We start from the raw sequence: 72,089 nt of genomic DNA, 5'->3' as shown, positions 1-72,089 counted from the left end.
TTTATCCTCATGAACTCTAGAAGCAGGGTGAAGTAAATATATGTGGCAAAACTGCCTAAAATAACCCACTTTTGGAGGCACTCGTCTTCCACTAGACACTAAGCATCTCGAAAGTGAGCTACATCAGATAGTTCCATCGAGCACACCCTAAGGGAGAACTCAAAACAATCTACATTTTACATCTAGAATCCCATAATGAGTATGAGTTTATAATACTTAGTCCATTTCATACAACCAGAGTTCTTGGAAATCATTTATTACAATACCAGAGTTTAGAGTGCGATAATTAAACAATGTTATGAAAATAAACATCTAGTGGAAACGATACAAGGATCCATCTGTGCGCACCAGAAGAATCCTCCACACAAGAGCTACTCCTCAAGCTGCACCTACAATAGGGGTAAAATAAACCCTGAGTACACAATGTACTCATAAGACTTACCCGACTAGTGGAAATAGTTTCCTGACTCAAAGGAGTATGATAGGCAATATGGGTTTGCTATTTTATTTTTGTTTGTGAAAAGCATTACTAATAGTTCATCCTTACAGTCAAGTTTTATTAGTAGTTATGATTACTTCATTAGTTAACCATTCTAGGTAAGCACTTGTTCTACTTTCAAGCAAGGGTTGAGCAATCAGAACCATTTCACCATATTTCATCTTTCAGTTTTTACTACGGTGCTAGACCATAGCCAAGTTGTACCATCTCACGAAAACGGTGATTTGTGAACCAATGTATCCTAGCTTGGTACCCCTAAACACATGCCACATTTGTACCCTAGGCACAAACAAGACTAACCCATTCCACTCCTATCATGGGGTCTCGGTCCTCGTCCAAACTTTGACTCCAATCCCCCACACTTGAGACCCGGTCTCAGTACGGTGCTTAGACCTCCACCTTTCCCCGCCTTCAATCAGTTAGTCCGAAAAGAGCCAGAACCCACGACAAGAGCATAACAAGCCTTCCTGCTCCCATAAGTAAGTACGTGCTCAGGATAATAAGTCTGTGACCTGACTACCATCCATAGCAATGGACGGTCCTTAATCGACACAAACAGGGAAAACAGTGTAACCAAGCTAAGCCTCATTGGCCGTGGGATAGAACCTATAGGGGTATGGCCCCTAGTACCCATAAGACAAGTCATGGGCCGCACCGTTAGAGGTGGCCCGCACTGTTAGAGGTGGCCCAGCCCACAAGATCAAGGCATGCACGGCACTGGTCGATGTGCACTGCAAGATATTGTATAGTACCAAATAGGATACTTTCCTTATAACCCTACCTATGGGGGTATGGCCCCCAAGACATGGGCTGCACCATTAGGGGTGTCCCAGCCCATAAGATCAAGGCATGCATGGTGCTGCTCGGCGTGCACCGCAAGACATTGTATAGTACCAAATAGGATACTTTACTTGTAACCCTACCCCTTCATAGTATATAAGAAGAGGCAGGGGTCCTCTACTCGATCATCATGTATTCAATACAATACACCAAAGACATAGGATGTAGGGTATTACATCGATCTGATGGCCCAAACCTATCTAAATTGCTATCTCTATGCCTTGTGTCACCATCTGGTTCCTGATTACGCGCACCCCCACCGACAAATCTACCATCGTGGGATATCCCTCAGTGGACTGCCGACGATATTCTGTCGATAGTTGGCACGGTAGGTAAGGGTGTGCGCTTGATCCCATGGCGAGCCAGATGGACCTCAAATCAACAACATGTTCTTGTTGTCAAGCTCGTGGAGATACATGTCGGTCCACGACGATGATTCATCGCTGGCTACACCAATCCCCACGACAGCAGATCCAATCTCAGAACCACCTCTGAGGTCATCTTCACCAACAACTCACCGCCTGCCATGTGCTCGCCGTCAACGCTGACCAGATAATGCCATACGTCGCTGACCAGACTTTCTGTCTAAAGCTAAGTCATGTTTTAATATTCTTCTAAATATTCTCTAATCTCCATATATCGCCATAATGTTTCTCTAAACTATTTTCTCCATATTTGCTCTCCAAATGATTTTCTGAACCCTCGAACAGTCACATTGATGCTTGGCCACCTCTAGAGACGGCCCTGTCTCCGGCTCCTCCCTACACGTGCACGAGCGTCTGCCCTCTACGTTATGGGTGGTCGGCAGCGGCTCCTTAGCGACACATGTTCCTCCTACACGTGCACGGGCTCTACGCTCGATGTTATGGACTATGGGCTAGCTAGGGCTGGAGACTCAGCTACACACTAACTAGTTAGGCGGTTTATATTAAATATAAATACATCTTCGGTCCAACTGATCGCCAAGCTATATATGCTATTTTTTTCTCTAGAGTTCATTTATTTTTACATCATGTACTACCCATTCTACATGTTTGTATTGTAGGGTCATCGTCTAGGTGATCAGACCACCTGGTGCTCAGACTTCTCCACCGATCAACTAATCGGACCGCTTGGTTCATGGACTCCATCGCCGACCAGTTGATCTAACTGTTCGCCGGTCGCTTCTACTCAATGCTCACTTCATCGTCGACCAGTCGACCAGACTGTTCGCCGCTCGTGCTTCATCGCTAGCTACGTCGGTTACTCCTCAGTGCTCAGATTCTTCGTGCTCAAGGACTAAGTGGGCACACTTCACCGCACGGACGTCATCAGCTACGTCGGTGCTCGGTCATTGCCCCCTACATCGGGGACTCCTTGGTGCTCGGTCATCGCTAGCGACGCCAGGGACTCCTTGCTCTTCGGTGCTCGATCATCGCCAGCGACACCGAGGACTCCTCGCTCCTCGGTGCTCGGTCATCGTCAGTGACACCGGGGACTCCTCGCTCCTCGGTTCTAGGATATCGCCGCCTACGCCAGGGACTCCTCGCTCCTCGATGCTCATTCATCGCCAGCGACGCCGGGGACTCCTCACTCCTCGGTGCTCGGTCATCGCCGCCTACGCTGGGGACTCCTCACTCCTCGGTGCTCGGTCATTGCCAGTGACGCCTGGGACTCCTCGCTCCTCGGTGCTCGGACATCGCCGCCTACGCCAGGGACTCCTCGCTCCTCGATGCTCGGTCATCACCAGCGACACCAGGGACTCCTCGCTCCTCGTTGCTCGGACATCACCAGCGACACTAGAGACTCCTCACTCCTCGGTGCTCGGTCATCGCCAGCGATACCGGGGACTCCTCACTCCTCGGTGCTCGGTCATCACCAGCGACGCCGGGGACTCCTCGCTCCTCAGTGCTCGATCATCGTCAGCAACGCTGGGGACTCCTCACTCCTCGGTGCTCGGACATCGCCAGCGACGCCGGGGACTCCTCGCTCCTTAGTGCTCCCTTGGTGGTTGGATCTTGCTATGTCTCATCGGTGCGCTAACAAGCTGCTCCATGCTATTCGGATCAGGGTGCTGATCTTGGGCAGCATGTCTGGGGTCTTGATACGCGCATGTCAGACGATGTCGATAGGCTTTCAGACTTCTTTTCCTTTGACTCTGCTACAAGATTCATTCTTCATCTTCCAACAGGCTCAGGGACTAAGTGGGCACACTTCACCTTGCGGTGAATGTGCTTGTTCTAATCTCGAGGCTACCCCTAGGGACTGGCTGCCTACTCGGCTAGTTTTCTACTTTATGACCCTGGCACCACGTGACTACGTCACCTACTGTCAGGCTCGGGGACTAGCTATGGGGGTATGGCCCCCAAGACATGGGCCACACCATCAGGGGTGGCCTAGCCCACAAGATCAAGCCATGCACGGTGCTGCTCGGTGTGCACCGCAAGATATTGTATAGTACCAAATAGGATACTTTACTTATAACCCTACCCCTCCAGAGTATATAAGGAGAGGCAGGAGTCCTCTGCTCGATCATCATGTATTCAATACAATACACCAAAGACACAGGATGTAGGGTATTACGTCGATCAAATGGCCTGATCCTATCTAAATCACTGTCTCTATGCCTTGTGTCACCATTCGGTTCCTGATTACGCGCACCCCCACCGACAAATATACCATCATGGGATACTCCTCAGTGGACTACCGACAATATTCTGTCAACACTACCCCTTAGAGTATACAAGGAGAGAGAGGGGTCCCCTAGTCGACATCTCTATCAGATCTCATATTCAATACAATACACCAAAGACATAGGACATAGGGTATTACGTCGATCAAACGGCCCAAAACTGTCTAAAACATTGTCTCTACGCCTTGTGTCATCATCCGGTTCCTATCACGCGCACCTCCACCGATCAATCTTCCTTTGTGGGATACCCCTCGGAGGACTACCGAGTATCTTTTATTGATAGTTGGCGTGCCAAGTAGGGGCTCATGCGCGCTGATCCCTGGCGAACCAGATGGCATAACTCAAGATCAACATCCTTCGTGGCAACTTGGCGGATCACGTCGACATCCTTCGACAACCACGATGCACATCTTCGTACGCGGATTGACACTGCCAAGCTCCGACTACGTCCGTCCTACTCCAACATGAGATTAACTTTGTCCCAGACATCAAGCGAGCTGCTTGCATCACTAACCAGATAAAGCCATACGCCGCCGACCAGACATTCTATCTAAAGCTAAGTTACGCTTTAATATTTTTCTAAATATTCTCCATTCTTCGTATATCGCCATAATGTTTCTCTGAGCTTTTTTCTCCATGTTTGCTCTCCAAATGATTTTCTGAACCCCCAAACAGTCATGTTGATGCTCGGATGTCCCCAGAGACGGCCCTATCTCTGGCTCCTCCCTACACATGCACGAGCGTCTGCCCTCTGTGTTATGGGTGGTTGGTAGCAGCTCCTTAGCGATGCTTTGTTCTTCCTACACGCACACGGGCTCCGTGCTCCGCATTATGGTTAACAGGCTAGCTAGGGCTGGAGACTCAGCTACACACTAACTGTTTGGGCGGTTTGTATTAAATATAAATACATCTTCACACCAACTGATCGCCGAGCTGCATATGCTATTTTATCGCCATTGCTGATTTTTCTCTGGAGTTTATATATTTTTACATCATGTACTACCCATTCTATATATTTGTAATGTAGGATCATCATCCAGGTGATCGGACCACCTGGTGCTCGGACTTCTCCACCGATCAACTGGTCAGACCGCTTGGTTCATGGACTCCGTCGCCGACCAGTTGATCAGACTATTCACCGGTCGCTTCTACTCAATGCTCACTTCACCGCCGACTAGTTGACCAGACTGTTCATCACTCATGCTTCATCACCAGCTACGCCGGTTACTCCTCGGCGCTCGAATTCTTTGTGCTCGGGGACTAAGTGGGCACACTTCACCCCACTTCACCTTGCGGACATCGCCATCTACGCCGAGGACTCATCGGTGCTTGGACATCGCGAGCTACACTGGAGACTCCTCAGTGCTTGGACATTGCTAGCTACGCTAGGAACTCCTCGGTGCTCGGACATCGCCAGCTATGCCGGAGACTTCTCGGTGCTCGGACATCACTAGTTATGCCGAGGACTCCTCGGTGCTCGGACGTCGCTAGCTATGTAGGGAACTCCTCAGTGCTCGGACATTGCTAGCTACACCGGAGACTCCTCGGTGCTCGAACATCGCCAGCTATGCTAGGGACTCCTTAGTGATCGGACATCGCCAGCTACATCGAGGACTCCTCAGTGCTCGAACATCGCCAGCTATGTCGGAGACTCTTTGGTGCTCGAACATCGCCAGCTACGCTAGGGACTCCTCGATGCTCGGACATCGCCAGCTATGCCGAGGACTCCTCGGTGCTTGGACATCGCCAGCTACGTCGAAGACTCCTCGATGCTTCAACATAGCTAGCTACACCAGGGACTCCTCTTTGCTCGAAGATCACCAGCTACGTTGGGGACTCCTCGGTGCTCAGACATCACCAGCTATGTCGGCAACTCCTCGGTGCTCGGACATCGCCAGCTACTAGGGACTCCTCAGTGCTTGGACATCGCCAGCTACGTTGAGGACTCCTCGATGCTCGGACATTGCCAGCTATGCTAGAGACTCCTCAGTGCTCCAACATCACCAGCTACGCCGGGGACTCCTTGGTGATCGGACATCGCCAGCTACGTCGGGGACTCCTCGATGCTCGGACATCACCAGCTATGCCAGGGACTCCTCGATGCTTGAACATCACTAGCTACGCTGGGGACTCCTCAGTGCTTAGACATCACCAGCTACACCGGGGACTCCTCGGTACTTGGACATCGCCAGCTACGTTGGGAACTCCTCGGTGCTTGGACGTCGCCAGCTACGCCGGGGACTCCCTTGATGGTCGGATCTTGTTATGCCTCATTGGTGTGCTATCAAGTTGCTCCATGCTGTTTGGATCAGGGTGTTGATCTTGGGCAGCACGTCTGGGGTCTTGATACTCGCATGTCAGATGACGTCGGCAAGCTTTCAAACTTCTTGTTCTTTGACCCTGCTACAAGATTCATTCTTCATCTTCCAGTAGGCTCGGGGACTAAGTGGGCACACTTCACCTTGCGGTGAATGTGCTCTTTTCAATTTAGGGCTCCACTCGTGGACTGGTTGCCTACTCGTCTGGTCTTCTATCTTTGTTCTACTCTCTGACCCTAGCACCACGTGACTATGTCAGCTACTGTTAGGCTTGGGGACTAGCTGTGGGGGTATGGCCCCGGTACCCATAAGACAAGACATGGGCCACACCATCAGAGGTGGCCCAGCCCACAAGATCAAGGCGTGCACGACACTGGTCGATGTGCACTGCAAGATATTGTATAGTACCTAATAGGATACTTTCCTTATAACCCTACCCCTCTAGAGTATATAAGGAGAGACAGGGGTCCCCTAGTCGACATCTCCATCAGATCACATATTCAATACAATACACCAAAGACATAGGACGTAGGGTATTACGTCGATCAGATGGCCCAAAGATGTCTAAATCATTGTCTCTGCGCCTTGTGTCACCATCTGGTTCCTATCACGCGCACCTCCACCGATCAATCTACCTTCGTGGGATACTCCTCGGAGGACTATCAAGCATCTTTTGTTGACACAACCTATTACACCCACCAATACCCATACTATATCCCTGCCCTGTCTCCATTTTTCCTTTCATCATTTTATCATGAGAGTAATCATAATCACCTATTTCGAGTAATGGCTGGTTACTCACGCTACCAAAAACCTAAGCATAGCAGCTACTCGAACCTGCACTAGTATGACTCATAGAACAGATATATCTATGCATGTGGTTTCCATAAAAATCCTGTAACGTAAATGCACATAACATATATAAATAGTGATTATAAAAAATAAGGGGTTATGCACTGGGGCTTGCCTTGGGCAGGCGCGGTGTCAGCTGAGTCAGTCAGTGGCAGCTCTGGGACCTCCTCCTACATGAGAATCTCCACCTCGTACTCCTCGACGATCTTCTCGAACTCTTAATCACTGGTGGTCATGATCTCCACCAACTCATTCTCTACGTGCATGCGATGATGATGCAACCCTTAGCATTTATGCAACAGCAACTCTTAAACTAAGAATACGCATACTAAGCTACTAAGCTAGCTCTAATAACTAAGAAACTAAGCTAACTATCATCTTTACTAAGAAAAGTATTGGGTTCAACTAACAAACACCAAGTGTCGGGGACCAATGCTAGGGTACCCAAAGAGGAGGAGCTAATGGTCATCAACATTGATTCAACTGAGCAGTCAAGAGCGCGCCTAAAGCTCCAACCGACCCCTAGGTGTGTGGGCTCCACCTCGCCCGACCTTCGCGGGTGGGCTCCACCTTACCTAACCTTGAGGCCGTGATCTCCGCCTCGCCCGACCTCCGGGGATGGTCTCTGCCTTGCCTAACGCTGAGGCTATGATCTCTGCCTCACAGGACCTCCGGGGGCGAGCTCTACCTCGCCTGACCCCGAGGCCACGATCTCCACCTCGCTCGACCCCATGGCTATAGACTCCACCTCGTCCGACCCTTGGGTTTATGCTCTGCCTGTCCTAACCCTAAGATCATGTGCTCTGCCTCACCCGACGAGGACCCATACCGCTGCTAACCACTCTAGGTCCAAGCGTGTGGGCCTAGGTCAAAACTCTAACACCAAGGAAGAGACCGGCATGCCCTGATGTAACCCACCACCATGACGAGCCATACCTAAGGATTCACATCAAGAACAGCATTGGTCATACCTATGCTGTTCTGCCTTACCCTCGTACGAACACTAACAGGCACGTCAGTTCACCATGAAGTCCGCCAGGACAGTGTGGAACGCCGTGACTGGCGGATGATGCCTACGCATGGCACTAGTGATGGACAGGACCATGACATGGAGCCATCCTTGTTGACATCTATAGGGTCGGTAGGACTCGCATGAAGGAGAAGGACTCGGCGATCCTAGAGGCATTCCTCTCTCTCGTTCTTCTCCTTTTCCTCTACTATAACCCACGCTTTCCCTTTATCTATAAAAGGGAAAGTAGGGCACCCCATGAGGGGGATCCCGGACCGATTGACCCATCAAGATCCGATACAGATCAGCACAAGAGCACGACATGAACGCACAGCCAAGAAGCGATCGAGCTCTCAGCACCCACTCACTCCTTTCACCAGAGACTTGGGATCATTTCTCTCTCTTGCTCATTTGTTACTCCTACTACAAACTTTCAGTGCTAGTAACATGAGTAGCAGTGATGAACTAGACGTAGGAACTTTCTGCCCGAACCAGTATACACCTCATGTCCTCTAAGAACACCATTCGAGCCAGACGCATAATACTAGAAATTTACTCATCGGTGGTAACTCGAAACACCGACAGTTAGTGCTCTGGGTAGGGGACTTTTGCATGTCTCGACATCCACACCAGGCCTCGGATGGCTATTCATGGCATCCACTAGGTCCTAGGCGTGCACGCGCTCTTTAGGAATCTAGACTTTGTTGTCATGATGGAGGGATGGTTGGTGTAGGCTCCCGCCACCATCTGACCTCTCCACTTTATTGGCCTCGACGCGATTGCCGAGGCGCTTGAGGAGCTATAGCTGCACGCACTGGAGGTTTGTACCCCTAGGAACGACTAGCTCCTCGGCTTCGATTATGGGGGGCTAGAGTGCCAGCTCGGTGCCTTCCTAGTACCCCAACCATCCTGAGAGTACTTGTGCCATCTCACCTTCTTGTTCACCAATGTCATGATGTGCTTACCGAAGGAGAGCTATTCTTGCCAGAATACCTCATCTGGAGCGCCCTGACAGCATTCCTGTTCGGTCTCCGCAACACCGCAGAGACCGTTGGCCACCTAGTGGCATAACGCACGCCTCCATCCCCCATGAACGATGAGTTTGTGGGGATGACCAAATATGTCATGGAATCTTTCCATGACCTCCTTGCAGGAGAATCAGGGTCGCCCTCTGACTCTGACTCTAGCTGGGGGAGCCATCACCCTTTTCGTGAATGTTTCATGGTAGGTACCCCTAAGGGATACATTGAAAGCATCCATGAGGGAGAGGCTACCCCAATGAACGACCTCAACAACATGGTTGAGAATGATGCAAGGGCCCCACCTCGCCTATGGGTGGAGCAGTTGAAGGCCCAACACCAAGAGCTCGAGGAAGCATGACTTTAGCTTGAGTAGGAATGTGCGGAGCTCGAGCAAGAGATGGAGCACCATGGAGATGGTGAGCGTGCACACGCCATGGCCCACGACGTGAATCGGAGGATCATCAAGGACAATGAAGCCCTCCCTCACTTTACCCGAGCAAGCCAGAACATCGCTGCTATGATGGCATTGCTCTAGGGGCTACTAGGGCCCATGACGCTAGAGGTTCATCGGGCCCATCGTGAGATTCACATGCTACTCGAGCGTGTGGCGGCGCAACAGGCTGAGAGCTTATTGTCCTGACAATGCGAGCTCAATGCTAGCCAGCGCACGCCCTTAGAGCAACCCAGCATGGACATGTCAGTCCGCTAGGCACACGAGGTCCTGATGCACGAGCGTCTCAGCCACAACCGTGATGCGTGCGACACCCTCGATGCCCGCAGGTGTGCCTTTGGTGATGTGATGGAGGGGGCCAGCCATGGCTACCACCCTCATCAGGGTGGATGCAACGACAGTGGTGAGCACTGAAGCCTGAGCCCTAACTTGTCGGGACCTCAAGCCTTTGGCCGACACATCCTCAACGCCGCCTTTCCACCACGGTATCGACCGTCGACCAACATCCTAAAATACTCTAAGGAAACGAACCCTGAACTATGGCTCAAGGATTATCGGCTTGCTTGCCAAGCCAGTGGAGCAAATAATGACAATTTCATTATTCGCAACCTTCCATTGTGCCTAGCTGATTCGGCACGAACGTGGTTGGAACACCTTCCTCCCAACAGAATTAAAAGTTGGGCTGACCTAAAAGAGATCTTTGTGGGAAACTTCTAGGGCACATATGCGCATCCTGGGAACCCATGGGATCTCAAAAACTGCTGACAGAAGGCCAGGGAAACTCTTTGTGGATATATCTAGTGCTTCTCCCGGCAGTGCAACGAGCTGCCTAACATCGCCGACACCGATGTCATAGGAGCCTTCTTGTCTGGGACCACCTGTGAGTCCCTGCTTCACAAGCTAGGATGTAAGGGCCCGTGAATCACCAAGGAGCTCCTCGACATTGCCACCAGCCATGCCTCGGGTGAGGAGGCGGTCGGAGCGATCTTTGACCGCCTCAAGGGCAAGGCTAAGTGGGACAAGGATGCCGGCGAAGGTGCCTCCAATCGTCCCAGCAAGAAGAAGAATAAGTAGCAGCGCGAGGGCTCACTCGTGGTCGCCATCGACCACAAGGGGGGGGGTCAGAAGCACACTGAGGGCACCTTGGACCACTTTGAGAAGCTGCTCAAAGAACCATGCTCAAACCATGCTTTTCCCATCAAGCATCTATATAGGGACTACGGTCTCATAAAGAGGTTCTTGTCTAGAGGCTCGAACAAGGGGGGCATATGATGGACCCCAAGCCATCCATGGATGACACTGAGGGGAAGGACAATGGCTTTCTAACACTGGATGGCTGCCTCATGATCTTCGAAGGGTCGGTGGCCTATGACTCCAAGTGCCACCAGAAGCTCACATGCTGTGAGGTCTATATGGCCAAGCCGGCCACACCTACTTCCTCCAATGGTTAGAATCTGGCATTACCATTGATCGAACCAACCACCTAGAGAGTGTCGCACAACCGGGGAGATATCCACTCATGGTTGACCTGATCATCGGTAGGAAGCGGCTCACCAAGGTACTGATGGATGGAGGCAGCGGCCTCAATATCATGTACACTAAAATGCTCGACGCCATGGGCATCGACCGATCATGCATCCAACCAACCGGAGTGCCTTTCCATGGCATCGTGCCTAGAAAGCAGGTGGTCCCACTTGGGTAGATCAATTTGCCCATCACCTTTGGAGATCCGACCAGTTACAGGACAGAGATCGTTACCTTCGAGGTGGTCAGGTTCCATGGAACCTACCACGCCATCCTAGGACATCCATGCTACATGAAGTTCATGGTTGTCCCCAACTACACCTATCTGAAGCAAAAAGATGCTAGGGTCGAGTGCTGTGAATATGTCATGGCAGTCATCGCCTCCAAGGAGCTCGCGACCATCAGGAAGGAGGTCGTCGAAGAAGCACCCAACCCCAAGTGGTCGGCTAGGTCTTTTGAGCCTATAGAGGGCGCCAAGGAGTTCCTCATAGACCCTAGTGGCTCCAAGGGAAAAGTGGTGCGCATTGGCACCATGCTTTCCGCCGAATAGGAAAGCATGCTCGTCGACTTCCTCCGCGCTAATAGAGACATCTTTACATGGAAACCCTCGGATATGCCAAGCATTTCAAGGGAAGTCACTGAGCATGCCTTGAAGATCATGCTAGGCTCCATGCCAGTGAAGCAGCGCCTGTGTCGCTTCAATGAGGAGAAGCGTAGGGCCATCGGCGAGGAGATTACAAAGCTTTTGGTGGTCGGGTTCATCAAAGAAGTATACCACCCCGAGTGGTTAGCCAATCCTGTTCTAGTACGAAAAAAGAGTGGCAAATGGAGAATATGTGTCGACTACATGGGTCTCAACAAATCATGTCCAAAGAATCCATTTCCTTTGCCACGCATAGACCAAGTAGTCGACTCAACCTTAGGGTGCAAAACCCTTTGCTTCCTTGATGCATACTCCGGGTACCATCAAATCGCGATAAAAGAGTCCGATCAGCGTGTGACATCTTTCATGACCCTATTCGGATCGTTCTGCTACGTCATGATGTCGTTCAGTCTAAAAAACATGGGGGCTACGTACCTGCATTGTATGCTCAAATATTTCGAGGACCTCATCGGGCAAACCGTTGAGGCCTACATAGATGACATCGTGGTCAAATCCAAATGGGCTGACTAGGTCATAGCCAACCTAGAGCAGACCTTCATGAAACTCCGAACAAACAGTATTAAGCTCAACCCTGAGAAGTGTGTTTTTGAGGTCCTAAGGGGTATGCTGCTGGGTTTTATCATCTCTGAGCGTGGCATCAAATCCAACCCAGAGAAGATGTCAGCCATCACAAGGATGGGCCTAATTCAGAACATAAAGGGGGTACAGCGAGTTATAGGGTGCCTCTCCACACTCAGCCGCTTTATCTCGCGCCTCGGTGAATGAGGTCTCCCCCTCTATTGGCTCCTAAAGAAGGCCAACCATTTCGAATGGATGCCCGAGGCCCAAGAGGCACTTGACACGGTCAAGTAGCTTCTAATGAAGCCCCTGATCCTAGTCCCTCCGATCGATGGGGAACCACTTCTGCTCTACATAGCGGCCACCACACAAGTGGTCGGCGCCACTCTAGTGGTGGAGCAAGAAGAAGAGGGACACGCCCTCAAAGTACAACATCCCACGTACTTCATTAGCGAGGTCTTGTCCGATTCTAAGACTCGCTACCCCCAAATTAAAAAACTCCTATACGCCGTCCTCATTGCCAAGAGGAAGTTATGTCACTACTTTGAGTCGCATCTGGTGATGATCATGACATCCTTCCCTCTTGGTGAGGTCACCCAAAACTGGGATGGCATAGGAAGAATCGTGAAGTGGGCACTAGAGCTGATGGGTCAAGGCATTTCGTATGCCCCTTGGATGGCCATCAAGTCCCAAGTGCTGGCTGATTTTGTTGCAGAGTGGACTGAGGTCCAAATGCCGCCAGCAGTCATCGACCAAGAGTATTGGACGATGTACTTCGATGGATCCCTAATGAAGAAAGACATCGGCATGGGGCTAGTCTTCATTTTGCCCCTCGGGGTATGCATGAGGTATATGGTTCGCATCCATTTCCCCTCCTCCAAAAATGTGGCTGAGTATGAGGCACTCATCAATGGCCTATGCATCACCATCGAGTTGGGTATCTAATGGCTCGACATATGGGGTGACTCCTAGCTAGTCATCGACCAAGTCATGATGGAATCAAGCTGCCACAATGCCAAGATGGCTACATATTTGCAAGAGGTCCACCAGCTGGAGGACAAGTTCGATGGTCTCGAGCTCAATCACATCCCGAGGCGTCTCAACGAGGCGACTGACGCGCTAGCGAAAATGACATCTGGCTGAGAGTCAGTGTCGACAGACATCTTTGGTAGCGACCAATACAAGCCCTTAGTTCGCTACGAGGAGCCAGAACAAGCCGGTGATGGGCCGCCAGCCCTAGGCTCTAGGGCTAACTAGCCGTTGGCTCCATTCGACCCTGAAGTCAATGAGCTTGATGAGGATCCAGCGACAAAGCCTGACCCTATGGCAGACTAGAGGATGCCTTACCTCAAATACCTCCTTCATGAGGTGCTGCCGATGGACAAAACAAAGGCTCGGCGGCTAGCGCATCATGCTAAGTCCTTTGTCCTTACTGAGGGCGAGCTCTATAGGTGAAGCCACACTGAGATCTTGTAGCGCTGCATCCCCCATCAAACAAGGGAAGTGGTTGTTGAGTGACATCCATGGTGGGGTCTACAGTCACCATGCCACACCTAGAACCCTGGTCAAAAATGCGTTCTGGCAAGGCTTCTACTTGCCGACCACGGTAGCCAACACTGAACACATCATGCGCACCTACGAAGGGTGTCAATACTACGCTCGGTAGACCCACCTATCGACCCAAGCACTCTGAACGATCCCCATCACGTGGCCGTTCGTGGTGTGGGGGCTCGATCTGGTTAGACCTCTCAAGAGGGCACCCGAGGGCTATACGCACTTGCTTGTCACCGTAGACAAGTTTACAAAGTGGATAGAGGCTCAACCAATCTCTGCGATCAAGTCTGAGCAAGCCATCCTGTTCTTCCTCGACGTTGTCCATCGCTTGGGGGTCTCGAACTCCATCATCACAGATAATGGCACGTAGTTCACCGAAAGGAAGTTCCTCTTATTCTATGATGAATACCACATCCATGTCGATTGGGCAGCCATGGTGCACCCCCGCATGAACGGGCAGGTTGAGCGTGTAAACGACACGGTCCTACAAGGCCTCAAGCCTAAGATCTTCCATCGGTTAAACAAGTTTGGCAAATGATGGGTCACAAAGCTTCACGCGGTGCTCTAGAGCCTAAGGACGACCCAAGCTGGGCCACCGGCTACACATTATTCTTCATGGTCTATGGTTCTGAGGCTATCCTCCCGACCAACCTCGATTATGGAGCGCCAAGGGTCAGGGCGCATGATGAACAGGGAGCCGAGGCTTTCCTCGAGGAGCCATGGACCAGCTAGATGAAGCACACGACATTGCCCTCCTCTGCTCGACCAAGTACCAGCAAGCATTACGCTGGTACCACAGCCATTGAGTGCGGGGTCAGGCATTTAACATTGAGAACCTAGTGCTCCGCCTCAACTAGAGCAACAAGAACTGCCACAAGCTCTCTCCGCCATGAGAGGGACCATACGTCATTGCGGAGGTGCTCCAACCAGGCACCTACAAGCTCAAGACCATCGACAGTGAAGTCTTCGTCAATGCCTGGAACATTGAACGGCTACATCATTTTTACCCTTAATATATGCATACTTTCTCTTATCAGTTTTGCTATCAACTCCCTGATCTTTAGTGACACCCGACCCCAGCAAGGCAGGGGTTGGGCCTCACTCAGGGGCTGATATGAGCATATCTATCCGGTGGACATTCTCTACGCCTGACCCTTTCTCACGTTAAGACCCAGAAGCAAGGGTTGTGGAAGTAGACACTGAGTAAAATTGGTCAGACTGCAAGAAACCTATGCCCCAATGGCTACGACGTTTTTGCTCACCAGCGTGATCAGAGCTTGTTCACCCGCACCCTGGGCTTTATAGCCTAAATAACAGAAAGGGTAAGAATGCATTAACCTTTTTATATAAAAAGGGAGAAGGGCTAAAAATTTGTTTGGCCATAATGAAATTTTAAGAGCTTATTCACTTGTTACGAGTTCGCCACCTAGCTTATCTGCCAAACTAAATTTTTGGGGAGGATGATCTCATCCTCTATCTCCGTAGGAAAGTCCAATGCCAGCAGGTCACCCAAGTCAGATAGATGGCTCAGGCTATTGTTGAGAGATGGGCAAGGAGCAGTAGGATGCCCCATGCGGGTTATACCGACCCCATCATGAACGACGGACCTAGATTCCCCTTGAACATATCCAGCAAGAGCTCCCTGAACCCGTCACTCGAGCCATCAAGGTAAGTTCGGTGCCAGCGGGTCACCCAAGTCGATCAGATGGCTCAGGCCACTGCCTAGGATGGGTCACCCTTAATTTACGCACATCTTTTCCTATTGGTTTTGCTATCGACTCCATGATCTCTAAGTGACGCCCAACCCTAGAAACGACTAAGGGTCAGTCCTCACTCAGGGGCTGGTAAGAGTATGTCTATTCGGTAGACATTCTCCATGCCTAACCCTTTCTCATGTTGAAAAACTAGAGGCAAGGTTTGCGGAAACAAATGCTGAGTAAAACTAGTCGGACCGCAAGAAACCTATGCCCTAGTGGCTATGGCATTTTTGCTCACCAGCATGATCAGAGTTAGTTGCCCACACTCCAAGCTTTAGCCTCTGCCTTCCCAGGTAGGGTTTGGAGGGGCCCACCTGTGAAATCTTTATTGAGGAGGGGCCAGCAGGTCACCCAAGTCGATCAGACAGCATAGGCCACTGCCAAGAGATGGGTAAGGAGTAGTGGGAGGCCCCATGTGGGTTTTGTCGACTCCGTCATGAACGATGGACCCGGATTCCACTTGGACATATCTAATAAGAGCTTCGCAAACCCATCACTCGAGCCATCGAGGTAACTTTACCATCCCTCATTCTGCTTTTGCAGTGCATGATCATTCATTCATCCATTCCCATGCATGCTTTCATACATTCATCCATACATTCATCTCATACATCCAAGCATCACATATACAATTATTACATCACAACGCTTCGCGTCGCGTCAAGAAGCGGTATTCATCTCATTCGATATGAGCGGCGACCGACCAAGGTTCGAAGGCTAGCCCGTAAAGGGCTTGAGGCCACCTTGCATTAAATAGAACTAGGGCAGGAATTCTAGATGAGCCCTAGTGGCCTTTGCCCGACCTTCTTGTTTGATCCTAACCTCGAGCCATGCCCACAGAATCTCCATCGAGGGGAGGCCAACGGGCCACATGAGTCGGTCTTCGAAATGACTCAGGCATCTACTGAGAGGCAGGTTAAGGAGCAGTGGGATGCCACATGAGGGCTATGCCGACCTCGTCATGAATGACAGACCTAGATTTCACTCGGATATGCCCATTAGCGAGCTCACCGAGCATGATACTCGAGCCATTGAGGAAAGTGTCGTTAGCTCAGCCCCTACAGTTGCTGAAACCATGGACAGGGTGACGCATGAAACTTGGCTAACCCCTACTGAGCCCAATGGGGCTTGGGGGCTAGAGCTGTCTGACCCCAACTCAGGAATACGATCGACCAAGGTTCGAAGGATGGCCCATGAAGGGCTCAAGGCCGCCTCGCATCAAACAGAGCCATGGGAGAAAACATAGATGAGCCGCAGCGGCCTTTCCTGAACTACTTAGAAGCAGATAGGGTCATCTCGACCTTCTCGTTCAATCCTAACATCAAGCCATGCCTATAGAATCTCTATCAAGGGGAGGCCAATGGGCCACCTGAGTCAGTCTTTGGAACAACTCAGGCATCCACCGGGAGGCGGGTTAAGGAGCAATAGAATGTCATATGAGTATGTCGACCCCATCATGACCGACAGACACGGATTCCACTTGGACATGCCCATTAGCGAGCTCACCAAGCACGTCACTCGAGCCATCAAGGCAAGTGACGTTAGCTCAACCCCTCCGGTTGTGAAAACCATAGATGGGGTAACGATCAAAAGACAAGCCGACCCTTGACTGGACCGCCACTACATGTGGGGGCTTGAGGAAAGTTGGACTCATAAGGAGACTGAATACATGGTCATAAAATGATGGCTCAGATCCTAAGGAGGGGATACATGTGAAAACTAAGGATAACATTTCTAAAACAAGAGACACTTTCTCGTACTAGTTTCGCTATCGTCTCTCTCGATCTTTAGTGAAACCCGACCCCAGCAATGGCAAGGGGTTGGGCCTCACTTGGGGGCTGATAAGGGTATATATATACCTTTTCTAAAACAGTGGTCATGCCTGACCCCTTCCTCATGTTAAAAACCTAGAGGCAAGGTTTATGAAAATGAACGACTGAGTAAGGCTGGTTGGACTACAAGAAACCTATGCCATAGCGGCTACAACACTCTTGCATACTAGCATAATTAGAGTTTCTCGCCCACACCTCGAGCTCTACGATCTTAACAACAAGAAGGGTCAGGACGCATCAACCCCTTTTTACACACAAAAAGGAAGAAAGAACAAATTTGTTCAAATGAAATAACAAGTTTGTTTAAACAAAGCACAAGGGTCGGAACTTGTTCGCTTATTACAAGAATGACCGCCCGACCTATTTAACTAACTAGCCCCTTCGGGGGAGAACTATGCCTTATATCCTATCTATTTACATCAAAATTTGGGAAGTGGAATATGGGAACTCGAAGCTCCCAAGATCGTATCATCAAGGAATCAATTGCATAAAAGTTGATATCAGCTAGTTTACACCAAAATTTGGGAAGAGGAATACAGGAACTTGAAGCTCCCAAGATCATATCATCAAGGAATCGATTGCATAAAGGTTGATATCAGCTGATTCAAATATAGTACTAGAATCGGCTCTCTTCAGGTGACGTCAGCAGATAATGACAAAAGCTACGGTTGGCGTCAGGGGAAAACATGTCGGACTCTACAAAAAGAGAAAGATTAGGGCCCAAGTAATCTTAAATGAGGAATGTTTTATTTTATACCAAATATTATAATGAGTTGTACATGAGTAGGATTTATGTTTAGGCTCCGAGTATAAATATTGGACCCTGGCTATTGTAAAGGACATCCAATCAGTCAAATACAATTTACCTGTTTTTGGCTCCGGACAACCCTTAGGAGTAGGAGTAGAGTAGATCTCGGCGAGTTCTTCAGCAAGCAGGGCTGCATCGGTCCGGCCAACCTCCAGTTTGTCTGTAAGTATCATCATAGTTTATACTTTGGTTTGTACGGCTGCATCGATCCGGTCGACCTTCACTGTGAACTTCAGTATAAGCTAGTTATCAATTCTTGTCTAGTTCAAGTACGGCTACATCGATCCAGTTGACCTCTACTGCTCAAACTAGATTAAGGTCAAGTTATCGGCTCTATCTAAGGGTGGCGTCCTTTAGGTAGACTCATCAAGTTACCATTCTTGATGATGTCATCATTGTTATTAGTTTACAGCAACATCAATCCACCCGGTCAAGATCGATTTAGATCGGCCTTATATCCTTTTAGTCCGTCGTTCGCTTTTATTACAACACTATGTTTCTTACTCTGAGCGACGGGTTATGTTTCATTAGCTGTTCTACTTCGATCTTGATCGTGCATAGTACGTGGTTAAGACATGTATGATCTTGAAGAGGTTTGCTGGCTAGTTAAATGTGGTTTATGGTTCGCAATTATGGCTGTAACGATCCGGTCAATCCCCACTGATAGCACTTTAGATTCGAGGATGCTAGTTGGTAGATTTGGTCTTGATCAGGCATGACCTTAACTATTTACTATGCCTGCATCGGCTAAACAGCCGATCGCCTATGCTTTAACGCCAATAGTGTGTGGCCATGATTTTGTTAAGCATGAATAGATTTGTGTACTTTAAGGGTTTGATTTGTTGTCTTTATCACGGCTGCATCGATCCGGTCGAACCCCACTATTAGAGATAGTAGGCTAAGTCTAATGAGTCCATAGGTTTATCCATGTGAAATAGTCAATTGTTCACACGCTGTAGTCCCTTTTCACCTGAATCGGCTATTTCAACCAATTTATCTGAGCCTTCACGTATAGCATGTCTTTCAGAAAGCCTATCGAAGTATAGATGGTTTTACGGATTCTTCAGTTTTAGTTTGTTATTATCATCATAGCTGTCATTGATCCGGTCAAACCTCACTATTGATGGTAACAGATTAGATTCAGAGCGTTTGTAAGTGCATTTGTATTAGATAGTCGATGTGTTTGCATGTTATATCCTTTCTTGATTAGATTCATCGGCTCAATGATTCATACTGGTAATATCTGCTTAGGTGATGATCTCATTTACATCTACGTGTATTGTACCTGTCAACATAAAATCAATCGCTACCTATGAGATTTACAGTCCGTAACAGTCGATTTCTGTGCGTATTGGCTATTTAGTCGTTTTTTCTGTCTGCCTGCTCCCAAAGTAGCATACTTGGAACTATCTGGGCATAGACCAGCATATTCTACCTTAAATTACTGATAAACTTTCTCTTCTTGTCAATTGCAGGGTCAAATTGACTGGCATGTCTTGGGAGAAATACACAGGATCGGTTATCCCTGCGTTGAAGCCAAGTAGATCTCCAGCTCCATCAAGCAGATCCTTCTAGCTTGTCATGTGTCGATGCATTTTCATGTCAACACTGTTCGCCAGGTCCTATGAAAGGGGAGCCACCACCATTTCCATCTCCTCCAGCTCGTGGACTTCATAACCAGGCGCATAGCCATGGCTCATCGCCTCTAGATTGATCTTGTCCCTATAATGAGAACGAGCAATCATGAAGGACTGATTGACCAAGGCATGATGGGCATTCCTCTCGAGCTGGTGCACCCAGGCCATGATCTCGATGGCACGAGCCATGAGCGAGCTGGTCCCCTCCGACCACACCACCTCAAGGTCCTCACAGGCCACTCCGAGGGCGGCGCTTAGGATATCGAGCTCGTCACTCTTTGCCTAAAGTTTTCTCCTTTCCTCGGTGAGATCCACTGCTAGCCTAGCAGGAACACTCTCAGCCTCTAGCTTCCAGGTCATCTCCCTTTTGAGCTCATCCTAGAGGGAGCTAACTATCCGCTATGCGCCATCACGCTCTTGGTAGGCCTGGTGATGCTCTTGAAAAGCCTAGTCATGCTCCTGGCGAGCTGTGTCGTGTTCTGAGTGAAGCCTCTCCATGGGTTGGATCAGCTCATCCTACTCCTTGAGTAGCCAAGCGACCGCCATGACATCTAGGCTCGCCCTTCTCTCTAGGGCCACGAGCTTCTCCTTGGCCCCTAGCCTTAGATCCCTTTCTTTCTCAACCTCGCTCAGAAGGTCAAGGATCCGCTGGTGGGTTTCAGCGTCCTTCTTGAGAACCTCATCCAGCTCCTTCCTGACTCCGGTGGCTTCTTCATCATCCTTCCATGACCTCATTGATAGGGCCCCGAATGCCTTCTTAGCCTCGTTAGAATCCCGGTGGGCCTCGTCCACCCACGACCGAAGATTGGCTGCCACCTTGGCAAGGGGAGTCAGCTCGACCACCCTCTGCTGGGCGGTGGCAAGCTGAGTTATCACCTCCCCACGTAGCCGTGCCTCCTCGATGAGGCGGTCCTAGGTTTCCTTCTGTTGATGAAGGAACTGAGATTTCTCCCGGCTGTGAGCTATAAGGGACTGTAGGGAGATGATGGTCAGGATACAAAAAGTATAGAGAGGAAGAAAAGGGCAAGAAGTAGGACCAAAGCATACTCGACCGGAGAGAACAACAACGTCGCGTAATGTGCCCATGGCATGGTCTAGGGCCTCGAGCACGAACATGATCCCTATGTTGAGGCTCTCTCGCTCCATGCTCTCTATGGCATCGTCAAGGGTAAAAAGCGTCGATGCTAGATTCTGTGGATCCGTCCACTAGAGCAGGGGCTCACCCCACATGGGTGAGCTACTGCCCACTAATGTTAGGGTCAGGGACGACTCCCCGTTGGCCCCAAGTGCCACCGACCCCTCTCGCCATGATGTTCCCGTTAGGATGCCCCCTTCGGCGAAGGAAGGGGCCAGTGGTGTGGGTGTGAACCTCTCTCCCAGCACCATGACTCCTGGGGACCCCTCAGTTGCATCCCCCTCCATCTGGCCCATGCCAGGCGCCATCACTTGGGCCACCAATGGCATGGGTCGCGCTAATGCCAAAGGCAACGCTACAGTCGTGTTCGGCTGTGACCCATCTGTCACGGCCACCACCACCTCCACCTGCGTCGGTGGGGTCAGAACCGGTTGCGTCGCACCCACCACAATCGGTGCCATGAGTGCGGTTGGTAGTCCCGTCCGCCCCACTGTCAACAGTGGTATCGCGACCGTCACTAGCTACTCTGTGATGTCCGAAGGTGACCCTTGAATGCCCATGTCCACCCGTCCCATCAAGGGCATAGGCACCACCATGGGCGGTGCTCGATCGACCAGTGATGTGGTCACACTAGCGTCGCTCCTACCCAAAATAGGTGCGACACCAGCCGATGGCTGCCACCCTGATTGGAGGGCGATGCTCTTCTTTGGTGCCAGCACCAAGGGATTTTGGTGCATGCTGACGCTGCAAAGGATGAAAAACACAAGTCACGATGAAATCTGACTAAAACAGAAAAAAACAGAGGAATCGATAACTCACCTCGGCACCATCGGGCGGTAGATGCGTTTGGGGGACGAACCCCCAACCCTTGCTCCGCCTCATTGGAACGAGGCCACTTCGAGTCTGCTCCCTGCTCCTAGGCAGAGGGGCTCGCCCCAGGCAGCTGCTAAGGCATGTTGGCGGAACACCCCGCTCCCCATGGCTCTTGGTCATGACGGTGGGGCCACCCGCCTCCACTAGCACCTTAGACGCGACGGTAGAGCCACCCACCTCAGTTGACTCCTAGGGCATGCCGATGATACGTCCCACCTCTGCTGGCTCCCTAGATGTACCCTCCCCTCCGTGGGACGAGAAGGGTCCCAATATCTACAAGGACAAATAGATGCCTGTTAGCGCATCCAACGTTCTCTAGGTTGTTCCACTCGATATCATCGGCTACCATTTCTTCTTCCTCCCTCACCTCATCCTCATCACCATCGTCATTATCATCATTATTGTTGGTGTCCTCCCCTCATTTCCATGCCTACAGCTTCTGCTGCTTCTCCCTCTTCTTGTCCTCCTTCACCTTCCTTAGCCACTTGCCCTCGGCGTGATTTGCCCCACTCATAGCCAAATCCCTTGGCAGCGGAGCCAGGTGATCCATGAGGATGAGGTCACTCGGCTGGTCCCGCCTCTCATAGTTAGTCCCATAGGGTCAAAAAATCAATTGAAGAGAAGGCAGGAGAAAGGAAAACTTACAAAGACGACGTAACCTAGCTCCGTCCGCATCGGAGGATGCCTCGGTACCGGGTTGACGAAGTTGAGGGTGGCACCCACATTGTCCCATAAAGGCTCCATCACCTCCTTGATGTGTTGCACATTCTTGGAGTTGGGGAGCATTCCCTCGGCGAGCACCATTCCGTCGAACAACGCCTTGGGCGCCATCACGTATAGCGGGAGCACGCTCGTCATCAACGATGCCACCCTCCTCGCATGGTAGGCCCCGATGACGCCTAACCCTTTTAGGCCATTCTCCTTCAGGATGTGGATGGTGGCGATGTGGTCTCGGATCTTCTTCTTGTCCTTCTCCGGCAATCCCCACTTCCTCCACTGCTCCAGGGCCTCTTCGATTAGGCGCCCGGTGAACTATGGTAGAGGCATGGCGGCATCATTCCTGAGGTAGAACCACTGCGAGTGCCACCTCTTGTTGGACATCAAGAGCCGCATGGATGGGTACTCACTGACCTGATTGTTCCAAAGTTGGATGCCGATGCACTGCATCGGCATGTGTAGCTCTAGTCTGTCGCCCTTCTCCCTCTTCCCCTAGAGGCTAACAATGAAGAAATACCTCCATAAGTCAAAGTGGGGGCTGATCCCCAGGAATCCTTCGCACAGTGTGACGAACGTCGCCATGTGCTGGATCCCATTGGGATTGAGATGTTGTAGCTCAATCTTGTAGAAGTGCAGTAGCCCCTAGAGGAATTTGTGGGTAGGGGTCACAAGCCCATGCTTGTGGAAGTGGGCGAATGACACCACGTAGCCATCGACGGTGACAGTGAACCCTCATCCCCGGGCAGCAACCACTCCTCGGTCGAGATCCACGCACAGAGAAGACCACGATGGATGAGGCCGTCCATGCGTTGGAAGGTGATGTCAGAACGGCACCATAGATCCATTGGAGGTGGGAGCGGATGGATGCGAGCTCAACAGCGGTAGAGATGTGGAGGCAGGAAACCTAAGCATTGGCGATGGCGACGTGGCTGCGAATGCTAGGAGGTAGGCATGAGTATGAAACCCAGAGGACTAACCCTTTGGTTTTATAGGGGTGACGTGTGTGAGGAAACTAACTGCTCGCCTAGATCTCTATGCCTGCCACGACCTATCAGCATGTCTCATCGCAGGGCGTGCGCACGCAACCTATGGATGTACCCTCGAAAAATGCACCAAACATTCCACCTCCCTGAACGGGCCATGACTCGTCACAGGTAAGAGGGATACGGAGCTAAAAATGCTCCTACGGCTCGTCTAAGTCCAAGAGTTCGAAGGTTGACCCACAAATGGGTTCAACAATCATTCCGAGCACTTTTAGAGTGAGGGGTGGAAAGGAATGGGCCTGCTAGCAGCCAATACTTGGGTGCACGAGCATCGCGGGTGTCTCGGCCCATGTTTGATCCATGGTTTTTCCTCAAATAAAGGCAGAGAGCCCTCGAGACCGATTGAACCGACCTGAGAACTATATGGATTGACCGCTGAGAATATGGAGTCGGTCACCAGCTGACCCAAGCTAGACCCTCACGAACAGGATGCTGAGGCCCCACTTGGACTAGCCCGTTAACAACTCACCGAGCACCATGGCTCGTCCATAGAGGAAAATCATAGCATAGCTCATCCCCTCTGTTTTTATCAAAAAAAGCTTGAGGGAAGACGACATGTAGACGAGCCAACCCTCGACCGAACCCCTGCTACGTGCGGGGGCTCAAGAAAAGTTGGGCTCGTAAGGTGACCGAACGTATGATCGTAGAACGACAGACACCCATAGGGGTCAAAATTAGGAAAGACCTTTTCCAACCCACAAATCTCACGGCTATACCCTCGAGAGGCCTGATCATGACGAAAGAGAATCGTCGTCCCTAGGACACACCATGGGCGACAAGAAAAGGCCAAGGCCCTCAGAGTCCTCCTATTTAGAAAAGCATCCGAAGGAGTATTCTACTCTTTCATAGGCTCGAGGGCTACTGTCGGGGACCAATACTAGGGTACCCAATGAGGAGGAGCTAATGGTCATCAACATTGATTCAACCGAGCAGTCAAGAGCACGCCTACAGCTCCAACCGACCCCTAGGTGTGCGGGCTCTATCTCGCCCAACCTCCAGGGGTGGGCTCCACCTCGCCCGACCCCGAGGCTAAGATCTCCACCTCGCCTGACCCCGAGGTCACGATCTCCACCTCACCTGACCCCAAGCCCATGATCTCTGCCTCGCCCAACCCTAAGGCCACGGGCTCTACCTCGCCTGACCCTTGGGTTTGTGCTCCACCTCACCCGACCCCAAGACCATGGGCTCCGCCTCGCTAGAGCCCTTGGGTGTGGGCTCCATCTCACCCAACGGGGACCCATGCCGCCGCCAACCACTCCAGGTCCAAGCGTATGGGTCTAGGTCAAAACTCTAACACCAAGGAAGAGACCGGCACGCCCCGATGTAGCCCACGGCCACGACGGCCCATACCTAAGGATCACATCTAGAATAGTGTCGGGTATACCGGTGTTGTTCTGTCTAACCCTCGTACGAACACTAATAGGCGCATTAGTTCACCACGACGTCTGCCAGGATGGAGTGGAGCGCCATGACCGGCGGATGACGCCTGCGCATGGCATCAGTGACAGATAGGACCGCAATGTGGAGCCATCCCTGTTGACATCTATAGGGTCGGTGGGACCCACATGAAAGAGAAGAAGGATCTGGTGATCCTAGAGGCCTTTCTCTCTCTCGTTCTTCTCCTTTTCCCCCACTATAACCCGTGCTTTCCCCTAGCCAATAAAAGAGAAAGCAGGGCGCCCCTTGAGGAGGATCCTGGACTGATTCACCCACCAAGATTCGATATAGATCCGCACAAGAGCACAACACGAACGCACAGCTGAGCAACGATCGAGCTCTCAGCACCCACTCACTCCTTTCACTATAGACTTAGGATCCTTTCTCTCTCTCGCTCGTTTGTAACACCTACTATAAACTTTCAGTGCTAGTAACATGAGCAACAGCGATGAACTGGACGTAGGGACTTTCTACCTGAACTAGCATAAACCTCGTGTCCTCTAAGCATACCATCTGAGCCAGACGCGTAATACGAGAAATTTACTCATCGATGGTAACTCAAAACACCAACACCTAGCTTTACAAATGAAGGATATATCTTTATTTCAACTAATAATTTAATGTTTATTTGAAACTAAGAGCATTTAACTACCCTGATGCTTACTCTATCCAAAAGCTACAAAAATTATAGTGAGCACATATAATACAATGAAGCTACCATAAAACTTTTAGGGCTAAAGCTATCACCAGATTACCACAAAAAATCCTACAATATTTAACCTAATAATATTAAACACTCTCAAATGATTGAATAACTCCTGGTATCAACATGTACATATATGAACTAAATACACTAACAGATAGAGCACAATTTTAGTAACCTAACAAAATTTATTTCATAATTATTGGACACTTACATGATTTTATATGATTTACCAAAGATCAGCTCAAAAATTAAATTAGAAAACTATTTCTAATTCCTTAGGAAAAGAAAAACAAAACCTCCCACGTGGCCCACATGACACAGCGCGCGTGTGGGCAGCGGCCCATAGGCGCGGCCCACGCCAAGACGGCCCATGCCGGGGAATCCTACGCGCATCGACGACTTTGCAAAAGAGACCTCAAACTTCTCCTGAATTACGACTAAGTACTAACACTATTTTCTCCTCTCTCATAACTTCTCACTTAACCCCTTGGCCTTCCTGGAATTCCCCCATACACACCCTCGGCAACTTAGTGCACGGCTGTGCGGTGAGCGGTGGCACTGAGCGCCTACGCCGGCCACCTGGGACCTACGTAGGCCTACCTCACGAGTCGATCACCATCTCTGATCTTGGTGGCTATGCTAAGCGGCAGCTAGGGCGGCGAGACGCCCTAGAGCGAGCTACAGCGACGCGTGACCTTCCGCAACGGCGACGCGGCTACCCTGGCAATCTAGAGCACCTAAGAATCTAACTGGCTAGCGAGGGAGCATCAGTAGACTACCGTGGACCTAGCCAAGTTGACAGTTGGGGTGGGGGATGACGAAGGAGGGTTGGCCATGTGCGACCGAGCCGTGCGGCAGCGCACCATGGTGGCACAGTCGGTAGCGATTCTGCTGTCGTGCGCAAGGTGGAGAGGGAGGCTAGGCGAAGCTAGTGGTGTAGGTGCATTAGTTCGGGAGGGACGATAGGAGGCTTCCCCACATCCACGGCCAGACGTGGCCTTATCGGCATGGTGACGGGGAAATTCCAAAATTGGAGCTTGGCCATGCGTGCTTTAAGGCTGGGTGGGGTCAGGCAGCAGGAGGATATGATGGTGAAGCTATGGATGCGATGAATTGAATGGAGGTGATCGTTCTAAGGGTAATTTGATGGCATGGCTCGACAGCGGCAGCAGAGGGAGAAAGAGAGAAATAGAGGGACGGGGCGCGGTAGGTGGGCTTGGCTTGTTCTTGCCTTGGTGGGACACGGTCGACGTGATCGTGGAGGCCCACGCGCAGCCACTAGCAGATAGGTGCGCGCGTTCACGACCGACGTGGCCTGCACGCCGCATTGCCATCAATGACATGGCGACGGCGAGCCCGACCACATGCGCGCAGTAGAGGTGTAGAGATGCAGAGGAAGGCATGGACATGACGGCGAGGCGACGGCAGCGGTGCGGCGCGGCACGGGGGGTAGTGCGGTAGCGCGACGGGGCTGGCGGCAGCACCGCCCGGCTACGCAAGCAGCAGCAGCGGCTTCGCACGCTAGGAGCCAGCGGTGGCCAGGCCACAGCCTAGGCCAGAGCAGCCATGGCTAGCCACGCGCGGCAGCACGCGTTCGCGCAGAACAGCCAACATGGTGACGTCGAACGTCCGAGCATGGTGACCGCACCCACACAGCCAACCAGCCCGAAACCGTGTCGTGCACGAATTTTAAAGCGCCTATAAAAACTAAACGGTTGCTTCTGGACCTTAACCATCTGCACCATACTCAAGATGGCATATGAGACTATCAAATCGAGTTATAACACTATACCATCCCTTAACCCAATCTCTTAAAATAATTTGCTAAACATAGCAATGTCTAGCTGTTAACAAACTTGAAAATTTTCTAAGTTTTTGAGCTGAACTTGATTTCAATTTGTAATTTCTAGGCTAGTAGAAATATTAGCTAGTGATATCATTTTTCAACAGCAAATATTTCATTGTCATCTACAAAGTTCAAATTCCAAACTTTATTTAAGCGCCACATATATGTTCTATAGCATTTTATTTCAATAAAAATTAGTTTTAAACCCTACTTGATATACATGAACTATTAAATCAACTTTCTTTTAACATTTTTATTGATCATTTTAAGTTACAAGAAATTTATCTACACATGCATTGACATATAAACATGATGCTTATGACATATTTTAGTAAATAATTTAGGGTGTAACACCGAGGGTGTTACAATATATTGTAAGTCAGATCATGTGACAATCTCGTAGATTTGTTTACAAAATCTCTTCTAGCCACAACATTCAAAAGATATGTCCGAGAGATTGGCATGAAATTCTTGAGTGACTTGCAGAGCTCAGGGGGAGTAAATCCCTAATTATTAGTTCATATTCTTAACATTCGAAAGATGTTGAAACCCATGGTCTCGAAGATCAAAAGATATATATGTTGCATACATCTGTGCGGCAAGAATGTACTCTTTTCTCTGTTCTTTTTTCCACTGGGGTTTTTGATAGAGTTTTTGACGAGGCATGAGTTTGTCGTGGTATTAGCCTAAGGGGGAGTGTTATGAAACTAATTATGCTAGTGGGCTTATGCTAAATTAACTCTTGAAGTTCAAGAGCTCAAGAGTTATAACTGAAGAAGTTAAAGGGTTATCTTCTATTTATATAAGGAACCTATGTATTCACTATTATAAAAGTGAAAAATAAGAGAAGATTGGTTCCACGAATACTTTCTCTATAGTGTCATTTTACTTTCTGTAATCTTTCTATAAAAACAGAAGACAGAATATTCTATTAATTTTTACGTCTCTTATTGCTTGCGTAAAGGATCGAACAGCCGTAACTATTACATATTATAATATTACTAACAAGAGAGCATCAGCGGGGCCCGCCGGGTGTCGGTTAGTTGGCAGGGCAGCCGTGCGTCGTACTCGTAATTAACGCGCTACTGTAGTGTAAGTTGCTTTTGCGGACGTAGCATCCGGTAGTGCAGTGTCGGTAGCGCTCTTGATCCGCATACGGGCAATACTGTATACGGAGTAGTATAATACGCTGGCGGAGGGCCCACTTGTTTCTGCCTCATTTCTCCTTCCTGCACGCTGCGCCTGTGCCATTTGGCATTTGCAACCTGCAGCAGGAGAGCATTTGCAGGGGACTAGTAGTACGTTGCGCTGTTGCTAACCAATCTTTTATTAATCTGCTGCTAGGATTACTATTTACCATGGTCGTATTAGTAGCACTGCATTGGTCTAACGTCTAGTTTCTTTTTTTTTTTCTCTCATCTAAGTACATCCTGTAGTATCTATTTAGATACAGCAACCTCGCACACACGGTATACTGGTTTGCCTCGGCACCCCTACTCTAGGCAGGTAACTTCACCGCCTTTGAGCCAATTCGTCGAACACATGGTTTGTGTCACCTCTTTGCGAATCAGAGCATGGAAGATAGCCGGCGCAGCCGATTCCGGGCGGCGGGGCTCGCGTCGTCACCGGCCTGCTCTCTGCCAACATGTCTGCGGGGCTCGAACCTCCTCACGGGACGCTCCCGTCGTGCCTGACGACGCAAGCCACGGCCAGCAGTTCGACCAAGAACAACTGCCTGTCCGCCAACAGATGTCTGGTAATGGCCACGGCGATGTCTGGTAATGGCCAAACACACCTAATGCTACCAGAGCAAGCCATGGCCAGCAGTTTGACGCAAGCCACGGCCCGCAGTTCGAGCAAGAACAACGACGCAAGCCACGGCCAACTGCATGTCCGCCACGCCCGCCGCGGGCACGCAGCACCCAACCCCTGTTTTCCTAGAACCAGGCGCGCGGCGGCGGCAAGGGCAAGACCAAGGCCGGCGTCGTCTTCCTCACGGCGTGGCGGTCTTCCTCGCGGCGTGGAAGGCGGCCCTGAGGCGCGCCAAGATCCGGCCCCCCGACGGCTGGTGGAGCACGCGGCGTCCATCATGTCTTCCCCTGTTCTTCGCCTACTCGCCGCAGCTCCGCCCCGCGCTCGCGGTGGCCACGCCGGGGCGCGTCGGGGCGATGGCGGGTGCACGCGCCTGCGCCTGCGCGTCAGGGCTGCGACTGGGGAGGCCGCGCCGCCGCCTACCAGAACCTAGGTGAGCCGCGCGCGGAGGAGCGCGACGTTCAGCGGAGGAGCGCGAAGGACCGAGCGTGGGCGGTGACGAGACTAGAACGCGGGGGCTCAGGCCTGGTTTAGTTCCAAAAATTTTCACCCTAAATTATCATATTAAATTTTGCGGTACATATATGAAGTATTAAATATAGATAAAAAAAACTAATTGCACAGTTTAGTTGGAAATTGCGAGACGAATGTTTTAAGACTAATTAATGCATAATTAGCCATAAGTGCTACAGTAACTAACAGCGCTAATGATGGATTAATTAGGCTTAATAAATTTGTGTCGCGGTTTCTAGGCGATCTATGTAATTAGTTTTTTTATTAGTATCTAAAAACCCCTTCCAATATTCCAAAACATCCGATATGACATCCAAAAATTTTTATTTCACGAACTAAACATAGACTTAGCCAAGCCTGGCCACGGAAAAATGGAAAGCCATCTCGTTTTTCCAAAGCCTGGCTAAGGCCTCTTAAGTTGACCTGGCTACGAGCTATTTATAGGCAACCAAGGTTTAGCCACCCAACAGGAGGAGGATCAACGTCTTTTACAGCATTGACCGCTGCTCTTGTACGTGTGGACCGCAAGACCGGGCCTCAAGCAGGCAGGCAGTTATTAGGGCATGTACAGTACGTTTGTAAACCCCGTCTGCGTGTTGCTTATTTTATAAAAAGAACCCTGTGAACGAGGAGACGAGCTCACCCCGTCGTTTCGCGAGACGAAGAGCGTGGCTCGTGGTCCAAGAAGGCCTCGTCTCTCTAGAGTCGCGTTGTACGGAGGAGTCGACGAGCGCGCGAAGGAAGTTGAGGGCGCGCGGGAGATGATTTTGCGCGCCAAATCCACAGCGACGGCGAGCCGGAAGGGCAAGGTCCACAGCGGGCGGCCCTCTTCCCCAACAGCGGCGTAGCATCGGCTCCGCCCCACCAAGAGAGGTGCACCGGCGAGGTCCGCCCCGCCCGCCGCGTGTTGCTCGGGCGAGCTCTCCCGGCTGCCGCGAGTTTTGGAGGTGTGCGACACATGTTCTGTGGATCTGAAATTTCAGAGTGTCAACCGCTAGACCGTTCTCCTTCAGATCTACAGTTGAGTCAGGCCATGTTTAGTTTCCAAAAAAATTCACCCCAAAGTGTCACATTGAATCTTGCGGCATATGCATGGAGTACTAAATGTAGACGAAAAAAACTAATTGCACAGTTCTCGGCAAAATCGCGAGACGAATCTTTTAAGCCTAATTAGTCCATGAAAAGCCTTAAGTACTACAGTAACCCCACATGTGCTAATGACCGATTAATACCATTTGATTCGTCTCGCAGTTTCCTGATGGGTTCTGTAATTTGTTTTTTTTATTAATATACAAAAAAACCCCTCTCGACATTCTTCCGATACGTCGATGTGACACCCAAAATTTTTTATTTCGCGAACTAAACACACCCTTAGCTGTGGCATTGGGTTGGGAGTCTATCGAGCTATTGTTGTGAAGTCTTGCAGTTCATTTGTTGGGTTCAAAAGAGTATGCAACTAAACTTTTATTTTTGTACCTGAAGTTCTCTGAAACTCTGCTTTTGTGCTGCTTGTTTGCTCTGCTCTCGCTGTTCTTCTACAGAGAATAGTCTAGCAACTGCAGTCTTAATTCGGTGACGGCAGCATGTAATTCATATATCGATATTAGCAGCATGCTTTTTGTCTATGAGCCCTGTTGTCTTTCAGGTTCTATAGCTGCCTTGATGTGCCTTGTTTATTTGATCAGGTTGAGCTAATTGCCTTGATGAATATATAGCTGCCTTGTTTATTTCATCAGGTTGAGCTAATTGCCTTGATGAATATATAGCTGCCTTGTTTATTTCATCAGGTTGAGCTAATTGATTGCGGCAGCTTGCATGGAGCTTATTCTGTTTAAGTTCTGAAAATCATGGGTCCAGGTTCAGGAAAAGTATGTTTTTTTTCTAAAGTTCTGACTTCAGTTAGTGCACAATGCGGTCATCAGGATGCTGCCTGTAAATATTCCTGAATAACGTGCAATGAGCAATTGATGAACTAGTATGAGCGTTTTTTTTTCTAGCGTGAGTTAAATATTGCTCTATGTGATTAGCTAGCCACAAAATGGTATATAGGAATGGTAACTGTTTGCTTATGCTGAAATTTGGTTAATGCTAAAATGTTGTGAGAGAAAACACTGGTCCATGGCTGAAAAGTAGCTCAAGCGAACAGGGCGCATACTTATATTTGATCATAGATACATGGAAGCATTAAACAACTCGCATATAGTCAAATAGATAGCCCATTGTACCATATGTCTGTTTAGCTGTCTGTGTGTTAGATTCAAGAACTTGCAGACACCCCTATCTATGGTCTGTACATGCCCTTACAACGCTGTAAAAATAAAAATCAGTCTACTCCCAGACCATACCCAGTGGAGTAGTGGACCGTGCATATCCTACGCTACCCAACATGGCAGCAGTACTGACGCTCGTGTTTAAGGTGGTGTTTGGATTCGATGACTAAAATTTAGGAGGTGTGTCGGGAGAATGTTGCATGAGGTATTCGGATACTAATAAAAAAACAAATTACATAATCCGTTAGTACTCCATGAGACGAATTTTTTAAGCCTAATTAATCCGTCATTAGCACATGTTTACTGTAGCACCACATTGTCAAATCATGAACTAATTAGGCTTAAAAGATTCGTCTCGCAAATTAGTCGCAAACTATGTAATTAGTCTATATTTAATACTTCATGTATGTGTTCAAACATTTAATGGGACAACGACTAAAATTTAGGAGGGGCAACCAAACACCATCTAAGAGTGTATTCGTGGTACCCGCCCTCTCGGTCTAAATTGTCTCTGACCACCGCGACCCAAAATACAAAATCTATTCGTTCTTTAGATAACATTATAGGTAAAGGGTTCAAATCTATTCTTGTCTTCTCCAACAACAAAATCTAAAAGACAACCATTTCTATAAATGGATCTTCAGAAGAGGTAATACTTAGATTTAGATTATGCCTCTTCTAACACCTAAAATAGATGTTCTCCTGTTGGAGGCTATAAATATTGTCGTGCAGATCCTTTTACGGGTCTACAGCCTTACAACGGCGACATTCCGGGCACTGCGTAGTGGGTGATCGGGTCAGGTTTCCTCCTCTTTCTGTTTTACCGACTCCATCACGTGCATACAGTAGTGTGCTTCCTCTTCATCTTCTCCCTCCTATCGCCGGGTTCCTGTAGCAGCAAAAGTTTTGGTCCTCCTACTACGGTGGTTCTGATGCGACGAACAGTGACCGCTGCCGGTAGTCTTCGTCTGGGGAATAATAACACAGTACTACTACTACTACCATTCACGATCTTTTTAGCCTCATTTTCTTCACGTGCACATCCTCCGCTTTGGCCCCCGCTACCGCTCCTACTAGTCTACTACGTAGCCTTCGTCCCACGGTACATGCAATCCGGCAGTTTAAATCTTATCCTAAAATTCACGTAATCCTAAATTCGTTATCTTTTTAGATGAATTCCACCAATAAAAAATATCGCACCTTTAAAAAACCAACTCATCCCATATCGTACTTTGATAGAACATTCTTGTTGCACAGATGTATGCAAAATATATATCTTTTGACACTTCTATTAAAAAACCAACTCCATCGTCATGAGTTTTAGCACATGAGAAGAAGGATGTAGAGGGTCACATGCATAATTTCACACTTCTATTAAACTTGTCTTGAAAAATAAGGTTTAAATATTTTGTGCGATGGAGGGAGTACTGGTGTACTACTAGTCCACTACTACTCACGTTTTTGCCCTCGCCAAGTCGCCAGTCGCAATGCAAACATCTTTCTTCCGATTGCCATGGCTTCGTTTTGCCTCCCACGCGAGGGGGAATGTGAGAATGTTCCTGTCATGCCCGCAGCCCGCCCGCCCGTCGGTCAGGCCTTTTCCTTTTCCTGAGCTGCGTCCACGTTCACGACCTGACCAAACAACTCCCCAAATCGGTCCCATGTTTGTAAAGAAAAAAAGAAAAAAAAACACGGGCCCTGAACTAAATTCTTGTGGCCACGAGGTCAGTGGTCAGTTCCGTGATGTCCTCACCTAGGCCCAGTTTAGATGGCAAAAAATTTTGCAAAACGACACTGTAGTATTTTCGTTGTTATTTAGTAATTAGTGTCCAATCATAGTCTAATTAGGCTTAAAAGATTCGTCTCGTGGATTTCGTCTAAACTGTGTAATTAGTTTTATTTTTTATTTACATTTAATGCTTCATGCATGCGTCTAAAGATTCGATGTGATGAAAAATCTTAAAAAATTTGACGTTTTGGAGGGGATCTAAACAGGCCCCTACTACGCACCGGTGCCGGAGCAGTGCTCCCGCTAGTACTTCCTTGTCCACGGAAAGAGCGAGGCTTGTCTGAGAAAACGAGCCGAAACTCTCTTCCGACTAACTCGTTGTAAGAGAAAAATACTACTCTAACTAAAAAAATAAGCTAAATATTATAAATTATAAGACAAAAGAACAGAGCCATCGTGCTACCATCATCCCTAAGTGGTGGGAATCATTGCAAACAAAGCAGAAATGCAATGCCATCAGTGCTACAGCACGGTCGAACCAGGCCGTGTGCTGTGCTGGTATAATCCTCCTCTCCTTTTCTCGAGCCAGCCATTGCAATCGTGCCACGTTTTTTTTCTTCCCCCCCTTTTTTTTTTTGATATATAAGACTGTCTCTAATAAGGAGACCCAAACCTAAAATGGGTAATGAGAGATCCAAAATCAGCATCCAACAGAGTACCTATACGGGAGACCTATTTTAGGTTGCCTGAGAGACACAACTCAAATATGGATATCCTCTCTCCTGAAAACTCATTTGCAGAAAGGATTCTCTTTTGGATCTTGTTGTTGGAGAAGATGTCGAATATGTATTAAACCTTTTGCCTATAGCGCTACCCAAAATACAAATGGGTCTTGTATTTTAGGTGGTGTTGTTGAAGATAGCCTAAGAGCAATCCTACCGATTGACGCCCACATGTCAACTCCAAAGTTCGGACTTCCCTTCCCCAACCGCAGGCTGCAGCTGTAGGTGTGCTCTGAGTTCTGAATCTGAGGTACTGTATAGGTGGTGTGTGGGACCACTCCATAAACTCTGCTTCACAAACCCACCGTAGAGCAGCTTCACAAAAAAACTGGAGTTGTAGAGCACCTCTTTAGGTGCTATCACAACTCCATCCTTTTTCCTCAAACACTCCACTCTTTTTTCTCGAACAGTATACGTGGAGCTGAAACCGTTTAGTTAAAAAACGTGTAGCAGAGCCGTCTCAAACACCCCATGTGGAGATTCAAATAGCTCCAAAACGTTAATCGTTTTAGTTGTGTTCTAGGATAAGGGGGTGTTTAGATCTAGCTACTAAAATTTAGGAGGTGTGTCGGGAGGATGTTGTATGAGGTGCTCGGATACTAATAAAAAATAAATTACATAATCCATCAGTACTCCACGAGACGAATTTTTGAAGCCTAATTAATCCGTCATTAGCACATGTTACTGTAGCAAAACGTTGTCAAATCATGGACTAATTAGGCTTAAAAGATTCGTCTCGTAAATTAATCATAAACTATGTAATTAGTTTCGTAATTAGTCTATATTTAATACTCCATGCATGTGTCTAAACATTTGATGAGACAGCGACTAAAATTTAAGAGGGGCAACCAAATACCCCTAATAGCTTGCTTGTCTCGTTATCTAAACACATTTATTTTTAAAAATATTCACTACTTCAATATCAGAATGCAACGCCTGGATATATTTCAGAACTTAGCCTGATGTTATAGGTATGTTTGTGTCCTTTTTTTCCCTATAAACTTGGTCTAAACCGGATAAGTTTTAAATCACAATAAAGCTAAAATAATTTGTAATCTGAAACTAAGGGAGTAACAGTTACAGTATAAAAGATAGATAGGTTGCATTGGCGGCTTGGTGTAACAACCCAAAAACCATAGCTACAAAATTTTTTCTTAAAACCCCATGTGATGATGAGTGACATTGTAGAAGCCAACCCTAAGTGTTACATTAGAAGCAACCCAATTAGACAATTTCATGAGCATGGCATGTCATTTGTTATCATGTTTATTTAAGTACTGACAAATGAAACATAGCATGCATTGTCAACTCAAATAAGTGATTTGGATTTTCATTTGTTTTATGTAATGTCTAAACAACACCTTTAAAAAAAAATACACCATAAAGTAATTAATACTCAATCAAAGAATAAATGCTTAAAGAGAAAACTAATTCTATCTTTGTATAACAAAACTCCACCTATTTTTGTTATACAAAATAGCTAAATAAAATTTCCTAAAACTCCAATAAATTAGGTGCACCAATTTGGAATTCAAATTCTAGAACCAAATTCGAATTCAAACAAAAGAGAAGAAATGAAAAACAAAATAGAAAAAGAAGAGAAGGGGTGTAGGCCTCGCAAGCCGCCTCGTCTTCCCAGCGCGCGCGGCCCACGAGCCGGCCCAGCGCGACGCCCACTGTAACGTCCCGCCTCTCCAAGGTCGGGCCCGCTTACATCTGGCAGCTTCTCTAGGATATAGACTGCCCTCACAGACCAATACAGGTCTTTTCTGCGCACTTTGTCCTCACTCGTGCGCACCCGGGAAGGACTTTCCGGTCAGTCACCCATCGCTCCAGGACAAGCACGCTTAACCTCGGAGTTATTTGCAGATGGGCTTTCAGAAAAGAAATCGCAACTTATTGGTATGAGTATCCTATTAATCCTGTTAAGCCCTAGGCCGGGATGTTACACCCACGCCCGCGCACCCGTCTACCTCGCTCGCAGCCACTGCCCGCTGGACCCCGCATGTCAGCCACCCCGTCTACAGTGTCATCTTCCTCACCCACGCCTCAACCGCCTACGCGACCGGCGCCCGACAGCGGTGGCAGGGGCGGGCCAGGGGGTCACGCCTGGGGCATGGCCTTGTCCCCTTGGCACCGCGCCCACGCAACCACACACGGCCATTGGATGAGATGCACGCCTCCGATCCTCCTCAATCTCCAGCCGTCGAACGTCGGGCTCCATGGCCGAGCTCGGCTATAAGAGCCCCCGATCCTGGTTTCCCTAGCGCTCGTCCCATCGCCCCGCCGCCACTTGGTGGCCAACCACTTCACACCGAGAGTAGAAGGCCGAGGAGGAGTTCGAGAGAGGAGAATAGAGCCACTACCGGGAGAAGGACCAGGAGCACGCCGGAGTTCGGAGCACCGCCGTGGATCAAGCCGGAGTAGACGACACTGCACGGCACTGCTTCCGGAGCTACACGACCGTAACTTGTCACTGCACCGCCATCCTCTCTTCCACAGCAGCCACGGTGAGCACCCGATTCTTCCCCTGCTCGCCGTCAGACCTTGCTACTTTAGCCATGGCGCTCCATATTGTGAGCGCGTAGGCCAAGGCCATCCCCGGTCTCTAGGCACACAAGCACAGCACACTCACACGCACGTCGCGACCATCCTCGAGCCCTTGAACGCTGTAGACCTCTCCAAGTCCCACGGATGCCGTAGCCGAGCACGCATGTCATGATCACGACGCCGCCACCATGGCGCAGCCACCACCGGAGCACCAGACCACCTCTGAGCACCAGACCACCGGTCCGAGCACCAGACCACCAGTCCGAGCATAAGACCACCAGTCCGAGCACTAGACCATTGGACCGAGCACCCGACCAACGGTCCGAGCACCAGACCACCGGCCAGAGCACTGACTACTGTGGCCAGTACTGCTGGGAGCGCCTGGCGCCTCCTTGACTCGCCCGTCCTGTTCGCTGAAGCCACGGGTAACTCACGCACATGCCGTGACCACCCCGCTGGAGCCCTGTAGTGACCCACGTGCCTCGTCGTCGTCACCATGACGCCGTGGCCACCGGGAAGACCCTACCGGCCACCTAGAAATCGAAAGTCCTACCTTGAGCTCTGGACGCCCTCACCGTGTCCACATGGATCCGTAGGAGCCTACACTCCCCACCGTGATGCCCCTCTGAGGCCATAGCCCCCACACCGACGACGCCATGGCCAAAGCCACCGGAGGCCCTAGAGGACCCCTTGACCTGCCCAACATGCCCGCTAGAGCATTGTGATGCCCATGCGCGCCACAGAACCGACCAATGCCGCTGCACCCGCGCCATCCCCGCATGCCGGTTGTGCTCGAGCCACCGTTCGCCGTGACTAGTGACTTAAGAAGCACCATCCATCGCCCTAACCCCACCGTTGCAGACGCCATGGCACGGGGAGGCTTTTCCCCACCTCAATTGGATGCTTGAGCCGTTGCGGGAGCTCACCGGTGAGCACGTCGCCAACGGGAGCGCGCCGTGGAAGAAACAGAGGAGAAGGGGCGAGTTGAGCGGCGCAGCCCTGCACCCGATGCACATGAGCCGAGCCGAGGGGAAATGGCAATGGACTCGATCCACCATGGACCCTGCTTTGGGTCCATGAACCGTGAACCTGCGTCCACCATGAACCACGCACCGTAAGCCAGCACTGTGAATGAAGCCCAGTAAGAGCCCAACGGCGCCATGTGGCAGCGCCACGTGTCCGGGTCAACCCGGCCCAGACCGGCCCAAATCCAGCCCTGTCTAGGCCTAGTTTGAACCCGACCCGTATTGATCGTTGACCGGTCAACGTTGACCATTGACCTAGCCCCACATGTCAGTGACACAGACACTCTGGACCCACACGTTAGATGCTGACGTCATGCTGACGTCATCATGCCACGTGGACCAGTCACAGCGTGACACGTGTCAGCCTAGGATTAATTCAGCCTTTTTCCATTTTCAGAAGTGATTTAAACTTCAGAAATTCATAACTAATTCATATGACCTCAAAAAAATACTAAACTAGGACCAAAATTTATCTAAAATCAAGCTCTACGCAATGAACCCATGTTTGAGTGCATTTGGCTCTTTTGAATTTTCATTGCTTCTTTGTGCTATTCTATAGACATCGCTAACGCGACTATAACGCGATCATTTGTAGACTCGGAGGAGAACCGGACGGACGAGGATCGTGAGTACCGTGAGGAGTACAAAGACGACTACACTGAAGGTGCCACATCCCACCCAAATCTCGTAGCACCTATTACGCATGGCTAATGTAGAACTGCTATTACTTTACTTTACTGTTATAATCATACGATGATAGGACTTGCATGGTAGTATGCTTTCTTGATGGACTTTACCTTGACGCAACCTTACTCCTACATACCCTGCTATTAGGTTAGACACACACTTACTGCTATATTTTATTTGCTTGTACTTCTACTACGCTTATACTACATTAATGTGTGGTGTATTCTGGACTACGGGGAGAGTGCTGCGTGTGTGACTTAGGTGTGTGGAGGGTGAGGGTTGTGTCGACCAAGTTGGAGTATACGACGAGCCTAGGGTAAGTCATGCCGTGTGGTGCTACCTAGGCACCCCTGGAATGGATACCTGTAGTGGGTAAATGGTATATGAGGTGGTCCTGGGTGTGAACCTATGATGGGAGGAGCCCAGGATGGAGGTGCTGTGGTGGCACGATAAATGGAAACCCTGATGAAGATATCTGGCTTGGTCACCCCTAAGGACTTACTAGTACTCAGATTCACCGGAAAGCCTTACGTACCACTCGCCCTATATGGTGCGGGACGGCCGAACTACTTGGTAGGATATTGCCACTACTGCTAGGTTAATAGCGGACAGTGTAAGGAGGTACGGGGCGCGGAGGATTTCCCCCACACCCTTCCGAGACTTCATGGAGACCTTGTGGACCCGGCTCATGACTCACAGTTTCAGCCACCCCAGACTTGACTTGGGGTGAACCAGGGCTGAATGGTAGAGTGGCATTATCCTAGGCTAGCAAGCGGTCGGAATCAGCCTAGTTGACGACGGTCAGCGAGGAAGACGGATCTTGTGGTTATGTAAAACCTATGCAGAGCGTATGGTTGATCGATCGATACATGTGCTGACTTGTCGGCTATGGACTTTTCCTGGGTTTCGCTTAAACTAGATAGTGAGATGAGTCCTTCTCTTCTTCCCCTGTGAGAGAGTGTCGGTCGTAGCCAGGGGCTATGGGCCTTGAGACAGTGCCGAGAGGGAGTTGGCCTGTCGACTGAGCGATGGTATGGGTATGGTATGGTGATGGTGTGGAAATGATGGTATATCGATCCCAGGATCGAAACCTGGCTCTGAAATGGGAATGGGGTGGAATGAGAGTGGTAATGGTGTTAAAACTTGACCAACTACTATTATATACTTGATATGCTAATGCATAGGAAACCCCAGCCATATAGGTTCCTTTGATTATATCCAACTTGCGTCCAAGCAATGCTCATAGGGTTGTGAGTGGCCAGTACAAATCGTACTGATAAATTTTGGTACACAGGTTCTGCTGAGGAGTATAGCTCCGAGGAGTTTGACGGATGAGGGGTTCGTGCCTACGCTCGAGTTTGGCAATCTTATCTTCAAGCTGTTCTGAATGAATGCTACTTTTTGATTCCGCCAACGTGGTGATGTAATAAATTATGTAATTCCGCACTATTTGTATTCTGATATTATTGTTGTATGGACGTGATATTCGACTGAAATTTGGGTAATATGATCTACAATGGTCTTATTACACAACGACGCTGTGGATTTCCCTTCGCGAAAATTGGGGTCGTTTCACTCGGCACTACCCATGAGCTCACATAGCAGACGAAGCTCACAAGGGAAAAACAAGGTGAAATGCCCCATGGATGGAACGCTGAAGAGGTTTGACGTTTTAATATTTCACCAACATGTATTCATGCAAATTATTGCTTAGAAAACGAATGTAGTGACACGATTTTTTTTTTTGAAACTTACTAACACGATTTCTGAATAATTAATAAACCTCTCTCGGACCCAAAAAAAAAAGTCTCTTCCTCTGGGAGAAGGGCAAAAAAAAGAAGACAGGCACGTGGGTCGGTCTAGGGAAATTATCCGTGGGGGCATTTGAGTTGAGTTATCATTGGAAACAGGACATTGTCAGATACTGTCGTTTACCGAGCACAGAGGGAACATCGAATAAACTAGCGAATATAAACTGAACGCAAAAGGACCCCCCCTGTGGCCTGTGGACAGTCGAGGGACACGGTCTCCCGGGCTCCTCTAGGCTGCTCCATTTTTCAATCCAATCTAATCTGGCCACGTCGATTTAGCACAGCCTTGATTATTCTCCCCATTTAGTTAATTAGTTTCGCTCTCTAGACAAATTCATTAATACTAAATATCATCCAACATTTGGGTTCAAGCATGGAACTGCTCGTCGGAGCGATGCAAGCCAGTGCTGTGGGTTGGGTGCAAACCTGGAACCATTTAGAAAATCTTTATATCTTCTTATCACTATACTTAAATAGTCACGGAAATGGCGCCAAACATGAAGCTACCCCTCCTCGTGGATGTCGATGTGTTTAGTAACAAAGCTCCAAGCCCCCAACTGTTGCTGTCAACGAAAAGCTCCCCGCTTTATTAGGCGGCTGACGCTCGCCACGGCCACCTAATCACTCCCGGAAAAGCCAGGAGGTCTCGGCGAAAGCGACGCGCGATGTGCATCGCTGTGGCCTGCGGGTTCCGGCCGCGTCACCGCCGAGTCAGAGGAAGGCGTGTGGTGAGCCGGCGATTTCTGCCTGAGGACGGTCGGTCGGTCGTGTCCTCTCTAATGGGCGATCGGGCAGGCAGGGGTCAACTATTGCGGTTGCGGGGGCGGGGGTCACGCGCCGTCATCGTTTGTTTGCCCTGCTCCGTTTTCGGGCGCTTGCGGCTAGATTGAAAAAATCTGAAATGAAAAGCCACCAGCTAGAGATGCGAAGAAGACAGAGGCCCTATTTGGATTCATGGTTAGAGTTAGTTTAAGTTATTTAAAGTCCAAATAACCCTGAAATATCCAAACAGGTGGGTTAGAGTAGGGTTAAAAGCATCTAACTCATCCAAAAAAACTAGCTCCCCAAGGAGATGCTAATTGGGTTTATTTCTGGTGGGTCCATACTGGAAAGCAGTTTTCTCACTTGTCTAGCCCGCACCGGATCCCATCGCCCGATTTATCCCCTTCCTCGCGCCTCGCGCGACGACGGATGGAGCGTCGCCGCCGCCGGCCCTAGCGCTCTGCGCTGCCACCCACCGCACCTCGCCCCAGCGCTCGCCCCCGGCGTTGGCCCCCGGCGCTCGCCCCCGACACTGGCCCTCGGCGCTCGCCCCCCAGCAAGCAGGAGTTGCGCCGCCGTCAGAGCCCAGCCGACCAGATCTCGCTCGCGCTCCACCTCCCCACATCCAGCTCGCCAACGACCACCAGCTCTAGCTCCTCACCCGCGATGGACGGAGACGACTTCGACGACTGGGGCTCACAGACGTCGGCGAACAGCCCCGCCTGCGCTCCCGCTGCCGGCTTCGACCTCAACTCTGAAGCGCCGGCCGGGGAGGGGTTCCCGGGATTGGGTCTCTACGGATCAATCCTCCAGGGCGACGACGACGAGATCCTCCTAGGCTGCGACAGGGGCTCCGGGCTCCCTCCCTATCGCCCACCGCGTGCCGGAGCCGGAGCCGGAGACGGAAGGGCGACTTCGACACAACCCTTTGCTCGCCAGCTGAACTTTGGAGGCTCGTCCTCGGCGGCTACCGGTCGCAGAAGAGGAAACGGTGGCGTCTTCCCAGGCGGGTCATCTTCGGGGGCAGACGGCAGTGTCCGGTAGCGTGCAAACTCGGCCGCTACGGCACCCATCCGCCGTAACCAGCGCACCAACACAGCGCTCCGTGGCAGCGGCGGCCAGCGCGTACCGTGTTCCCGGCCACCGAGGAGTACCGTTCGTGGGCAACCATCCGGCTCCGACGCTCCCTTTGACAACGCTGATGAAGAAATGGAGGATGATGCGGAGGAGTTAGCGAGTTCCGGAGGTTTATTGGTGAGCCAAACCAATCGAGCCCAATGGAATGATGTTAATAGTGCTTGCTTGTTAGAATTGTGCCTGGAGCAACGTGCAGCAGGAACATATAATGGTTCACAAATGAGTGGTGAAGGTTACGAAGCCGTTATCGACGGCTTACTGGCTAGAAGGCGTTTGCTTTATAACCGTTTACAGGTGAAGAACCAAATACTCATACTGAAAAGCACCTACTCTTTCTGGTGTTACATGCAAACACACATGGGATTGGGGAGGAAACCAGATGGATCCATTGATGCCGACTCTGATTTCTGGATAACAAATACAGAGGTATTAGCACTCAATTTATTTTGCAACATGTCAACAATCTTGGCATTTGTTTTGTGACTCATCAATTTTATTTGTCACTGTAGAAGAAACCATACCTAAAGAAGCTGCAGTGGGTCCTCCAGCAAATGAGGATTTGCTTGACCAACTTTTTAGAGGGTGCACTGTGGATGGAAGCAGTGCCTTTGTGCCTGGAGATGATTATGGTGAGAATCAGGGGCAAGATGAAGAGTCAGAGGAAGAGGAAGACTTTCAAACAACACCTAGAAGTACAAGCACCCAGAGGAGCCAGAAGGGCAAGAGGTCATTAAGCACTTCAAGCACTTTGTCAAGTCCAGTGAAGAAAAGCAAGAGCCCAATGGTGAAGGCTGTGACGGACATAGCCAGTACCTACAAGGAGTCCGTCGCAATCAACACTAAGGAAATGCAGAAACGTGCAATTGAAAAGGCTGCATGTTCTATCGAGAGGTGTCAAGAGCTGGCATTTGAGTGTGGCGTTGAGCGAACCGTTGAAGCTGTCTATGCTATGTCCAAGATGTTCGAAACAAAGTACCAAAGGGAGTTCTTCTATGGCAAATTAACTCATGACCTTAGGTTGGGGTACTTCAAGAAATGGTGCAGGGACAACAATATGGAGTAGTGATGTGTCTGTTAAGCTGTTGAATTACTATCTGTGTGTGATGTGTTGAACCTATAATCTGTGTGTGATGTGTTGAACCTATTTCTTTTATCTATGGGCCGAAAGTAGTTCTTTTTATCTGTGGGCTGAACGTATTTCTTTTTATCTATGGGTTGAACGTATTTTTTTGTTATTTGTGTTGGATCAGGAAGAAGATGATGGAGGTAGCTCAAGTGAGGATGAAATAATATCCATGTGCCGTAACAATTTGAGGCAGAGCGAGAATTTGATCGTGCAATTGGTTCCTATCTTCGGTATGTACTCTGATAATTACTTTGTCAAACTACCTAGGAGGGTCAACGGAGATTCTGGTTTGGATTGGGTCATGGAGACACTTGCTCGAGATACCCAGTGCTATAACATGTTTAGGGTGGAGAGATCATTATTTTACAGGCTACATAACACTTTGATCCAGTCATATGGCTTCAAGTCCACTTTAAAAATGTCATCTATAGAAGCTCTTGCTATGTTTTTATGGATTGTTGGTTCACCCCAGTCAGTTAGACAAGCTAACAACCGTTTTAGGAGGTCTTTGGAGACAGTAAGCAGGACATTTAACAGAGTTTTGAGATGTCTACTTAAGTTAGCAGAAAACATAATTGTACCCAAGGACCCAACTTTTTCGGAGGTGCACCCAAACTTAGAAAATCCTATATTTTGGCCACACTTCAACGACTGCATAGGAGCTATCGATGGGACACATGTGAAGGTTGTGGTGCATAAGAGTAAGAGGATTCCATATTTGAATAGGCACAATGAAACCAGCCAGAATGTTCTTGTTGTTTGTGATTTCGATATGAGATTTACCTTTGTGTTGTTGGGATGGCCCGGTTCGACACATGACATGAGAGTTTTCAAAGATGCTGTGAGTACTTATCAACACAAATTTCCACGTCCACCACCAGGTTTGCTACTTCAACTAACTTGCAACATTTTTTATCCAATAGAACTTGTTCATCTGAGTCTAATTGTGTGCCTGCCTTTCTAATTGTGTGCCTGCCTTTCATAATATGTAGGGAAGTACTATGTGGTTGATGCGGGGTACCCAAACTGGGCTGGGTACCTTTCACCGTTCAGATGTACAAGGTACCATGTGGAGCAATGGCACAATGGACCGCCGCCACAAGGTATGAAAGAAACCTTCAACCATGCACATGCCAAAGTTAGGAATGTCATTGAGCGATCTTTTGGAGTGTTGAAGATGAAATTTTGGATTTTGTTGAAGATGCCAAGTTTTCCTGAGAAAAAGCAAGCTAGAATTATTGTTGCTTGTATGGCTCTGCATAATTTCATTCGAGAGAGCAGAATTGCTGATAGGGAATTTGCTGCCTGTGATGCGGATGAAAATTATAACCCAATGCCTAGTTCTTCTGCATCCGCATGGCCAGAAGATGAACCTCTTGTTGAAGATGTCAACATGAATGCCTTCCGTGATGAGCTAGCTCATGCTTTGTTTTATGGAGATAGTTCCATTTGATAGACCATTTGATAAATTCATTTGTTGTAATCCGACCAGTATATTTTTCTTAAATTCAACGTGTTTTGGATGCGACATTTGTAAGGATGATTTGTTTGTGTCATTTGTGAGTGAGAGAAGGTCACACAAGAGATAGCCACACCAAATCCTGCTGAAAAGGTACTTTAAATGAGCCAAATGATTGAAAAGTGCAATTATTGTCAATCTAACCTTGACATCCAAACACCACATGGGTTAGAGTTAGTTGAGGGCTAGAGTTAGAGTTAGAAACTAACTCTAACTCTAACCAAGTTAGAGAATCCAAACAGGACCAGAGATAGAGCTATCAGCTATGACCGGGTTTTCTCCGGTTTGGGCGCGGTAGAGTGGCTTTCTTCCATTCCTGCTTGCGTCACCAGCAGCCCCGCGTTTTTTTTTCATTGGGTTTCAAGCGTTTTATTTCTTGGTCGTGCACTCGTGCTTGTGCGACGAAAACCATGGCGTTCCACTGGTTTTGAGGGCGTACACGTCCTAGATAACACATCTAGGTCCATGGATATATTGGACCTGATCGGTTGCCATGGCTGCAGCTGTGATTTACTCTATGACTTATGTAGTGGTAGCTGCAACTACAGCGGATATAGCCACTGACTTGAATAAGATCCAACGTACCAGAGTTGATCATAGCCGTCGAAACGTTGATATATATAAGGAGAATGACATATAGACTCATTTGCTCTGTTCGCTTTGGCTGATAAGCCATGACTGAAAGTAATATTGGCTAATTTGTTGTGAGAGAAAAATATTGTTCGTTGGCTGACAAAGTATGACATATAAGCCAAGCGAATAGGACGCTTCTCTTGCTACAACGTATTGTCTTAATTGCTTTTAGTTATTTTTTCGACCCCTTCTATCACTGACGTATTTTGTCGTCGCTTTTTCATGCCTCATACGTTGCATTTGTTGTTAGCCGACGCGATGCTAGCTCCAACCTCTAGTGGACCAAGTGAGCTATTGTGCTATGGCCGACGGCTTGCTTTTGTTCTCATTTATCCGTAGCAACGCCTACATGTGTTGTTTTTTATATCGACGTAATGCTTGGACACGTTTTGCGTGCACGCTATGAGCATATACATGGTTGCACACGTGAGCATGGCAGGAGAGCTGATTCAAGACGTCAAATTGATACACGTGGAGAATTGAGCTTATCCGTGCTCATTCTTTATTTTCTGAAAACCCTTTTTGTTTGAGATTATTAATGGTTTTCTGTCCCCTCCGTCTTGAGGTCCCATATCACGACGTCCTACTCCTTAAGTTGCATTTACGGTTAGCCGCTGCCATGTCAACTCTAAGCTCCATTGGAGGAGGTGAGCAGTTACGTTATAGGTGACAACTTGTTTTTTGTCGTTTACTAGCAGAAGTACCTTTGTACGTTGTTTTTATTGGCGCAATGTTTGATTCGTTTTAGGCATACACTAGGCACGTATATATGCATGGTTGCACACGTGAACATGGCAGGGAAGCTGATTCATCGAGACCTCAAATTGATACACTTGTAAAATTGAGTCTATAAGTGCTTAGTTTTTTTGTTTTTTGAAATCATTTTTGTTTGTGATTATTAATGGTTTTCCATTTGTTTCATCTTGAGATCTCCTACTTTGTCCTAGTCCTTACGTTGCATTTGGCGTCAGCCGCCGCCATGCCAGCTCTAAGCTCTATTAGACGAGGTGAGCCATTGCGTCATGGGGTGACAACTTGATTTTTTGTTGTTCACCAGTAGAGTACCTATGCATGTTATATTTTTATTTGCGTAGCACCTATTTTTGTTATTTTTATTGGCGTAATGCTTGATATGTTTTAGGCATACACTAGGCCCGTATGTATGGCTCCACACATGAACATGACACGAAAGCTGATTTAAGAAGTCAAATTGATGCACATGGAGTGCTTATTTTCTGTTTTTAGAAAACCTTTTTGTGTGCGATTATTAATGGTTTCCCATCCCTTCCATCTTGAGATCACCTACATCTCCGTCCTAGTACTTACGTTACATTTGTTGTTAACCGCCATCGTGCCAGCTCCAAGTCCTATTGGACGAGGTGAGCCATTGTGTTATGGGTGACCATGTGTTTTTGGTGTCGTTTACGCGTTGTGATACATGCATACGTTACTACGTTACTATATAGGCATACTAGCCGTTGTAACACGAATTTGTAATCTAGAATCTTCCTCCCGCCGACGATGTCGAATTCAAATAATACTAGGTAACTAGGCCGTTACATTACACATAACAAGTTTCCAGCAATTACCTCACTGTAGTGTAATTATATTTGGTATAATATAAAATGGCGCAATGAGAATTGATTATGGTTTTAGAGTGCAATAAAAACACAACAAAATAGTTAAGCCTTCATCAAGAAGGCAGGGAAATCCTACGAAAACCGCCGGAATCCTCTAGAGAAAACCGTTTCATTTCTCGCGTGGTGGAGCGGTGGTGGTGGTGGTGCGGGGCTTGAGTGTAGGGAAATTTCTCGGGCACGCCCCTCCCTATTTCCACAAATTAGACGTCCAGCCCTCTGCATCCATCGGTTGGCGAACCACGCGCGGGCACCCGCGCACACACGCACGGTATACGTACGCGTACCTGGTAGTGGTAGGCAGGCGCAGGCCCTTTTACTTTACATTAACCCCCAAATATTCCTGGAAAAATTAATCCCACCCCGCGTTACCCCCCACAGGCCAAAGCAGAAGCAGGCGAGAGGCCCCAGGCCCAGACCCGGACGGACGCCACAAGACACGAGGACGGGGGGAAGCTGCAGGAGGGAGAGGAGGAGGAGCCGGCGGTGAGAGCAACCCCGCGCGGCCCCAATGGAGGTGCAAGTGGCGGCTCCGCCACACCACCACCACCAGCAGCAGAAGGCGGCCAACCTGGCGCGCACCTTCACCAGGCTGCTCCGCCGCAAGCGCGTCGACGCCGCGGCGCAGGGCGGCGCGCCCGAGGCGCCCGTGTCCGTCGCTGGGGACGACGGCCTGGGGGAGGAGCGGACGGAGCCGCCGCCCGCCATCCCGTCCCTCAGCAAGCTCAAGCTGTCGGGGAACCTCGCCGCCGCCTACTCCTTCGACGCCTTCTTCCGCAACGCCGCCGAGAAGGCGGTGGCGGCGGGGGCGGGAGGGGGAGCGGTTCGGCAGCCGGCTGGGGCGGGGGAGGTGACGCCGGAGGCCGCGGCGGACGCCCTGCTCGCCAACCTCTTCGCGGGGGTCTCGGCGGTCAAGGCGGCGTACGCGCAGCTGCAGCTCGCGCAGTTCCCCTACGACGCGGAGGCGATCCAGTCCGCGGACGCCGCCCTGGTCGCCGAGCTCACCAGGCTCTCCGACACCAAGCGGAGATACCTGAGGGACCCCGCCGCCGCGGCCCGGGGCGCGGCGGCGGCGGGCCACACCGCACTCGCCGCGCACGCCGAGGAGCAGCGCCACCTCCTCAAGACGTACCAGATCACGGCGCGGAAGCTGGAGTCGGACCTCCGTGCCAGGGACGCCGAGGCCGACCGCGCCAGGAGCTCCCTCACCGCCGAGCTCCGCGCTGAGCGCGCCCTGGAGGCGCGGCTTCACCCTGGCCGCACCCTGGCGTCGCTCGACGAGCTCCACCTCTCCGGCCTCAACCCGACTCACTTCCTCACCGCGCTGCGGCACACGGTGAAGTCGATCCGCTCCTTCGCCAGGTCGATGCTTAACTCGATGCAATCCGCCGGGTGGGATCTGGCCGCGGCCGCCGCCGCCGTGCACCCGGCCGTCCCGCTCCGCCGCGCCGGCGACGCCAAGTTCGTCTTCGAGTCCTACGTCGCGATGAAGATGTTCGCCAATTTCCACCGCCACGACTTCAATTTCAGCTTCCTGGACGAGCGGGAGTTCTACGACCGCCGCCGCTTCTTCGAGGAGTTCACGGAGCTCAAGGCGGAGCCGGCCAGCGCCTTCCTGGACGTGAGGAACCCGCGGTGGGGCGGCTTCGGCAAGTTCCTCCGCGCCAAGTACCTGTCGCTGGTGCACGCGCGGATGGAGACGGCCTTCTTCGGCCTCCTGGAGCAGCGCGGCATCGTCAGCGCCGGGCCCGGGTTCCCGGAGAGCTCGTGGTTTGCCGACTTCGCCGAGATGGCGCGCCGCGTGTGGCTGCTGCACTGCCTCTTCTTCGCGTTCGACGGCGGCGCCGAGGTGGGCGGCGCGTCCATCTTCCAGGTGCGCACGGGGGCGCGCTTCTCGGAGGTGTACATGGAGAGCGTCAGCGACGGGCGCGCCGGCGACGACGCTGCTGCCGCGGCCGCCGAGGACTGCGTGGTCGGCTTCACCGTGCTGCCGGGGTTCAGAGTCGGCCGGACACTGATCCAATGCCGCGTCTGCCTGTCCAAGCCGTCCAAGCCGGGGCGGCGGCCTTGAGACCGAAGAAGAGAAAAAGAAAGGACCGTGCTTGGTTCCGGCGTCCGGCGGATGATGGGGGAAGAATGCCCATTTTGGGTCGGCCGTCGAGGTCTCCTGCCGGCAGCCGGCCGGGGCGGTGGCCATGATGATGATGAAGGGTGGCTATGTATGTAAAAAAATCTATCCAGACATGTAGGGATGTTCTAATCCGTAATATAAATGGTATTTTCAGTTCCAGATGCTGCATTGCCATTGTTGTTGCTCTCTGCTCCTGTCATTTCCATTGTTGTATGGATTGTGCTCCTCAATCCGGTGCCATGTTTTCTGGTGGATTTGGGTCAGAATGATCAAGTTCTCATCCGGATCTTAGGCTACAAACCAATGGTAGTGACAGGAAGCTCCTGAGGTTGGATTGCTGAAATCCTGTGGTGAATCTCACCATGGATTGCAACCATTCCTGCTTCATGTCGATCCTGATGAATGAGGCGGTCGTTGGAGCGACATCATCGTGGCTCTGTTTGTCAATGGCCTCGTGAGGGAGGACCGGAGAAGGAAGAGGAACAAACAACAATGGATTCTTTTAGGACGTTTGTTGATACGGCCTTGCTGTGTTGGAACTTGTGATTTGCTGTTTTGCAGTTGGGCACCGGATGCCAAAATTTTTGGCAAAGTGCTACGGTAGCATTTTCGTTGTTATTTGGCAAATAGTGTCCTATCATAGTCTAATTAGGCTTAAAAGATTCGTCTCGTGAATTTCGTCTAAACTGTGTAATTAGTTTTATTTTTTATTTATATTTAATACTTTATGCATGCGTCTAAAGATTCGATGTGACGAAGAATCTTGAAAATTTTTGCAAAATGGGGTGGAACTAAACTGGCCCTTGGTTGGCTCCTTTTGGTGGTTTGTGATTTGTGATCAAGCGCTAAAAGTACTCCGAATGTGAAATGTTCATTACTAGCCTGTCTGAAAATCATTCGCTAGATTTAAATTAGGCGGGCGTTCGCCATTTATTCTGGCCGGAGAGAGTACTACTTGCGTTGTCCATTCATGCCAATGTTTGTACAGGGCCCCCATCAGGCCAAGTCATGGGCTCGTGGGCCAGAGAACAAGGCACTCAGGCCCGTCTACCCTGTTACACGGCACACTGAGAGCATCATGGGCCGTGACAGCCATGTTACCTCCACACAGTCACTGTAAGCCGGGGGCGGTCAGGTCACGCTTGCTTGCGAATTGGTTGGCCCATGCATGCACGCTACCTTTCATTGTTCATCGATGCAAGCCTGCATGAAATGAAGCAAAGCCGATAGTTTCGAAAAAGCAGCAGCAGCGGCAAAACCGATAGATATAATCCATCCGGCCAAAAAAGAACGTGGATCTCGCTTTTAACTAGGTTTATAGAAAAATATAATCATTTATATTTCTAAACATACTCATTATATAAATATATTACATATTTAGTCTAATTATACTTGTTACATCATAAATATTAATATATGTATTTATATATATTTTGTTAAACTTTATTATTTGATTTCTCAGTTCTTTTTTTTTGGAGGGAGGCTACAATGTCCAATCCATATAGCCAGCCGTGTCTAACTGGAACACTACCAAGGAATTCCTTGTTTGGAATATATACATGGCTCCAGCCAAGGAGTGCACATGCTGGGTAGTAGAGCTTGCAGCCATTGCTGACGACAGGACGACAGGAAGTGCCAACATGTCACGTGGACATGCAGACCTACAGGTCCAACAACATGTTCGCTCGTGTTTGGCTTATAAGCCATAGCCTATTAGCTAACGAATTGTATTTTTCTTCCTCAATAAACCAGCTAACGATACTTTCAGCCATGGCTTATCAGCCAAACAAATCCAAACGAACAGGGTGATGCTTGCTCAATGCAGGATCACCCTGTTCGCTTCAGTCATGCTTATCAGTCATAATACAATATTTTTTTTATAATAAAATAGCATTAGATAACTTATAAGACATAGAAACGATCCAACGAACAGGGATCAGGTTCTTTCGGCCAGACGGCCGGTGATGGGCCATATATATATATGGACTGACATCTGATTGCTTGAGAACATACAGTGACACAAAGACAAAGAAACATCAAATCAGTAGGTGCATGGGCTTGATTTCCAACTTTCAATTCATCAGCAGCTCTCCAGCTTATATACAGTCCAATTCAATAAAGGGTATTGGTTGCCATACTGTGTGGAGCGAGTCTGTGTGATTAAAACAATAAACAAATAAATAAACGTTTTTCGAAGAAAAAACATCATAACTAAACAAAGATACTAGGTGTCGGGACCTAATACCAGGGTACCCCAGAAGGTGGAACCAATAACCATCGAACGTTAAAAACTTCTAGATAGACAAGGACGCCGCTACGTTCCTTGCCCGAATGACGGGAGTTTGGTTCCGCCTCGCCCGACACCTTTGGAACAGCTCCGCCTCACCCGAGGGCTAAGGGCTAGTCTCCGTCTCGCCCGACGCCTTTGGGCCGGCCTCGCCTCGTCCGAGGGCTACGGGCTAGTCTCTGCCTCGCCCGACGCCTTTGGGACAGCTCCGCCTCGCCCGAGAACTGAGGGATAAAATTCCGCCTCGCCCGACCCCCGAGGGACGGGCTCGGTCTCGACCAAGGGATAAGGACTGGTCTCTGCCTCGCCCGACAACTGAGGACGAACCTCGCCCCGCTCAAATATCTAAAGACTGGTTTCATCTTTCCTGACAACTCCTCCCCATTCCCTCATAATGACGGGTACAGGGCAAGACAAGACGTCCGGGTCAACCACGGCGTCAAGGACCATACCCTGCGCCCCGACAGGAAAGGTACTGCCAGGGAACGACGGGACGGGTGCTTTAGACCTTTCCGGGGGCCGCAGAGACTGAAAAGTATCGCAAGTATGTGCTCCTCGCCCTGTAGAGTTGTAGGCACCGCCTTCAGCTCTGGGACACGGAACCCGACGAAGATATACGACAACCGCTACGCTTCAGAAAAGGATTTGCGATCTCCATAAATGACGGATATTCCGTCACCACGCTATGGACCCAAGGGAGCGGCGCCCGCTTCCCGACCCCTTGGGTCCACCAAATTAGAAGACCTTGCCCACGGCGCTACTCCGGATCCCGACTCCGCGTCCCTCCGACGGAGACTCATAGAAACCAGGAGGCGTGCAGAGCAAGGCTGGGCGAGGCTCATAAGTCAAAACCACTGTAGTACAGCTCATACCCTGCGCAGGGCACTATTCTGTAACCATCCTGACATTCTACAGAGGCATCGACAGTATTGTAGGCGCTTATCGTCCTTTCACACCCATCAGAATGGGTAACCGGGCTGGGTAGACATGAGCCACAAGGCTAGGTAGAGCACGCATACTAAGCCCTCACCCTTGTAAAGCCATCCCCTTCATCTATAAAAGGGGATGCGCTTCCTCCAACAAGAGAGAGAGAGACCGGACGACACAACACACACACACAGTCAAGCTGCTACTAAACTCTTGGCCTCCTTTTGACCCTTCCATCAGAGACTTGGGACCTGTCTCTCTCTCGGTCGTTTGTATCCCCTACTACGAACCATTCATGGTGCTAATAACACGAGCAGCAATAAACTGAACGTAGGGATATTCAGCGCGAACCAGTATAAATCTTGTGTCCTTTAGCGCACCATCCGAGCCTAACGCGCATTACTATAAATTTACTTATCGGTGCTTGTACGAAACACCGACAGTTGGCGCGCCAGGTAGGGGCTTTGCGCGTTCCAAATCAGGCCTCGGATGGCCACCCACGTAATCAGCTAGGTCCCGGGCGCACATGTGCGTTTCGGTGACCTAGATTTCATCGTCACACTCGGAGGAGAGCTGGTGCTGGCCCACATAACCGCACAGTCTCTCACTTCCATTAACCTTAGCCACCTGAGGCTGGAGGGCTAGCCGAGCGACTCCCTTAGACCCCAGTTATCTAGGGAGCCCCCGCGCAGCATCACCCTGTTTCCAGAAGGCCCCGTACGAAGCGCCCCGACAGCGTTTCCATTCGGTCTCCGCAACGCCGCGGCGACCGCCGGCCACCTTCTAGCACTACGCATGGTTCAGCCGCCTACGGACAGTGAGTTCATGGGGGTAATCGAACACGATCTGGAGACACTCTACGGGCTCCTTGCGGAGGAACCAGAGTCGTCCTCCAGCTCTGACTCCAGTAGGGGGAGCCATCACCCTTCTCGGGAATGCTTCATGACGCAAACCCCCGAGGGGCATGTCCAAAGCGTCTTCGGAGAGGAGACAACCCCAACAGGCAACCCCGACGCCAGGATCGAGGCAGTGGCAGCGGCTCCATCTCACGTAAGGATGGAGCAGCTAAGAGCACGAAAGCTGGAGATCGATGATGCCAGACAACTGCTTGTCCGAGAGTACCAAAACATCGAGGAGGAGATCAAGCATCGCGAAGATGGTGGGCACGCATGTGCCTCGGCTCGTGATGTGCACCAGAGGATCCTCACCGATGATGGGACTCTCCTTCACTTCGCTCGGGCAAGCCAGAATATTGCCACCGCGATGGCCTTGCTTCATGGCCTCCCAGAGGCCACGACGTCTGAGGATCGCCAGGCCCACAGAGAGATTCGCACGTTGCTAGAGCGCGCGGCAGCACAGCAGGCGGAAAGCTCGTTGTCTCGATGACACGAGCCCGACACCAGCCAGCGCATGCCCTCGGTATGTCCCGCTAAGGACGCGTCCGTTCACCAGACACCGCCAGGCGACAGGCAGCGCTCCGCTATCCCGGTACATCAATGTCTCGGCCACAACCGTGATGTGCGCAGCACCATCGACACCCGTAGGCGCACTCACTGCGATGAAAGGGAAGGAGCCCGTCACGGCTATCATCCTCGACGCGGCGGACGCTACAATAGCGGCGAGGACCGGAGCTCGAGCCTCGGCCTGCCAGGCCCTCGGGCCTTCGGCCGACACATCCTCAACGCTGCGTCCCCCCCCCCCCCCCGAGGTACCGACCGCCACCAATATCCTAAAATATTCTGAGAATCGAACCCCGAGCTTTGGCTCGAAGACTATCGGCTTGCCTGTCAAGCCGGTGGTGCGAGTAATGACAATTTCATTATTCGCAATCTCCCGCTATTCTTGGCTAATTCGGCACGAGTGTGGTTGGAGCACCTACCGTCCAACGCCATTCAAAGTTGGGCGGATCTCATGGAGATCTTTGTGGGTAATTTCCAGGGCACGTACAAACGCCCTAGAAATCCATGGGACCTCAAGAACTACCGCCAGAAGGCCGATGAAACCCTCTGCGGGTACATCTGGCGCTTCTCCTAGTAGTGCAACAAGCTCCCTAACGTTGCCGACGCCGACGTGATAGGAGCCTTCCTATCCGAAACAACCTGTGAATCCCTGGTCCACAAGCTAGGACGTAGGGGCCCGTGGACCACCAAGGAACTCTTGGACATCGCCACCAGCCACGCCTCAGGAGAGAAGGCGGTCAGAGCCGTCTTCAACCGCACCGACGGCAAGGCGAGGCGGGACGAGGACACCAACGAGGGCGCCTCCGACCGTCCCGCCAAAAGAAAAAAAAAAGAAGCAACGGCGCGACAACTCGCTCGTGGCCGCTGCCGACCGTAAAGGTGGCTGGAAGCCCACGGAGGGCACCGCTACGCTTCAGAAAAGGATTTGTGATCTCTATAAATGACGGATATTCCGTCACCACGCTATGGACCCAAGGGAGCGACGCCCGCTTCTCGACCCCTTAGGTCCACTAAATCAAAAGACCTTGCCCACGGCGCTACTCCGGATCCCGACCCCGCGTCCCTCCGACGGAGACTCATAGGAACCAGGAGACGTGCGGAGCAAGGCTGGGCGAGGCTCATAAGTCAAAACCACTGTAGTACAGCCCATACCCTGCGCAGGGCACTATTCTGTAACCATCCTGACATTCTACAGAGACATCGACTGTACTGTAGGCGCTTATCATCCTTTCACGCCCATCAGAATGGGTAACCGGGCTGGGTAGACGTGAGCCACAAGGCTAGGTAGAGCACGCATCTTAAGCTCTCACCCTTGTAAAGCCGTCCCCTTCATCTATAAAAGGGGATATGCTTCCTCCAACAAGAGAGAGAGACCGGACGACACAACACACACATAGTCAAGCTGCTACTAAGCTTTTGGCCTCCTTTCAACCCTTCCATCAGAGACTTGGGACCTGTCCATCTCTCGATCATTTGTATCCCCTACTACGAACTATTTACGGTGCTAATAACACGAGCAGCAACAAACTGGACGTAGGGATATTCAACCCGAACCCGTATAAATCTTGTGTCCTTTAGCGCACCATCCGAGTCTAACGCATTACTATAAATTTATTTGCCGGTGCTTGTACGAAACACCGACACTAGGCATTTTGGTATATATGCTAAATCTTTTCAACCTTTTTACTTTGGCTACACAGGCTACAGCTGTAGATACTTAGATTTGGTTTCTGGGAATATATAATTGTATTCCTTCAAACTATGGTTTTCAATAGTTATTTCATTCGTTCATCATATTTCAGTAATGATCACTATAAATCTTCACAAAATAAACACCCAAGTAAAATATAGCTAGGCAAATGGATTTCGAGTGCTAAGAGAACGGCATTTACTATTAGTATTATATTAGCAGTGCAATTAATTGGAAAAATTATATTCAACATCATATCACCACCGTCACTCAAGAGTCAATGCAAGAATATTGCAGTTATGGTTAACCATCGTAACGGCACTCCCAACGTAGAAGTCATAATAATTTTTATGGATATTAATTGTACTATCACATAAACATTTTTATTGATGTGGTAAGATAGTTATTGGAGGGAGAGAGAAAAAAATACAAACTAAGTCTAAGTTAGAAACCATGTCTACACAAGAATCAAAACATGAAGTGGTGCGATTGATAGAGAATGGAGAAATAATTTATGTGATTAGATAAAAAATATTCTATACAAACCAGGGGCGGATCCAGAGCCCAGGCTGCCCGGGCTGTAGTCCGGGGCGAGTCCATGTAGCTCTGTAACATATGTGGTGTTTAGCCTAAAAAACTATGATCTTAATTAGACAAAAGGAGGCCTAGGAAGCAAGATCAGATTGTTTTGAACGTGAATCAGCAGCTTAGCCCGGGGCGCAGCCCCGTTCTGGATCCGCCTCCGGTACAAACTATCCACTGGAGCTATAGTTTCCATATATAGTGTCTATAAAAATTAATAGGTATAAAAACTACGTGTAGTTTTTAGTATTGGGACTGCCCTAAGCAGTTCGCACTGTGTTGATTAAACTTGCCTGATGTCATGACAAGAAGGGACCTGCGAAGGAGGGCACGGAGGCAGGCGTGGAATCGCAAGTACCTGGCGCCAAAGGCGGTTCAATCCAGTAGTGGCTGACGGGTGGACTAGGGAACCCAAGGAGAATGACATGTGGACCCTACAGGGTAGCAGGCACTGCGTGCCTTATAAGCCGTGAACGTCCTGTAAGTCTGTAACGAAGGAGATAGACATAATTGAATTCTGAACCAACTCTGAATGAACCCTGCATCTCGCGGACTCCTGCCGCGCCAATCCAAATCCCAAATTCCCAACCCTAGTTCTTGCTGATTTCTTCCTCAAATTCCATTCTAGTTATCTGGTTCGTTACATTTGGTACTCGGAGCAAGGTTCCTTGGCCAGAATTTTTATTTCCGCCTCCGTGAACCGGTCTGGCGCCGAAGAAGAAGCCGACGAAGGTTGAGCTCCTCATGACGGTGAACGCGGAAGCCAGCGCCAAGCAGTACCAGGGTATCGAGCTTCTCCTCCAGCAGTTGCTCGACAAGGTGTCGGGCCTTGAGTCATGGCGCTCGTCGGCGGATTCCTCTCTGGGGACGCTGCTCCAGATCGCGACAGAGACGGCGGGTCGGGTCCAGCAGTTGGAGGCAAGACCACCACCACCACCACCACCACCACCACCACCACCATCGCCACCGCCTCCGCCGCGCTCGCATCAGCCATCGCCGGGTTTCCCCACCCTCGACCTCAACACAGCTCCACCGGGCGGGTCGCACTCGTCAACGACACCTCCGCCCCAGACGCTGCAGTAGTTGCCGGAGAGCCTCCTCGGACCGCATCCTCGACAGCCAGTTATTGGTATACCTCTCCACCCCCATTCCTCGTCGATGATGGATGCCGTCGCGACGCAATTTTATTTGTTGGCTCCGCGTCATGGTCCGATGCCTAAAGTTGATTTCCCCAAGTTTAGTGGTGATAACCCGCGTCTCTGGAAAGATTGTGGTGAGATATACTTTGACGTCTATGCAATTAGCGATGCTCTAAAAACTAGATTTGCTGCTCTGAATTTTGAGGGTGCCGCATCGACTTGGTTAGAGTCAGTTGAGCTTTGTGGTCGCATTACCTCTTGGCCTGCGCTCTGTGCCGCTGTTTTTGACCAGTTTGATCGGGATCAGTATCCGATTTACCTCAAACAGTTTGACAGTCTCCAGCAATCTGGCACAGTGACCAAATATTTTGACCAGTTTCAGCGGTTGGCTCATCAGATTTTGCTATACAACAACTCTTATGATGATGTTTACTTTGTCACACATTTCTTGGGAGGTTTGAGGGATAACATTCGAGCACCTTTAGTTTTGCATCGTCCCAAAGATTTGGTCACTGCTTGTTCTTTGGCCCTCATTCAGGAGAGTGAACTGCAGAATGGTAAAGCCCGTGGCTGGAAAACAGACCATAAGCTGTTCAAGCCTGCCAACAATACTGATAAATTCAGGACACCTTTCAAAAGGGATGAGATCCAGCAATTACCCAAAGCAGTTGCTGATGATAAATGGTCAGCCCTGAAATCTTATCGAAAAGCTAATTGTCTATGTTTCACATGTGGGGAAAAATGGCAGGGAAGGAATCATAAGCGCCTAGACCAAGTTTCTATCAATATGGTTCAGGAATTGATGGATATGTTACAGTTGAATACTGAGTATGATTCTGATGGGGATGATACTGAGCCTGAACCTGAACAGGTGGTTTTAGCTGTCCAAGCACCATCATCATCTGGTATTGCAGCACCTAAGAAAAGGACTATGAGATTCAGAGGTTTCATTGGCAAGCAAGAAATTCTGATCTTGTTGGACTCTGGCAGTATGTCCACTTCTATCCATGAAGACCTGGCTAACTCTCTGAATCAGAATGCCCAACCTTGTGAATCACTTAAGTACACTGCTGCAAATGGCACCACTATGCTTTCTGATACTGTCATGCCACAATTGCATTGGTTTATTCAGGGCCATTCTTTTACATATGATGCCAGAATTATTTCCCTCAGTGGTTTTGACATGATATTGGGAGCAGATTGGTTAGAGGACCATAGCCCTATGTGGGTGCATTGGAAGAAGAAATTGTTGACATTACCCCACAAAGGCAGAAGAATCAAGTTGAAGGGTCTACATCATCATGTAGCTAAATGTGTGCAGATCTCACCACATAAGTTGAAAGGGTTGCTTAAGAAGAAGGCTATTACACATTGTGTCCAGTTGAAGCCTGTTCAACTGCATTCAGAACCTTCTTCTGTGTTACAAGCTGTGACAGACCAAGGTTAGTCAGACTCTGATACATTAGTGCTTCCAGATAGTATTCCAGTGGCTATTCAGACTGTCATTCAGGATCATAAACAGTTGTTTCAAGATCCTGGTAGCTTACCTCCATCCAGAGTTTTTGATCATCAAATTCCCTTGATTCCTGGAGCCCAGCCTGTCAATGTAAGGCCTTACAGATATGCTCCTCATCAAAAGACAGATTGAGAAACAAGTGACTGAAATGCTTCAGAAAGGGATTATTCAGAGAAGTGTTAGTTCTTTTGCATCTCTAGTCTTGCTGGTGAAGAAGAAGGATGGCACATGGAGGTTTTGTGTGGACTATAGACAGCTGAATAATATCACTGTGAAAGACAAGAACCCTTTACCTGTTGTGGATGCACTACTTGAGGAATTACATGGAGCTCAGTGGTTTACTAAGCTTGATTGTAGGTCTGGATATCATCAGATCAGGTTGGCTGTTGGTGATGAGATGAAAACAGCTTTCAAAACCCACCATGGACTCTATGAATTCAAGGTTATGCCTTTTGGGTGAACTAATGCACCAGCCACCTTTCAAAGTGCTATGAACACAATTTTTCAGCCATTATTGAGAAAAGAAGTGTTAGTTTTTATGGATGACATTCTTATATATAGCACTTCTTTGGAGCAACATGCTGAGTTATTGAAGCAGGTGTTTTCAATTCTGCAAGAACATGAATTCTACCTGAAATTCTCTAAGTGTGAATTTGTTAAGCAGCAATTGGAATATCTGGGCCACATTATTTCACTAGCTGGTTTGGCTACTAAACCTTCTAAGGTTTCAGCTGTGGCATCTTGGCCAGTACCTTCTACAGTTAAGGAACTCAGGGGTTTCTTAGAATTAACAGGCTACTATAGAAGATTCATTAAGCATTATGGAATTATTACTAAGCCATTGACTAATCTTCTCAAGAAGGGAGTTTCTTTTCAGTGGACCTCTGATACACAGCAGGCTTTTGAGGTGTTGAAAAGAGCATTGCAGCAAGCTCCTGTACTGGCTGTGCCAAACTATCAGTTGCCTTTTGTTATTGAAACTGATGCATGTGATGTTGGGATTGGGGCTGTCGTAATGAAGGAAGGACACCCAATAGCATATCTCAGTAAAACTTTAAGCCCAAGGAATAAAGCTCTGTCTACCTATGAAAAAGAATGAAGGGCGGGCCTGGTGCAAACGGTAGAGTCTTACCGCCTGTGACCGGAAGGTCCCGGGTTCGAGTCGCGGTCTCCTCGCATTGCACAGGCGAGGGTAAGGCTTGCCACTGACACCCTTCCCTAGACCCCACACAGAGCGGGAGCTCTCTGCACTGGGTACGCCCTACCTATGAAAAAGAATGTATGGCCATTCTTTTAGCAGTGGAAAAGTGGAGATCATACCTTTTGGGTCAGGAGTTTATAATAAGAACTAATCACAAAAGTTTGGCATATCTGTCAGAGCAGAAAGCAACCACTCAGTTACAGCTGAAGGCCTTAATGAAATTGATGGATTTGAATTTCAAAATTCAGTATAAGACAGGCATCACCAATGCAGTAGCTGATGCATTATCAAGAAATCCTTCTTCTGAATCTGTGTTTGCAATTTCTGCCCCTACACCAGCTTGGTTGGACAGATTGCAAGAAGGGTATATGGAGGATTCAGCTGCTAAACAGTTACTGACTGAACTTTCAGTGGGATCAGCAAGTAATCAGGATTATTCTCTGCTCAATGGTATCATTCATTACAAAGGCAGGGTATGGGTTGGTAATAACACTCTTGCTCAACAACATATTTTCCAGGTTTTACATGCAGGTGGCATTGGTGGGCATTCTAGAATTCAAGCTACATATCATAGAATTAAGAGCTTATTTGCCTGGCCTAGATTAAAGCAAAGTGTTATTGACTATGTTCAAGCTTGTGACATTTGTCAGAGAGCTAAAAGTGAGCATGTGAAGCTCCCTGGGTTGCTCCAGCCACTACCAGTGCTAGCCAGGGCGTGGTCCGCAGTAAGTATGGACTTTGTGGAGGGGTTGGCAAAATCTGAGGGTGCTGATGTCATTTTAGTGGTTGTTGACAAATTTACCAAGTATGGTCATTTCCTGCCACTGTCTCATCCATACACTGCAGTCCAAGTGGCTAAGCTGTATTTCAATCAGATCTACAGGTTGCATGGATTACCTCAAGCTCTGATTACTGATAGAGATAAAGTTTTCACCAGTAATCTATGGCAGGAGTTGTTCAAACTGTTTGATACTCAATTATTGATGAGCTCTTCATACCATCCACAAACTGATGGGCAGACTGAAAGGCTCAATCAGTGCCTAGAAGCAATTCTTCGTTGTACTGTGCATGCCTGTCCAAAGCAATGGAAAAGATGGCTGCCATTAGCTGAGTATTGGTATAACACCACTTTCCAGTCTGCTTTGGATCATACACCATTTGAAGTACTATATGGTCATCCTCCTAGACAGTTGGGTATTGTGGACCCTCATGATTGTGTAGTTTCAGATTTGGCAACATGGATGAAAGAAAGATCATTGTTGACAGCTTTGATTCAACAGCATTTAGCAAGAGCCCAACACAGGATGAAGTCAGGAGCTGACAAGGGGAGGTCTGAAAGGCAGTTTGCTGAAGGGGATTTGGTCTATCTCAAGTTGCAACCTCATGTGCAAACCTCTGTTGCTGCTAGACCTTGTCACAAATTGTCCTTCAGATTCTATGGCCCATACAAAATCCTCAAGAAGGTGGGGGCAAGTTGCTTATAAACTGGAGTTGCCACCTGGAGCTCAAATCCACCTAGTGGTTCATGTATCACAGCTGAAGAAACATGTGCCACCTAGTGCACAAGTCTCCACTGATTTATCAGCAATTCAAACTGACCCTGAGATATCCTTACAGCCATTGTTCATTCTGGACAGGGCATTTGTCCTTAGTGACACTTGAAGATGAACAAGACTTGAAGAAGCGGTTCCCAGAAGCACCAGCTTGGGGTCAAGCTACGTCTCAACAGGGGGGGGTATGTCATGACAAGAAGGGACCTGCGAAGGAGGGCAAGTAAGCTGGCGTGGAAGCGCAAGTACCTAGCGCCAAAGGCGGTTCAATCCAGCAGTGGCTGACGGATGGACCAGGGAACCCAAGGAGAATGACATGTGGACCCTACAGGGTAGAAGGCACTGCGTGCCTTATAAGGCGTGAACGGCCTGTAACGAAGGAGATAGACATAACTGAATTCTGAACCAACTCTGAATGAACCCTGCATCTCGCTGACTCCTGCCGCGCCAATCCAAATCGCAAATTCCCAACCTTAGTTCTTGCTGATTTCTTCCTCAAATTCTATTCTAGTTATCTGGTTCGTTACACCTGAGTACTGAGTAGTCCTGATGCGTGCCGCCTCCCACCGTCCGACGACCCCTTCCCTATCTGAAAACCCTAGCCTATTCAGATTCTCGTCAGACGTCACTGCCATGCATAACCACACACCCCCTACCATCCTAACAGCGCATGCGATGCCTACACAAACCTGTCAAGAGACGATCATATCGAAGCTATATATAGATAGACGATAGAGACGCGCTGCTAGCACGTACCAAACGGAAACACTTTATCAGCAGTCAGCAATCAATCAGATAGATTTTCTCCAGCTCAAAAGAAAGTTGCACATGCCATCTGCAGGCCTGTGATCGATCAGCCATACCACCACCAGCCCATATCGACCATCCAGCCATGCCGTCTCCACCTTCTCCGTCCTCGCCGCGGCTTTTGACGACGATGGCGATCATGTCGCTAGGATTCTTCCTCCTAGCAGCGTTTGCGTCCGCGGCAAGGTTGGGGCCATGGACCAGCGGCGGCGATGGCGGCCACCGCCACTCGGTGGCTCTCCTTATGCCGCCAGCTGGTGTTGCTACTATGTCGCCGACGGCGGTACGACCACCAACGGGCGACGACGTCGGCGTGCTCCTTCCGCCACCGGCAGCGACGGCGGCGCCGGATATGGTGTTGAGCAGCAGTCACGTTGGTGGTCGGCGGGCGCCGACGACGGGCCGCGCGGCGGCGAAGCCGCGGCGGCTCCTGCGTCTGCCGCCGTCCGGCCCGAGCAACAGGGGGCACGTGTAGCGGCGGAGCGAGGCAAGCTTCTTCCCGGGAATTCGCATGACCCATGCCATGCGTGCGTGCATTATTAACAGGCCGGGATGATATGAATTATGATGTATAGTAACGAACCGATGGCCACGTCACCCAAAATGTGCCCTTCCGTTGGATCTCAATCTGTGTGGCCACGATTTGCTGAATCAGCTTCCAGCGAAATCAGCTTATTGCATGAATCTTGTTTACTTTCTGCTCCTCCTCTGTAGACATCTGCTCCTCCTCTGTAGAAAATTTTTGAATCTAGCTTCCGCTCCACATTTTACTGCCCAGATATTTACATCGGCACCTCGGCTTCTGCCCGATCCGGCCTCACCAACCTTCTCTTCCGCACGTCTTCCTACTCTTCGATCCCTCTCTCACGACGCCGTCGGTGCCACGCCTCGAGCGGCCCGACCACGTCGGTCGCCGGCCCTCGGCGCCGCGGTGCCCAGCCTCCTCCTCCTCCACGCTCCTCTCCCTCCCGAGACCCGACGCGAGCAAGGCGGCCGTGTTCTCCTCGCCGGCGTTGTGCCGTCCACGACGCCACTCCCCTTGTCAGCTCCGCGACCGCGTTCTCCTCGCCGGTGTCGTGCGGTCCGCGACGCTAGCCGAGATTGTGTTGCCGCTTCCGCCGTTCCCCTTCGTTCCCCTTTTTGGCTGACGTGCTACGCCCTTTGCCGGAGTCGTCGGGTCCCAGAAGGACGGCCGGCTCAGTTGCGGCCACAACCCTAATAGTAATTCCGCCGTCCTTACCCTCACCCTTTCTTCTTGGTTCGTCGCCAGGTTCAGTTCTTCTCAGGTTAGGGCTCCCATTTTCCCTTCCGGTTTACTCCTCATTCATTTCCTTGTTCTAGATCTGGATGATTTCTTCTTCCAATTAGCGATTAGTTCGCTCATTCGAATTCTTGTTTTGTTGATGGTGATGTGCTACAGGTGGCCCTAGGTGCTTGTGGTGGAAGTCGTGAGGGGCCGCGCGCGCGCTGTCCTGCTCTGCGTTTCTCACTCCGGCCAGAATCGGAACAGCGGTTCAATGGTTGAACGAGCTGCCCTGCATCTGACTCCTTTTCTTATTGTTTTCCTATCCCGTTCCTGAGCTATGTGCCGTGCCTGGAGGAGCTGCATGCTCTTTCTTTTTCCTTTTTACATTTGTGTTCTTCCTGATTGATCTTGTATATTCTATCAGAGTTTGGGTTTTTCGATGTGCTCCTTCAAATTGATTTTTTGCCGCATTTGGGTACTGTTCTCGTAGTCATGAATAGTTCAGATTGGTTCCTATGTTTCTTTATACTTGATTCGTCAAAATAATTCATTGTACATTTTTAATTACATATTAGATTGATCTGTTGGCTCATCAGTGTTGCTTCATTGTGAACTGCACCAAGGCATTGCAAAATGCTATATCATGGTCCCTGCCCTTCTCCCAAACCAATAGGTGCAGGTGCTAGGTGATATGTCACAGGCATCAGGTCAAATATTATTGTTTCTTATCCACGCCATCATGCTCCATATATATGCCCTTTACCTAGACACAGATTCATATGCATGGATATAATTCTAAAATCATAGATTTGGTGGTTCATACAGTTTATTTTTCTGCATTGCTATATGCATGGATATAATTCTAAAATCATAGATTTGGTGGTTCATACAGTTTATTTTTCTGCATTGCTATTTGCTCATATGTGATTATTACAGATATGGTCTGTTGATGGTTTAGCGATTGTTTGACCATGTTCCTTTTGTTATTTTTTTACAGGGTTCAGGTTTGCGGACACAAATAGTTCCAACAGCCTTGTCTTTTCAACAGATTCTCGTTTCAGAGCATTAGCGCCAGGCTTGTATTCTGCCTTCACTTTTTTTTCTCTCTTCCTACATAATATATTTGTGCTGTATGAATGAAACACCTAGGAGCTTATTAGCTTGACACATGCATAGATTTGGATGACAGGCCCAGAACCAAGAGTCCAAAGGAGTAGGTAGGTCGCCAACTCACCATTGAGCCTAAACGTTTGTTTTATTGCTTGCAACTGCCCTCGTTATTTGTCTAAAACAATAGCCAAAGAACCATAAATATAGCACCAAAAGATAGCTGGACGACATTTTGTGTACACCGGCTTAGAGATTAGCTACCGTGTATAGCTTTTTCACTATAAAATACTTATCCCAATTAAATCTTAAGAATGTTTTGTTTTCTGATAATAGGTACCTTAGTTTTCTTTGACATTTTCATATCACCTCATCGAATGCTTGGTACAACAAAGAGGAATAGAGCGACCTCAAAGTACACTAGAATTAAAATTACAGTGTGGTTCTCTTTGTCACATTCGTATCCTTTATGTCGTAGGATTGTAAAATTCACCTCTCCCTACTCTATATGCACAGTGGTAAACCATGTGTTTCATCATCAAAGATACCCAGTTTAGTACACCTTATAACATTCAAGCTACAGTTCGTTTGACATATGAGTTGTGCTTTCGGCTCACTTAACACCATCCAAACCGAGTTGCATGGTTCTGGTGCAATGGTTTTTACTCAACATTTAGGCTACACTTCCTTTGGAAATGTTGGAAGCAAAAAATTAGTACCATGTACAGGGCTTATAATGATATATGATATGCATGGATCTGTTGGAGAGCTTGTGCGTAGGTGCGTACCAATCAGTTCTTTTGAGGAAACATATAAGTTGATGACTTTCTTGTACTTTTGTCCAATCTGTAATTTTCTATGTATATGGCCAGATACTCCTACAACATGATCAGGTGGTGATCTACAATATCTGATGATTACATCATAAATTATGTTTAACTTTTACAGCAATGATCTCGGGAGATCTTTCCTTCTTGTGTTTTTCTTTTTCTAGAATTGAGCCTATTTTCGGTGAGTTCCGTTCTTAATGTTTGACTGATTTGGTGTGTTCAAGTTTTATTAGAGTCAAATTGGGTTTGAACCCATTCCTGGTGAATTTTGGACAGCCTCCGTTTGTACACTGCATACTATTGTGCTTTTGAAACAATGGTTTTCACATACACAGCAATAGCAAAAGCAGCACTCTTCTAATTTTTAGAGCCGTGACTCCTTCCCAGCAACAGTTACCTACTCATTGTCCTTATCTAATTTTCCCACCTTTTATTGGTTTGTTTTTTTTTGGTGAATTTGAGAGTTGTTTAGTCAGCAGGCTTATGTACTGTTCCGAAACTTATTGAGAAGCAATAGTTGCCAGGCTGTTTTGGTTTCTCAGTCTAGCTGCAATGCAGCGTGTGCTGTTCCTCCGACCGCCAGATAGCTGCTGACTGAGTTTGGACAACAAGTTCAATCCGCTGAACCTGGTAGCTGCATCTCCTTTCAGTGTTTTAGTCATCGGGAGTAGTAGGATTTCGGTGGCTGCAATCTACCAGGAAAACATCAGTTGTAGCTAGGCCAATATTATCTATGCATTCCATAGCTTGTGTAACAAATTTGTACTATTCTGGAATTCCGAATACAGGTATCTTATTTGCATTTGCTTTTTTCAGTTCCTAATTCCCATGAACCTAGACAAAGGAAGTTATCAGTCATGGTTGATCCTATCCGTTTTACCTTGAATCGTTGCATCCATTGTAAAATGCTTATCTACTTTTACCTGTTTAAAACTGAAAGCTGAGTGCTGATCAGGTACTGTTCTCTATTTTCATACATAAAAATAAATGTATTGTCTTCTATCTCCTGCTTGTTTCAAAGTTCTGCTATACACATATTAGAGGTTCATACTATGATAGTATAAGTCTTGAATTTCCATCGGTAGTTCTACATTTGCCTACCACATTAACAAGCAATTTATCCATTGCAAGCTTGGGATCAAAAGAACAAAATCAATGATGCTTTGTACATTCATTAAAATATTGTGTTTCTTGTGCTTACTCACACTTAAATTTGAAGCTCCCTCTTCATGACACTGCTTAACTGCTAATGTCGATTTATTGTACAGAGTATTGCTTCATCTGGTTGATCTGCTATTTTTTTTATAATGCCTCTTCTGAGAAGATTACATTTTAAGTTTACATAAGCTAGCCTTGTATCTTGCTTCCAATAATTTGTTAACATGGTGGTACACTCTATTTTTTCAGAGAAACAAAAGGCAGTGAGGAAGCTGATGGAGACCTCAGATATCTATGAATCTTTTTTCTAGATCTCTGAATGTCTTCCCTCCTAATGCTACAGCTGTCATATCCTCCATTGATTATTATATGCCTTTAATACGTTGGGGCTAAAGAGAATTCAAGGTGTAGTTTTTTTAGAGCAAGGTGGTGCTGGAGGTTTTGTCGGTATCAAATTGAAAAATCCTGAAATGAAACGTGTGTGTGCTTCTATGGAATAATTGCATTATGGTTCTACCTCTGCTTTCTATTAGGTAACTAAAGGTACCTGTACAGATAAAAAGCGGTATGCATTTCCATCAATTTTGTACCATTAAATGGTGCATTAACAACTGTGTTCCCTGGACTAAATATAGTGGCCTGATCCTATTCATGGCTGCTGATATGCAGGTTCTTTCCCTTATCAGGATCTCGGGTTGATGATATTTGTAGCTCATTCTAAGGTATCCTGTTTCTTTGATGTTAGGTTCTCATAGTACATGCTCATTTCTTTTTATTAATCTTACATATAGCGCCATGATCCTTTTCATGGACAAGTGCTCTGCCAATTTGAGTTTTTCAATGGTTCTTCCACAAACATACCATGTCACAATTCTTTGACTGCCTCATCCAATAAGAGATTGAGAAATGTATCATGATCCGTGTTAGGATTCGATTCCTATATTTTTTTAGATTCAACGCTTTTCCTTGTGTTCTATTTTTTAGATTTAAGAGGAATATATATCAACTGAGTTTAGGATAATAGGTACATTTAACTATGCCCAGCTTTACCCACTGTTAACATGATTTCACCATGATATGATATTTTATTACAATCTAGGTTTACCGTACACACATTATTCTTCAATTTAGTTTGCAAACAAATAATAGTACTGAGTCCTATTTTTTGCATTTCAGTATTGGCAGCCATTCATCAATAATTTAACGTATCCACTGATCACAGCTTGCTAAGAGAACTTCCTATTTACATCAGCACCATCATGCATCGCCTATCACCAGACCTTCACCAGCACCACCACACATCAGCAGCGCTACTACCACCGAAGACAATTATTTGTGTACACCGGCTTAGAGATCAGCTACCGTGTATAGCTTTTCCACAATAAAATACTTATCCCTGTAATATATTTCAATAGACCTGTATAACCTCTGAACGTGCTACCGCGCGAGCGCGCGGAATCGCGCGCCAATCGACTAGTATACTCTGATCTGTGTGCGTGCTTCTGTTATCTGATCATCGTCATGAATAGTATGTATCACAGATGTGCACATATATAGTGTGTCAGTGCAATTTTTATCATTTGGTTTATTCTAGATCATATAGTACTACATATTAACCTCGAAGCTTTGTACTCTATATCGTATTATGCTACCGCCAATAAAGTATATACATAGATGATGTTTCATGAGACGAGAAAATCGGTAATTTTTAGTACAGGGCGTCTGTCCGTGCGCCTGACGCTCCCGATGATAGGCCGTCAGCCCAAAGACCGCCTCTTATCATCTACTGTCCCCCAACCGTTCTTAAAAAAACAAAAAACTTCCCTCACCACAAAGCCACGACGGCGCTCCGCCGCTCGCACACGCCGCCTCGGCAATCGCGTTCTCAACCTCGTCTCCCTCTCCCCCGCGCCTCCGCTCCGCCAGTCGGTATATCCACCGCGCCAGAGCGCGGCAGCCCGTCTTCCTCCCTCTCCACCGTGGCCTTCTAGAGCGCGCGGACCCACTGAGGTCTTCTCTGCCTAACCTGCCGCGGCCTGCTTCACCAGAGCGGCGAGCTCTATACCGCTGAACTCCACGCACCGACGAGCCTCCATTCCCAAACAACAAGGAGATATTGCGCTGAAAGCGCGTGTTGCAAACATATGTTTCAAGTGTTTCAGAGATATGTTGCAAGTGTTTTATATCGGTGTTGCAAAAATAGGTCGAGATGTTATGTAACACCTCTGGTGTAACGAGCTCGCTAAGCATTGAGATTATGGCCTGAGAGATAGATCTATCAATATAGTGAGTTAGTTACGTAAATGCCTATAGGTGCTAATGAAAATCGTGGCAAACAAGAAAGAATAAGTTGTGTTAATCGTTGGCATGAAAAGCAATTTCTATAAACAAAAATAAAATATAGCTTGTGTGTAGTGCTTAAGTAAAGGTGATGAGCAAATGGTGTAAATGAAAAGTGCAACTTTAATTTTTGAAAACAAAGGTTGTTAACTAGTGTTCTTGGAAGCTCAAAAATCAAATTGGAAATTAAAATTAGCCCTTTTCGTTGATTCGGCAAAAAATTGAAGTTGTGTTGAAAGTACACTTTTTGGCGATTTATAAAATGCAAAATAGTTAAATAATGTCCTAATGTTTTGGTTCTATTGTTTGGTATAGAGTGTGTGCTATGTCGTAAAATGGTTGTTGGTGAAGTTTGGTAAAGTTTTGACCGTTTAAAAATTGAACCAAAAGTGCTAGGGAGTGTTAGTTGTAACTGGAACCTTGAATTCCTTTTAAATCTGAAAATATGATAGATAATGCTACATCGACATTTAAATATGCACAAAATTTCCTACACACCAACTTCATGTTTTTGCACCGTCAGTTGCGTCGAAATGAACACTTGAGAACGGTGTAGGTCGGGGTGGTGATGGGTGTCACGACACTCTCGTAGAAATTGCCTAACTTCGTTAGAATGCGCTACGGACCGTGAATTGCTGCTCGGTTCGCGAACCAGCGCCCGACTTGACGAACCCATGTTGGCACCCTCCTATCTCCCTCTCGGGTTGCTCTCGGGTCCTTGAGATGGTTTCGCTGGGTAGATGGTATAATCGACTTTAGGTTAGGATATGGAGTCGAACCCAAACCTTGGCCGTTAGCAGTTCTCGTTTAGCTTTAAAAAAGCGTGCACAACATTGGTTTTGGCCGTTTAGCTCTGTGGCCACGGTCGCCGCGTCCACGATGTTTCGCCGTCGCGCTCGGGAGCGCCACACGCGTGTGCCGCACGCACCTTTGCCATTGCCCTACAGGCGCTACCGCTGCCACTGCTGCTCACGTCGCCGCGCACGTGGGTTGCCCTACTGCTGCTCGCGCCTTGCTGCTCTATGTCGTTGCTGGACCGGTCCGACGGTGCTGCCGCGCGCACATGCACCCCAGCTGCACCAGCACATGGCTGTGCTGGCCACTGTGGCAATGTCTCTCCCAACCGCCGCCTTTACGTGCACCGTGCCAAGCCAGGCCGCCCCCTCTTTCCCCTGTTCGTGTTGTGTCCGTAGTCGCGATGCCGCCATAAAGTCCAACCGGGGAGAGGTCACATCCGACCTATTCCTGTCGTATCTGGCTCCATCCTTAAGCTTGTTGCCCGCCCAATCCCATCCGGCCTTCAATTGAGTCCGACCAAGCCCCAATTAGTCGTTCCCCTTGCCGCCGAGCCGTTAAGGCCGTGCTTGGTCGAGACAGGTGGCAACCCAATCCCAGCGCCATTTGTGCTCGCCTAGCTGTGCCAATAGAACCACCTCGACTCCCTCGTCACCCGGCGCACTTCACCTGAACTTCTACCACCTCAACGCCATCGCTGACGTGGCCATGTCTGCCATGGCTCACCACCAAGCTCGTCGCGCACACGTGGCCAGCCCACCCCGGCCTTCCTCCACGTCAACCATCGCCTCGGCTAGTGTGGAGGTAAGTCTGTGTTGCTTTGGCACCAGCTGATTGGTCCTTTAGAGGCGCTAGCTAGCCGGAGCGGCTGCGCCGCCACCATGGGCGGCCGCGCGTCGTGGCCGCACTCGCCCACGAGCCCCGTTGTCCCCCACCACCACGTAGCGCCTGAGTTTAGGTTAGTGATGGTGGTCAACCGATTAGATGGGGCCAGCGCGAGCCCTGCTCACCAGTGTAGCCTACAAGTGCCGCTGCCCGTTCGCCACCGTGCGTCCTGACTCTAGGAGGTGCGCGCAAAAATTTTGGAAATGTTAGGGGGTTAAGTGAAGAGGGCTGAGAGAGGGAGGAATAGGGTTTGAGTCATAGTGTCGGTCGGGAAAAGACCAGGGGGATTTTTGCTTAAACGCCCGGGCACGCGTGTGGGCCACGCTAAGCCGGTTTTAGTTTTTCCTTTTTAGGAGGAATTAGAAATAAATTGTTAATTTTATTTCTGAGCAGATCTCTGTTAAATATTATAAAATCGCATAGATATCCAAAAATAGTGAAACCAATTTTGTTAGGATCCTAAAATCCTGATCTATTTGCTAGTATATTTTGTTCACATAGTTTTATAGTATTCTTAGAAGCTATATAATTAATTTGAGATACTTAATATTGTCAAAATATAAACTTGTAGGAATTGTTGTGGTAAATTGGTGATAGTGTTGGCTCTGAAATTTTTACAGTAGATTCCTAACAATATTAGGTGCTCACTGTAATTTTTTAACTCTATAGGAATTAGTTTGTTAAGGTAACTA

At 48.9% G+C, this 72,089-nt stretch overlaps 2 protein-coding genes, 1 long non-coding RNA gene and 1 pseudogene across 3 annotated transcripts; all 4 read left to right on the top strand.

The window, feature by feature from the left end:
* The first annotated feature begins 42,360 nt into the window (after positions 1-42,360).
* LOC136460120 (uncharacterized) lies at positions 42,361-43,894 on the top strand (annotated as a pseudogene).
* A 2-nt stretch (positions 43,895-43,896) lies between these two features.
* LOC136460119 (uncharacterized) lies at positions 43,897-45,410 on the top strand. The gene is made up of 4 exons (XM_066459945.1): positions 43,897-43,904; positions 44,003-44,798; positions 44,950-45,060; positions 45,159-45,410. Exons 1-4 carry the CDS (start codon positions 43,897-43,899, stop codon positions 45,408-45,410), a joined length of 1,167 nt encoding a protein of 388 aa, XP_066316042.1.
* Positions 45,411-48,109: 2,699 nt separating this feature from the next.
* Positions 48,110-50,036, top strand: LOC136457436 (protein GRAVITROPIC IN THE LIGHT 1-like). The gene has a single exon (XM_066457462.1). The coding sequence runs from the start codon at positions 48,258-48,260 to the stop codon at positions 49,815-49,817; it is 1,560 nt and encodes a 519-aa protein (XP_066313559.1). The 5' UTR covers positions 48,110-48,257; the 3' UTR covers positions 49,818-50,036.
* A 7,298-nt stretch (positions 50,037-57,334) lies between these two features.
* LOC136461534 (uncharacterized) lies at positions 57,335-62,665 on the top strand. Its single transcript, XR_010760344.1, has 2 exons — positions 57,335-57,952; positions 62,317-62,665. It is a non-coding gene; the product is annotated as an uncharacterized lncRNA (long non-coding RNA).
* The last annotated feature ends 9,424 nt before the right edge of the window (positions 62,666-72,089 follow it).

This window comes from Miscanthus floridulus, chromosome 6 (assembly GCF_019320115.1).
Source record: "Miscanthus floridulus cultivar M001 chromosome 6, ASM1932011v1, whole genome shotgun sequence".
NCBI lineage: Eukaryota > Viridiplantae > Streptophyta > Magnoliopsida > Poales > Poaceae > Miscanthus > Miscanthus floridulus.
The sequence above is the reverse complement of the archived record's forward strand: the minus strand, read 5'-3'. Positions and strand labels throughout refer to the sequence as shown.

Coding starts and splice junctions, on each gene's coding strand:
- LOC136457436 (XM_066457462.1), top strand. CDS start 48,258: ATGGAGGTGCAAGTGGCGGCTCCGCCACACCACCACCACCAGCAGCAG.
- LOC136460119 (XM_066459945.1), top strand. Junction 44,799..44,949: donor TGAGAGTTTTCAAAGATGCT/GTGAGTACTTAT, acceptor CATAATATGTAG/GGAAGTACTATGTGGTTGAT. Junction 45,061..45,158: donor CAATGGACCGCCGCCACAAG/GTATGAAAGAAA, acceptor ATTTTGTTGAAG/ATGCCAAGTTTTCCTGAGAA.